We start from the raw sequence: 68,303 nt of genomic DNA, 5'->3' as shown, positions 1-68,303 counted from the left end.
GGTTGGTCTGGGGGCTGTGTGCAGCTGGTGTTCACGATTTTGCTCAGGGCCTGGGTTTCCTGTGAAAGAAACCGCTCAAGACAAGGCTGCACGGGGGAGATAAATGACCTCACAAGTCCTGTGTTCAGGGACCCTGCAGGGCCGGCAGCACCACTCCCTCAAGTCAATGAGCTAACTTTATCTATTTTATTTTAAAGATTTTATTTATTTATTTGAGAGGTAGAGTTATAGACAGTGAGAGGGAGAGACAGAGAGAAAGGTCTTCCGTCCGATAGTTCACTCCCCAGATGACCACAACAGACAGATCTGGGCCAATCTGAAGCCAGGAGCCAGGAGCTTCCTCCTGGTCTCCCACACGGGTGCAGGGGCCCAAGCACTTGGGCCATCCTCCACTACTTTCCCAGGCCACAGCAGAGAGCTGGATCATAAGTGGAGCAGCTGGGACTCAAACCAGTGCCCATATGGGATGCCGGCATGGCAGGCAGAGGATTAACCTACTGCGCCACAGCACCGGCCCCTCAATGAGCTCATTCTAGTAAGAGGTCAGTTTGCAATCATGAAAGCACGGCAGAGGAACTTCGTGGTAAGGAGGGGAGGCTGGGAGACCTCAGGAGACTAGGGCCCGAGAGTATCCATCACCTGGATCCCAGACGGGTTCGGCAATATTTGCGTGTGACCCACACGTGTCCTCCCAGACACTTCAAGTCATCTCTGTTATATACCACGCCTACCGCAGTGTGGATGCTCCGCACACCGTGCGCTCTGGTCCGTGACTGGCGGGGATGCAATGGGGCCCTCCCGGAGGGGAACCCAGCCGCACCCAGGCAGACCCTGAGCCCTTCCCTCCACCCAGCAGGCCCTCTGGGAGCCTCCCCCGCAGCGACGCCCTGTGGAGGGCAGCCCCCCCGGAGCCCACCACCTGCTGTTCACTCTCTGTGTGACACCCCTGCCCTGAGAAGGGAGTGGACCTAGTGATGGACTAGACCACTTCTCTAGGGGTCTGATGTTCGCGGAGCTGGGCGCCACCTTGTGGACAGCCAAGGAGCTCCAGGCAGCCGCTAACCTCAGCGCCCACGAGGGACAATGAGGCTCCCGGGCCACCCACCCAGGAGGAACTGCCTGTAGGCAGCCAATGGGGAGCTCGGGGCAGGTCCTCCCAGCTGGGCCCTCGTGGGGGCTGCAGGCCTGGTGGGAGACGGAGCCAGAGCACCCAGGAGGGCCTGGGAGTGTCCCATCTTACAGGGATGTGATGCGACACAGCTGTTGGGGGGTCAGAGAGAGAGAGAGCGAGAGAGAGCGAGAGAGAGCGAGAGCGAGCTCTAAGAACGGATACAGACCCATTTCTAGGGCGTTACTGGTGAGAGAGAGAGAGGGAGAGAGAGTCAGTGTATGTAGGAAGGCGGGTGTGGGGAAGGTGTGCACACGTGTCAGTGTATGTAGGAAGGCGGGTGTGGGAAGGGTGTGCACACATGTCAGTGTATGTAGGAAGGCGGGTGTGGGAAGGGTGTGCACACGTGTCAGTGTATGTAGGAAGGCGGGTGTGGGGGAGGTGTGCACACGTGTCAGTGTATGTAGGAAGGCGGGTGTGGGAAGGGTGTGCACACGTGTCAGTGTATGTAGGAAGGCGGGTGTGGGGGAGGTGTGCACACGTGTCAGTGTATGTAGGAAGGCGGGTGTGGGAAGGGTGTGCACACGTGTCAGTGTATGTAGGAAGGCGGGTGTGGGAAGGGTGTGCACACGTGTCAGTGTATGTAGGAAGGCGGGTGTGGGGGAGGTGTGCACACGTGTCAGTGTATGTAGGAAGGCGGGTGTGGGAAGGGTGTGCACACGTGTCAGTGTATGTAGGAAGGCGGGTGTGGGGGAGGTGTGCACACGTGTCAGTGTATGTAGGAAGGCGGGTGTGGGAAGGGTGTGCACACGTGTCAGTGTATGTAGGAAGGCGGGTGTGGGGAGGTGTGCACACGTGTCAGTGTATGTAGGAAGGCGGGTGTGGGAAGGGTGTGCACACGTGTCAGTGTATGTAGGAAGGCGGGTGTGGGGAGGTGTGCACACGTGTCAGTGTATGTAGGAAGGCGGGTGTGGGAAGGGTGTGCACACGTGTCAGTGTATGTAGGAAGGCGGGTGTGGGGGAGGTGTGCACACGTGTCAGTGTATGTAGGAAGGCGGGTGTGGGGAAGGTGTGCACACGTGTCAGTGTATGTAGGAAGGCGGGTGTGGGAAGGGTGTGCACACATGTCAGTGTATGTAGGAAGGCGGGTGTGGGGAGGTGTGCACACGTGTCAGTGTATGTAGGAAGGCGGGGTGTGGGGAAGGTGTGCACACACATCAGTGTATGTATGAAGGCGGGTGTGGGGAAGGTGTGCACACGTGTCAGTGTATGTAGGAAGGCGGGTGTGGGGAGGTGTGCACACGTGTCAGTGTATGTAGGAAGGCGGGTGTGGGAAGGGTGTGCACACGTGTCAGTGTATGTAGGAAGGCGGGTGTGGGGAGGTGTGCACACGTGTCGCCGGGAGTGTAACCTGGCGTCCAGTGGCACCCCGCCCCCGGGGGAGGTGGGTAGCCCACCACGTGCTGAGCTCTGACTCCTAGACGTGGTCTCTGCGCTCTTCCCCAGGACTAAAGGCTAAAGTCAGCGAGGGCCTGGGGGACCAAAACAGAACCAGACGGCAATGCAGGAGCCGCACTGAATCGTGGGTAAGTCACGTAACTGCACCGGGGGTGGGCACGCAAACAGCTGCCCTGTAGATCCGAAGGCAGTGTGCTGTGGCCACGGTAAAGCACGAGACACGGATCTGTACACGGAGACTGTACGCTCACCGGCGGGGTCCCGCGGAGCGTGGGTAAGGGATGCTCACACGGTGTCTGTTTATGTAGGATCCAGAGAATGAGTAACTGTAGCGTAGGTGACGGAAGCCAAGTGTCTCCCTGTCAGGAAAAGACGATGCGTTAGGAAAACCGCAGGATGGGGCCAGCGCCTGGCACAGCCGGTTAAGCTGCCGCCTGCCACGCCAGTGTCCCGTGCAGGCGCTGGTTCAAGTCCCGGATGCTCTACTTTCCATCCAGCTCCCTGCTAATGTCCCTGGGGAAGCAGCACATGGCCCAGGTCCTTGATCCCCTGCATCCACACAGGAGACGCCGATTGAAGCTCCAGGCTCCTGGCTCCTGGCTCCGGATCGGCCCAGCTCCAGCCTTTGTAGCCATCGGGAGTGAACCAGTGGACGGAAACCCTCTCTCTCTCTTTCCCTTGCCTCTCTCTCTCTCTCTGTAGCTCTTTCAAATAGAACAAATCTTTAAAAAGAGGACAGAATGCATGCAGGTGTGAGCACGAATTAATGTTAACATAAATAACAGGTTATTATTATTCATTAACAATAAAATGTTAATAATGCATGAGTCAAAGGTGTTAATAAACAGAGACCCCTGACTGTCGTACAAGCCGTCTAAACCGCGAGGTCTGTGTGATACGTACGGATAGGTATGGAACCACATGACAGGCAAGGACACGGGTCCCCGACATGGCTGTGTACCCCAGCTCTGTCTGCTCAGGTGGCAGAAGGAAACCATGTCCCAGTAGCCATGGGAACTTCTAGAATCCAGCTGTTGGCTTCTGAATACAAACGGAAGGGAACCGGACTCCTTGGAAATGGCCGACTCCAGGCTTGGTGTGGCAAGTGCAGGATGAGCTTGGAGTGTCCGTGGCACCAGAAGCTAAGGGCACCATCAGGGCAGGACGAGAGGACATGAGAGCCACACCGAAGACGCTCCCCGTGGCCCAGGTGGGACCACGTGAGCCACGAAACACACACGATGGGACTCGGAATCCGTAGGATAAAACAAGCACCCGAGGCCACGGTCACGTGGGTGAGGAAATGGGCGAATGTGTAGGTGCACAGGAGCAGAGGGGACAGCTCTGCCTTGGGCAGGGAGGAACGGCGGAAATCAAACAGTGCCGCTCGGCAGACCGAAGTCATCAAGTGCAGCCAAGGGGCCTCCACGAGGCCACTGCAAAAAGTCTGGGGAAAGGAATTAAAAGGTAAGTTTAATGTGGTACCAAAAATGTCTAACCACGCACATTTTTTCCTCACAGTGATGATACAGGCTGTGGGCAGAAGGATCGTGAGAAACGGTACTGGGCGTCCGAGATCCCCCCGCCAGCTAAGCGCTGGTCAGAGGGAAACAGGGTCCACAGTGGGTGAGCCTGGCTGCCCCCATCCTGTCCTCACGGTCAGAGCTCACCGTGGGCGTACGGGACACATGGGACACGTGGCCCCCACAGCACGCCCTCTCCGACACGGGGCCCTGCCAGGCCGTGGCTGTTCTGTGGCATGCGTCGCCTCACCACCACCAGGAACCCGAGGCCAAGATGAACCCAAACGCAGCGGCGTCCTGCAGAGGGTCTGGCCAGCAGTCTTCAGATCTGCCCGGACTGTGAAACACAGAGGGGCGGTGCCCCGGCCCAGGGGGAGGAGGCCAGGGCGCCGGCCAGCGGGGCGCGGGGGGCAGTGGGTCCTGGACCTGCAGCAGCCCCTCCCGGGACGGCCACAGAGCAGGGGCAGGTGGGGCGGCCGGGCGGCGGTGCTGGGCCGCATGTGATCATCACTGCCCGGTGGGGGCAGGAAGGGTGGGCAGAAGCAAGCACTTGCCTTCTGTGTACAAGTGACTTCGACAGCGACACTGAGGGGCCGACGATGGACACCACAGTGATTGCAGCATTATGGTAGCTAACATTAGGATGTTCTAGGAACCTCCCACACCACACACGCTCCCGTTCACAGGTGCAGGGAGGCTGACCACCTGTCTGGGGTGAGCTGGAGCCTGCGGGAGCCGACGCGCTCGCCCAGCCACTCGGCGAGGCTGTGGGCCACAGCCCGGCCGGTGCTCTGCTGAGTGGCGGCGGTAGGCGGGTCGCCCGAGTTCTGACTGTTGTGTGGCCAACGTGCGTGCTTGTCTGGCTTCACTTGGTTCTCGGCTCAGCTCCTAAGAAGGAGCGCGGGCATTTCCAGTCCCACGGAGTTTTCCCAGCTTGGGTGCAACAGAGCCGGGAGAGCTGCCCCTTCCCGATGGCCGGGGGCTCGGAGCCGCTCTCAGGCCAGGGGCGGCCCCCGGCCTCTTGCCTTCCCTGTTTACCTGGGCTTGGGTGCGAGGGCTGTTGTCAGGGCTTAAAAACAAAACAAAACAAAACAAAAACAAAAACAAAGATTTGTTGACGATGTCGGTTTTAGCAAGTGATCAAGTATAAAATATAAATATAAACATAAATATAAAATCTAGACGTCATTGCCACCCCAGCCCGTGAGAGAAGTGATGTGCAGCTCCCCAGGAGAGCCTGGACACTCCCAGCGTGCCCCGGGGGTGCCAAGAGCCCCCATGCGCCCTGTCCTGGGGACAAAGACGATTGGTGGCAAAATGACGCCCCCTTGTGGCAAAGTTAATGATTCACGCCCTGAGGGCCGAGCTGTGCACCGGGACTCTGGTATGCCTAATTGTTGTAGGGAAAACACAAACATTTTCAACGCACACACACACACACACAGAGCGAGAGCGAGAGCGAGAGAGAATCTTCCACCCACTTGTTCGCTCCCCAAATGCCAGCAACAGCCAGGGCTGGGCCAAGCTGCAGCCAGGAGCCTGGCACTCCGTCCCCGTCCCCCACGTGGCTGGCAGGGTCCCAAGGACTTGGGCCATCCCAGGAGCGTTAGCAGGAAGCTGACCCAGAAGCAGGGCACGGCTGGAACTGGAACCAGGCGCTCCTGTGTGGGCTGCAGGCACCCTAAGCAGCGGCGTAACCCCTGTGCCCCGAGGCCCACCCCTCCTCCCAGTCTTGCCACACAGAGGACCCAAGTGGGAAACTTCTTGTCCCCAGCCTCGGGGGTCTTTCACCTTGAAGGGAGGACAGAGGCGGCATCAGCGTTTGGAGCAGGACGTGCGGCCCTAGGGGCCGCCTCGCGATGTCCGACACACGGGGCGTGCGGACTTCACACGGTCCTTCCCTCAGACTCAACCTCAGGTGTCGTTCCTGGCTGAACGTCACCGGCTGACGCTCCCACTCGGGGACTGGGAAACTTGGAACCTGGGAAGGGCTGCATCTCCCCGCTGGGAGAGCCTCCTGTGCACTTTGTGAAGCCGCCGGGGAGGCAGGCGTGGCGGCCCAGAAGGCCAAGCTGCCGCCCGGGAGGCCAGCAGCCTACGTGGGCACTGGTTTGAGTCCCAGCTTCTGCTCTGCTGTGATCCAGCTCCCTGCTCTGGCCTGGGAAAGCCGCAGAAGATGGCCTGAGTGCTTGGGCCCCTGCGCCCACGTGGGACTCCTGGAAGAAGCTCCTGGCTTTGGCCTGGCCCAGCCCAGACTTGACTGCTGTGGCCATGTGGGGAGTGAACCAGTGGATGGAAGAGCCCTGTCTCTCCCTCTCTGTAACTCTGCCTTTTAATTAAATAAATAAATCTTAAAATAAATTTAAAAAAGGAGGAAGAAGAGGAAGAAGAAGAGGAAGGGGAAGAAGCCCTCTGGGAACCCAGCTCCTCTGGCCCCAGTCACGGGGCACAGGGGGAGGTGTGTGGGGTCCCATCAGGGTGTGGTTCCTGCTTCGGGCACACAGCCTCCCGGCCTCACCCACTGGGACCTGCTCCCCTCTCTGAATTTGCCTTCGCCTCTCTCACTTCTGCTTTCCTGCCGCCAGGGAAGAGGAGGGGCCGGGCTGACCTCCAGTGTGGAGCGCATGACCTTGACCCAGGGCAGGCAGGCAGCCCAGGGCATGGTGGACACCGTTCCCCAAGGGCCTTGCCTCTCCGCTCTTGCGCCCTCCTCCTCCTCCTCCTTGTGCCCGGACTGCTTCTGTCCTGGAGGGCTGTGGCCCTGGAGAGCTGTGAGGCCAGGAGGCAGGAGGAGCTGCCTGGAGTGTTTTCTCTGAGGCTACGGGTGCGGTAAAAGCCCACGGCATTCCTCACAAAGCTCATGGTTTGCCCAGGATTCAGCTCCCGAGACGAGGCCAGATGTTGAAACCACAAAGCCTTTTTTAATAAGCTGTTTGGAAGGCAGGACAGAGAGGTGTAAGAGACCTTGCATCTGTGGGCTCACTCCTCCTATGCCCTTAGTGGCTGGGGCCTGGCCCGGCTGAAGCCGGGAGCCGGGAGCTCCATCCAGGTCTCCCATGTGGGTGGCAGGAACCCAAGGACTGCAGCGCCATCTGCCGCCTCCCAGGCATGGCAGCAGGAAGCTGGAGATGGGACTTAATCCCAGCACTGATACGGGACACAGCGGGGCCAAGTGTTGGCTTCACCTGATGTACCACGGTGCCTGCCCCTGAACCCCAAGGTCTCAGGCTAATGACTGATAGTTGAGGGACCCAGGGTGGAGCGCTGATCTAACTAGGGGCCCAGCGGGGCCAGGTCACGGGGGGGGGGGGGGGGCGCTGCCCTCGGAAGGTGGCTCTTGCAGGAGGGTTGGCTGTTTCAGCAGGGCCGGCCTGGCTCCATGTGTTCCTGCACGCAGACTCCACCAGACCTCAGACCTGTGGGGCCGGGAATCGTGGACGAGAGCCTGCAGACTGAGAGCGGTGTGACCACCTTTCAGGTATCTTAGAGCAGTAAGAAGCCACTACAGAGTGTGTAGTAATTCACTGGGGTGAGAAGCCAGGCAGGGAGGGAGCGCAGACAGGACGTGTGATGAAGCAAACTGCTCGATGACAAAACCCAGCGCTCAGCCAGCACGGGGCGGTGCTGGGCCCTGGTCTACAGGTCTGCAGGCACAATCAGTTCTGGTGACTTGGGGCAGACACAGTCTCCGTGAAGCTGCAAACGCTCCCTCACCACCCCTCGCTCCTGGGGGAATCGCCAGGTGAGCTTCTTGCAAGCCACCACTCTCGGCGTCGCCTTGTTTCTGTGAGCTTGTCTTACTGACTGACCTTCAGCTCTGACCACAGCTCCCTAACTCACGTGAGCCACGCCTGAGCCCACGCGTTCTCCCCATAAGGCACGCGGCAGCCTTCTTGTGTTTGGACCAGATAGCCTCCCAGGACTTTCTCGGGGGCCATGTTAACCAGTAAAGCCGCCAACACGAAGCACGAGCTAAGGAAGCCAGGAGGCAGACGCCTGCTCCCGGGACGAGTCACAGCGAAGAGGCAGAGCGCGGCCGCGGTCAGCCCAGCGGGGAACGTGCGCTCAGGTAACTGCAGTGTTTCTCTCCTCTGCCGTGACCCTGCGAGTGCTCTGAGCGTTAACTGGGGAGGGAATGAGTTTTAGTGAATTGCGAACGTAAAGCCTGTGTGGGAAGAGACTGCAAAACCTTAGTGGAAATGGAATGTAAAAAATAAGAAATATAAAATTTATTTTTCAATATCAGACACCTTTGTGGGGCTGGTGCTGTGGCGTCTTGGGTAAAGCCGCCACCTGCAGCGCTGGCATCCTATATGGGCGCTGGTTCGAGTCCCGGCTGCTCCACTTCCCATCCAGCTCTCTGCTGTGGCCTGGGAAAGCAGTAGAGGATGGCCCAAGTCCTTGGGCCCCTGCACCTGCGTGGAAGACCCGGAAGAAGCTCCTGGCTCCTGGCTTTGGATCGGTGCAGCTCCAGCTATTACGGCCAATTGGGGAATGAACCTACGGATGAAGACCTCTCTCTCTGCCTCTCCTCTGTGTAACTATTTCAAATAAATAAATAAATAAATAAATCTTAAAAAAAAAAAAGACACCTTTGTGAGTGATGACACCTGCCATTCACCTGGGGATATAACCAGGCCAGTGCAGTATTTTTTTGTTTTAAAATCAGGAAGCAGGGGCCAGCATTGCGGTGCAATGGGCTAAGCCATGGCCTGCGACACTGGCAACCACTATCGGAGGGCCGGTTCGTGTCCCGGGTTCTCCGCTTTGACCCAGCTCCCCGCTGATGTGCGGGGGGAAGCAGAGGGAGATGGGGCCCTGCCCCCCGTGTGGGAGACTCGGAGTTCTGAGCTTCTGGCTCTGACCTGGCCATCGCGGCCATGTGCGGATGGGAGGATCCTGTCGGAGTCTCCCTCCCTGTGGCTCTGCATCCAGAGAAGCAGTTCCCGGGGTGAGGACAGGCGTGAGCGGGTGCTGTCCCGGTGGGTGGAGGGCCCTGGGGAGGCTTCCCTGGGCTCCCTTCCTCAAAGCTCTCTGGGGAGTCACCAGGAGCACCCCCAGACAGGCGGCCAGAGCTTCGATCTCCCGTCTGCTTTTGCCGGGCCTGGCCCACTCCCCACGCCCGGGATCGCCCGGCCGGTTCTTGGAGGAAATGCTTCCGGATCCCTAGCCAGATGCCGGCTGGAAGCTCCGCCCTTGGCTGCGCAGTTTGGACAGTCTGCTCCATTTTCTTTCTTTCTGTTAAACTGCATTTTATTATTTGAAAGGCAGAGACAGACTCTTCCATCTACTGGTCGCTCCCCGAACGGCCACAACGACCCGGGCTCGGTCAGGCCGACGCCAGGAGCTGCTTCTGGGTCTCCCACCTGGGCGCGGGGGCCCAAGCACTAGCGTCGTCCTCTGCCGCTTTACCAGGCGCATCAGCAGGGAGCGGGGCCGGAAGCGGAGCAGCCGGGATTCGAACCGGCGCCCAACGCAGCCCGCTTTCTGATCCGTCCCATGCCCCACTGCGCACGGTCCCTATCACGTGAGCGCGCGCAGCCGATGCGCATGCGCACATTACCCCGGGAAGGGGTGGGGCCGCAGGGCGCGCGCCCGTGCGCCGGAAGTAGGCGAAACGGGCTTCCGGTTGGCGCAGGGGCTCGGGTTCCGGGTTTCCCGGTGGTCGCGAGGGGCCGGCGCTGCAGGGCCATGGAGAAGCTGCGGCGGGTGCTGAGCGGCCAGGACGACGAGGAGCAGGGCCTGACCGCGCAGGTAGCCGCGGGGCGGGCGGGGCGTGGTCCGGGAGAATCAGGGCGCCCGCCGGGGTCCCCGCCGCCCGCGGAGAACTGGGGCTCTGCGGGGTCCCCGCCGTCCGCGGAGAACTGGCGCTCTCCGGGTCCCCGCCGTCCGCGGAGAACTGGGGCTCTGCGGGGTCCCCGCCGTCCGCGGAGAACTGGGGCTCTCCGGGTCCCCGCCGCCCGCGGAGAACTGGCGCTCTGCGGGGTCCCCGCCGTCCGCGGAGAACTGGCGCTCTCCGGGTCCCCGCCGTCCGCGGAGAACTGGGGCTCTGCGGGGTCCCCGCCGTCCGCGGAGAACTGGGGCTCTGCGGGGTCCCCGCCGTCCGCAGAGAACTGGGGCTCTCCGGGGTCCCCGCCGTCCGCGGAGAACTGGGGCTCTGCGGGGTCCCCGCCGTCCGCGGAGAACTGGGGCTCTCCGGGGTCCCCGCCGTCCGCGGAGAACTGGCGCTCTGCGGGGTCCCCGCCACAAGGCCACCCCGCCTGGCCTTTGGCCGGGAGCCGGCTGCGGGGTTCGCGCGGCTGTCGGCCCGGGCCCCGCTCCTGTGGCCCCGGGGTGCCTTCTGCGAGCGGGGAGACACAGGTCCTTGTGGGCGACGTAGCCCCGTTCGGAGTTAAGGCCGTGACAGCCCCCGGGAGCTGCTGTAACCCTGCGTGTGCTTCGCCCGGAGTCCGTGTGCTTCGCCCCGAGTCCGGCTGCCGGGTCAGCCTCCCTGCCTGCTTGCCTGTCCCGGAGCGGACGCCTGCGCGCCGGCTCGGGGGTGCGGGGTCTTCCCTGTCCCCTTTCCTGCCCTGCTGTGGAGCAGAGGCGGGGCCGGGACCAGCGCCTGCGGCCGGCGGGCTGCCCACACTGGAGTCCGAGAGCCGCAGCAGTGACCGTCAGCCGGTCGGAGGGGCGGCCCGCGCCCGCTTCCCAGAGATCGCCCCCCCGCAGCTGCAGCCCGCGTCCAGGCCCCCCCTGCCACTTCCCAGTGCGCACCGGCAGGAAGCCGAGCCCAGGCGCGCCCTGTGGGGGCAGCAGCCCGGGTGGCATCAGACCGCGTGCCGCTTAAAGTTAGTAAAACGTACACTTGCGCCCCGAGGCCGCCCCTGCACCGGGGGCTTGCGGGCACGGGTGGTTCTTGGTGATTGTATCGGCAGTGCAGATACCGGCGTCTGCTTGGAGGACGTTCTATCGGACAGCGCTCTAAGCGCGGGGCGTGGAAGGGAGTGGACACTCGCCTTGAGCAGACTGGAGAAGTGACTGGCCGAGGGTGGAGTGACCGTGCTGAGCTCATCTTTCAGCCGATTCGCAGGTCGCGGCATAGGTGTGCCCGGTTCAAGATGCGGGGTTACAGCGATACCAGATATCGCCCTACGTGGAGCTTACATTGCAATGGGGGAAACAGAAAACACAGTCCTAGGTGTGGGGCAGTGCTAAGCACCATGGGAAGATTTTCGGTGGGTTGAGGAGGTTGGGATTGCCGTATCCTGGAGGTGGTCAGATGCGACCCTGTTGGGGTGAGGCGGGCGGCGTCCTGCGTGTGGAGGTGCGGGTGCGGTTCCTGAGACGCAGCGCCCCGAGAACAGTGTGGTCGCCCGTTCCAGGCCAGTGGGGAGGCCCAGAGCAGGAGTGGGCAGAGAAATTTGCCGGCCGTGGTCAGTGGTCCCGAGCTTGAAGTGGTCATCAGCATAGCGCGTCTCTGTCCACGTTCGGCAGCAGGAGTTAAGGACAGAGGGTGAAGTGGAGGATGTCTGGGGAGTGACTGCGGGACGGTGCGGGCAGGGTGGGAAGGGGCTCTGTGGTTGTGAGGTCGGGCAGAGTGGGAAGGGGGCTCTGTGGTTGTGAGGTCGGGCAGAGTGGGAAGGGGGCTCTGTGGTTGTGAGGTCGGGCAGAGTGGGAAGGGGGGTCTGTGGGTTGTGAGGTTGGGCAGAGTGGGAAGAGGGGTATGTGGGTTGTGAGGTTGGGCAGAGTGGGAAGGGGGGCTCTGTGGTTGTGAGGTCGGGCAGAGTGGGAAGGGGGGTCTGTGGGTTGTGAGGTTGGGCAGAGTGGGAAGGGGGGGTCTGTGGTTGTGAGGTCGGGCAGGGTGGGAAGGGGGGTCTGTGGGTTGTGAGGTCGGGCAGAGTGGGAAGGGGGGGTCTGGGTTGTGAGGTCGGGCAGGGTGGGAAGGGGGGGTCTGTGGGTTGTGAGGTCGGGCAGAGTGGGAAGGGGGGTGTCTGGGTTGTCAGGTCGGGCAGAGTGGGAAGGGGGGGCCTGTGGGTTGTGAGGTCGGGCAGAGTTGGGGGGTCTGTGGGTTGTGAGGTCAGGCAGAGTGGGGGCATCTGGGTTGTGAGGTCGGGCAGAGTGGGAAGGGGGCTCTGTGGTTGTGAGGTCGGGCAGGGTGGGAAGGGGGGTCTGTGGGTTGTGAGGTCGGGCAGAGTGGGAAGGGGGGGCCTGTGGGTTGTGAGGTTGGGCAGGGGGGGGTCTGTGGGTTGTGAGGTCAGGCAGAGTGGGAAGGGGGGGGTCTGTGGGTTGTGAGGTCAGGCAGAGTGGGGGCGTCTGGGTTGTGAGGTCAGGGCAGGGTGGGAAGGGGGGGTCTGTGGGTTGTGAGGTCGGGCAGAGTGGGAAGGGGGGGTCTGGGTTGTGAGGTCGGGCAGGGTGGGAAGGGGGGGTCTGTGGGTTGTGAGGTCGGGCAGAGTGGGAAGGGGGGGCCTGTGGGTTGTGAGGTCAGGCAGAGTTGGGGGGTCTGGGTTGTGAGGTCGGGCAGGGTGGGAAGGGGGGGTCTGTGGGTTGTGAGGTCGGGCAGGGTGGGAAGGGGGGGTCTGTGGGTTGTGAGGTCGGGCAGAGTGGGAAGGGGGGATCTGTGGGTTGTGAGGTCGGGCAGAGTGGGAAGGGGGGGTCTGTGGGTTGTGAGGTCGGGCAGAGTGGGAAGGGGGGGTCCTGTGGGTTGTGAGGTCGGGCAGAGTGGGGGCTCTGTGGTTGTGAGGTCGGGGCAGAGTGGGAAGGGGGTGTCTGTGGGTTGTGAGCTTGGGGCAGAGTGGGAGGGTGGAGGGTCTGTGGGTTGTGAGGTCGGGCAGAGTGGGAAGGGGGGGTCTGTGGGTTGTGAGGTCGGGCAGAGTGGGAAGGGGGGGTCTGTGGGTTGTGAGGTCGGGCAGGGTGGTAAGGGGGGGCCTGTGGGTTGTGAGGTCGGGCAGAGTGGGAAGGGGGTGTCTGTGGGTTGTGAGGTCGGGCAGAGTGGGAAGGGGGGGCCTGTGGGTTGTGAGGTCGGGCAGAGTGGGAAGGGGGTGTCTGTGGGTTGTGAGCTTGGGGCAGAGTGGGAAGGGGGGGCCTGTGGGTTGTGAGGTCGGGCAGAGTGGGAAGGGGGTGTCTGTGGGTTGTGAGCTTGGGGCAGAGTGGGAAGGGGGGGCCTGTGGGTTGTGAGGTCGGGCAGAGTGGGAAGGGGGGGGTCTGTGGGTTGTGAGGTCGGGCAGAGTGGGGGGGTCTGTGGGTTGTGAGGTCAGGCAGAGTGGGGGGTCTGTGGGTTGTGAGGTCGGGCAGAGTAGGGGGTCTGTGGGTTGTGAGGTCAGGCAGAGTGGGGGGGTCTGTGGGTTGTGAGGTCGGGCAGAGTGGGGGGGTCTGTGGGTTGTGAGGTCGGGCAGAGTAGGGGGTCTGTGGGTTGTGAGGTCGGGCAGAGTGGGGGGGTCTGTGGGTTGTGAGATCAGGCAGAGTGGGGGGGTCTGTGGGTTGTGAGGTTGGGCAGAGTAGGGGGTCTGTGGGTTGTGAGGTCAGGCAGAGTGGGGGGGTCTGTGGGTTGTGAGGTCGGGCAGAGTGGGGGCTCTGTGGGTTGTGAGGTCGGGCAGAGTAGGGGGTCTGTGGGTTGTGAGGTCGGGCAGAGTAGGGGGTCTGTGGGTTGTGAGGTCAGGCAGAGGGGGGGGTCTGTGGGTTGTGAGGTCAGGCAGAGTGGGGGGGTCTGTGGGTTGTGAGGTCGGGCAGAGTGGGGGGTCTGTGGGTTGTGAGGTCGGGCAGAGTGGGGGCTCTGTGGGTTGTGAGCGTGGTGTGGGGATGACGGGAGGTGTTGGAGGGCAGAAAGCAGGAGATACGAGTTGGAGATCACAGTGCATTGTTGCTAACATACGGGTGTGGAGGAGAGGAAAAGGAACTGAGAGTGTCCATTCCAGTGTGAAGGCACCAAGCATGAAGACACACGTGGTGGGGGTGACGGGGACCCCGTGCACGGATGCTGGCAGGACGAGGTGGAGCGAGGCACCGTGTTGTGGCAGGAAGGGCCGGGAGGGCATCTTGCCCACCACCTGTCCCGTGGTCCAGGTTGTTTGGGAGAGAGGGTGCAGGGTGCCTTGCAAGTCAGAGCCAGCAGGGAGATGAGAGGCGTGGTTGGAGGAGAGGGAGGGAGGGGCTGGGTGGGAGAGGGGCTCAGCAAAGGTGTCCAGGCTGAGCGGGGTGAGGGGTCCGCGGCAGGGTGTCATCAGGATGTGATGGGAGCACCTGGGCTGCCCAAGGTGTTGTTGACACGGGGGGGGGGGGGTCAGGGCGGGTGGCATCCTGTGGCCTGGGCTGCTGCATCCTGCCAAGGTGGTTGACGGCCTGGGAGAGACAGACCGGGCCGAGCCGTGGGCCTGGGCTCTCCCCATTCAGCCGCCTCCGCTGCCCTTCGTCCGGGGCTCTGGGCGTTGCCTTTCTCTCCTCTGCAGCGCCCTGCTCTCCTCTTTTTGGGGTTGAATTTGTCAGCTCAGTGTCTTCATTCAGGGTTCAGTTGTTCATTCGATGTCCCTGGGCCAGGCTAACTTTATAAAGAGGCTCACATAGCCCACCTTTGAGGAGGCTGAACGTCGGGACAGCAGGGTGCTGGTTCTCGTGAGGGCTGCCCTTGGGCTGCACCACCTTGTGGCTGGTGGGAGCCTGCATGGAAGAGGCTGTGAACATCCGGAGCCAGGAAGCAGAGAGCTAGGTGGGGCTGGGCTTGCTCCGTGTGTGGCACCCCCTCCCAAGAACGACCTCTTGGTCATGGGAGAACTACCCTGCCACCTCCCAGAGCCACCACCCCGGGGGCCAGGCCTCAGGCACGGGAACCCCTAGGGGACACTCAGACCTGCTCCCAGCTATGCCGCCCCCTCCCACGAGGCCCTGCCACTCCCAGAGCCACCACCCCGGGGGCCAGGCCTCCGGCACGGGAACCCCTGGGGGACACTCAGACCTGCTCCCAGCTACGCAGCCCCTGGGCTTGCTCTGCAGAGCTGGCCCCAGTCTGAAACTGTGTCTCTCACCTGTTTCCCTCAACTGACTGTGTGCACTGGAAAGGCTTAGAGCTTGTCTTACTCCGTACGCGTATCTGGAGTCTTCCAAGTCCCTGGCACGCAACAGCTGTTCACAAAGACTTGTTGAGTGGACAGAGCCGTGAAGGAGTGATGGCTGTGCACAGCTGCTGAGAGGAGCCCTTGCTGGGGGAACACTGCAGAGTCTTTGCTGGACACCCCCGCCCCCACCCCAGCTTTGTCAGGTCTGCAAAGTGTCTTGACCCCGGCTTCTGTAACAGAGCCTTGGACCGGCGGCCCGGCTGCAGCAGGGTCTCGGTTCTGGGGGTGAAGTGCAAGATCAGGGCCCTGGCAGCCCCAGGCCCTCTCCTCGCTGGTGCTGGATCAGGAAGGGCCTGGAGGCTCTCCCACGCCGGGCCCTGCCCTCCTCACCTCATCCCGTCCCCTCCGCTCCCCGCGGCTCCATTTCCTAACACCACCACTTTAGGGGTTAGGATTGCAACAAAGGAGTTTTAGGGGAACACGAACATTGACATTGTAGCACAGGGTTTGAGAAAATCATTTGCATATGGGTATTCCATAGTTAGGATGTAAATAACTTGTCAAAGTGTTTCACTTGGCAGGTGGTAATGAGAGAAAGTACCGTTACTAGACAAGTTAAGCTTCTCTCTGCCTCTCACCGGGAAGGTTGCAAGTTTACCTCACCCGCCGGCTGTCCTGCAGTTGCATGGTGGACATGGAGAGGGTGGAGGGGCATCCTGGGGGGTCCTGGAGGCTGGGAGCTGAGCCTCAGAGGAAGCCCGGGAAAGCGGGTGTGGGGAGATGGGCAGCAGGGTGTTGGAGGTGGGGTGTGCGTGGGGTCCAGAGCTGTGGGGGTGCAGAGGAGACCAGGGTCTCAGGAGAGGGCTGAGTGAAGGGCAGGGAGGTGACTGCTTCCGGGGCTTTCAGTCGGATGAGGGGAGGCTGGAGTGGGCGAGGGAGCTCCCAGCCTGCGGGCCCTCGGTGCGGCCTCTGACACAGAGCCCTGGGAGCCAGGGCCCCTCGCGGCTAGAGGGCACCTGTGTGAAACCTTCCTGCTTGCCCTGTGCTGGCCGAGCTCGGAGTCCGTGAGAGGGCGCAGCCCTGCATGGCGCCCTCCAGGGAGAGCCTGTGTCATTGCTGGGTCCGCAGGGAAAGTCACCCCACTGTGGCTGTTGGGAGGTAGATGTGGGGTGCCATGGGTGCCTGGGTGTGACGGGCCCCAGAGAGACCCCTGCCTGTTCTCCCCTGAGGTGCGCGCAGCCAGGTGCTGTTTGTGTGCCAGAGCGGGGCCCAGGCCCACACGGAACCTGCTGCGCCTGATCGCGGGCGTCAGAGCCGGAAGTGTGCGCACACGTGTGTAACCAGGAGCTGGCCCCCACGCAGCGCTCTGGCTCTGTTGGCTCGGCAAGTGACTGCACAGGCAGGGGGCAAACTCAAGAGAGCTCTCTGTGGTGAGACAGACAAGCCTTAGGTGATTTCCTGCAGAAATCCCCAAGTCACCTGAGCCCCCCGGGTGGGGATGAGGAGCCCCTCCCTGGAACCAGAAAGGGTGAGGATGGGTGCTGTGGTAGCAGCCAGGGGCTGGGGGCTCTCTGTGAAGCAGAGGAAGGGGAGACTGGGGCAGGAGTAGAGAAAGTGGTTGACTTAAAGCAATGAGCGTTAGATGCCAGGCGGGTAGGAGGCCCCTGCCTGCCCCACCCACCCGGAGCTGAGGAAGGAAGGCGTGGCCCAGGTGTTTTGCCAGGTGGACGCAGCAGAAAGGGAATTTCGATTCTTGTTGCGGTAACGGACCTCGTGATTTCCACCGACAGAGCAGAAGGCCCGGGGCAGGATACAGGAAGGCAGCTGTTCCGTGTTGGAGACGGAGTGGGGCCCGGTCACTGTGGGTTAGGCGATGAGGAACAGGAAGGCCAGGCTATCCGTGTGCATGTGGAAATCGTGCCTGTTCCATGACGTGGATCCCGGCTGGTACCAGGGACCCGGAGTCCTGAAAGAGAGCAGTGCCAGGCGGAGGGCAGCTCTTGAACGTGTCAGCCCCGAGTCGTGGCTGGGAGCCAGCAGGCAGTGCTGAGGGGCAGGTGCAGCGTGGGGCCCACTCCAGAGGATCTGCTCTCCAGCCATCGCTGTAACTTTGGGAGAGGACTGGTCGGAAGAGTGGGTTCGGTGTGTTTGTTCACGGAGGCCTCTGGTGACACTGGCGATGCGGCCCCGGGGAGCATCTTCCCTCCGTGGTGCTGTTGCTGCTAGATGTCTCGCTCCGCCTGGTCTCCCAGCCGGCTCGTTGATTGGCTCAGTTGTCCTCGTAGGCAGTGTTTATTGGGTCAGGAAGAGAGCACCTGAGAGCAGGGAGCGCTGCCCCCTGGAGATGTTTTCTCTGCTTCCTCTTCCTTTGGTAGCAAATACGTAAACTAACTGGTGGCGGTTTGGTGATGGGCGGTGTTTTTGGTACGACCGTGTTTCTCCGTTGAGACCGAAGCAGAGAGGACAGAGTTGCTGGCTTGGTGGGATTGTCCGCCCTACCTTGAAGGCAGTGGTTCCTGCATGCCGTGAGAGTGGACCTGGCGTTCAGAAACGCAGGGCCGGTTCCTTGTTCACTGGGGCATGGCTGCGCCTTCCCAATCAGGAGTTGGAGATCAGTGATTTGTTTCTGTGTCCTGGGTCATTTGCGAGGCATGAGACAAGTCATTTGCTTGTGGATTGAATGTTCCCTATTTACAAATGGAAATAATTGGCCAGGGTGTTTTGTCTTTGTTTTAAATACCGTCATGTGGAATATGGCAGTCAGAGGGAAGAGCTCCACCAGAATGCACTGTGCTGCTTTGTTGCTGAGAGAAAATAAGCTATTGAAAACCGGCAGCTCAGCCCAGGAACAATGGGGCGATTTAAAGTTGACGGAAAGGAGAGTGGCTGCTCTTCCTCTCCCGTTCAGGACGCGTTTAGAAGTCAGGATCGGGTACGCCTCTGGTTTTCAATTGACAAATGAAATTGCATGTGCTCATGTCTGTAACAAATGTTTTGATGTGAATGAATATATGGTGGGATGGTTAAACTGATCAACTTTCCCCCCCTTTTTTTTCCTTTTTTACATTTAAAAAATTTTTATAAAGGTAACAAGCTTCATGTATTTTCTGTGTTTTTTAACTCTCTAGACCACCTGTTATGTGATGTGCTTTAGGCTGTGTTCTGCTGTGTGTGTTAGGATAGACTCACACATTTGCCCTAATCAGGAAGTGGGAAGTGTGGGTGTTCTACTTTCTACAGGCATGTTTATTCTGTGGTTAAAGCAAGTGAGCATAAACCAAGGGTTCTGCTAGAGACAAGTGCGCCTCAAGTGGAGCACATTTAAAATAGCTTGTTAAGTGTGTTCAGAGTGACGTGTTGACGAACACTTGTTCTTATCTGCTTTCCATGCTGCGTGAGGAGCCACAGGTGCGTCTGCTGAGGTAAGGAGTGTGGCCGCAGGTACCTTACGTGTGCACAGTCCCGGTGTGGGGTGTAAGTCCTCATCCTGTCCTGGAGCAGCCGCTGTAGGCCCTGTGTCAGCCTTGTTGGAACAGAAGTTGTAGTCACCTACAGGCGTCCACTCAGTCACTGTGTGAGTGCTGGGATGTCACACGTTGTGAAGTGTGCATAGTCATTTCTGCTTTTCCCGCACGGTTAGAATCCGCACGGCACAGAGGATCAAATTCTCTGTAGATCAAATTCTCATCTCAGAAGTTGGGTTTTAACACAGTTGCGGGACACCCAGGCTTTCACAAGCTGGCTTGCGGTGAACTTCCATGGTGGAACTGTCAGATGAGTGCGGTGTAGCACTCCTGGGGCCTGCTCAGGCTCCCTCTGTAGGCAGTGTGCCCCCCCCCCCCCCAACAGCTGCTGGGCACCAGGTGCTGTGCCCTCTGCTCGCCCTGGAGGTGTGCAGTCTGTACAGTCAACGCCCACCACCCCAGCCAGCAGCCAGGGGCCATCGCCGAAGGGAGGTGGGCTCCAGAAAGCCAGCCCGCCCCCCACCCCCCGTGCCCCCGCGGGGCTCCCCTCGTGCCTGCAGCACAGGCCCTCGCCGGGCTCTGGCTGAACTCGTCCCTGACGAGCTCCTCTGCCCTTCCATCCGATTTCCCCGCCGTGAGGTTTCTGCTGAGAGCGTTTTTCAAAGGAACGTCCCCCCTCAGTCTGTATGGGGGACTGAGAGCGCGCCAGAGCCACAGAAGTTGAGGGGGTGAATCGCGAGTCCTGTGCACCCAAGAGTCACCTTCGACATTGGCCTGCCTGGTTCCATCTCTGTCTGGCTTTAAATCCTCGTGTGTGTGTGTGTGTGTGTGTATTTTTAAAGATTAGTTGATAGATTTGAAAGGCAGAATGACAGAGGAAACACACAGACACATAACGAGCTTCCATGGCTGGTTCACTTCCCAAACAGGTGCAGTAGCCAAGGCGCCTGGAACCCCATTGGGGTCTCCCACGTGGGTGGCAGGGGCCTAAGGACTTGGGCCATCTTCCATTGGTTTTCCAGGCACATTAGCATGAAGCGGGATCGGAGTTGAAACAGCCAGGACTCGAACCGGCACTCGGGTGTCAGGTGCCGTCCTTGCAAGCTGGTGTCCCAAGTGGCAGCTGAGCCTGCTGTCCACGGCACTGGCCCCAGAGCGCTCGTGTCTTTTCTGACGTGACACAGCTGCTGTCCTTTCATCCGTCAGTGTGCATCTCCTGTCCGTGATGGGGAGCAGCAGTCTGTGCAGACCTAGGACACCGTTCCCTGGTGTCCTCTGATGCTCAGACCGTGTCCATAGTGGGGAGCAGTAGTCTGTCCAGACCTAGGACACCATTCCCTTGTGTCCTCTGATGCTCAGACCGTGTCCATAGTGGGGAGCAGCAGTCTGTTCAGACCTAGGACACCGTTCCCTGGTGTCCTCTGATGCTCAGACCATGTCCAGCTGCCCCTAGGCAACTGTGGAAGTGGTACTGAGACACGGTGTGTGTTACCGCATTTAGTGTAGAGAAGGGGTTGGTGAGTGCTGATTTAAGCACATATTCTAATTCTCTCCTCTTCCCAAGGTGCTGGACGCCTCGTCGCTTAGTTTTAACACCAGGTTGAAATGGTTTGTCATCTGCTTCGCAGCCGGCATCTTCTTTTCCCTCCTTGTGAGTGAAGGCTTTTGTTGCTTATCTTGTTTTATATCAGACTGGCTGTCCATGTAGTACCAGTAACCATCTAACACTGTTAAACACTTTTGATGGAACATATTTAGTTACTGAAATAAAGGGCTAGAGATCAGTAAGATGTACAAATATTTTGGGGAGATTTGCATATTGAAATAATTTTATTTAAGAAAAATCAGTGTATGTGAAAAGAGCAGGACATTCGGTGATTTAACTGTATTGCCTCTTTTAACTCGTCATTTAAAATGTTTAGGTAGAGTGAGGTTCACTGACAGGTAGGAAGAAAAGTGTGTGTGGCTCATTTATGTGCACTTACACAAATCAGAGTCCAGTTTGTGCCTGACACTGAAAACCAGCGGATAGTTTTCACTGTCATCAGAGACCGTGTGCTAGCACATTTGTATTTTAATATTGTTAAATAATATATTATTGCTATCACAGTGGCGTATTTATGTTTTAAGCCTTTAATATCATAAAGCTTTTTAACAGCTGTACTGTCTTAACCTAGGGAACTGGATTGCTGTGGCTTCCTGGTGGCATAAAGCTCTTTGCCGTGTTTTACACCCTTGGGAATCTTGCTGCCTTAGCCAGGTATGTATGCAAGTTTGACTTCTCAAAATATTTTGTATGCTGTCGCTTCCAAATGTACCTTTCTCAAAAGCACTGTGCTAACATAGGGCATATTTCTGTGGCTCTATCTGTGGTGTGATGTCAGCCACAACATTTATGTTCATTCAATAAATATTTGTTGGCTCTTGTTGTGTGCCAGCTGCTGTAACCGACGGAGTGTTAACGGTGACAGTAGCTTTGGGGCACGACGTCCTGTGTGCCGAGGCCTGGGTGTTTCACCTCTACTCCAGCACGCTTATGGGGCAGGTACTGTCACCTGGAGGTGGCAGCTCAGAGAAGGTTTGTTGCTTGCCCTCGTCACGAGCCTGGTGAGCTGATGGAGGCTGGATCCCAGCAGACAGTAAACCCTGGAGCCCAGGCGTGGAGCTGCCACCCTCCAGTACCGTGCCGTGGACCTGGGGCTTTAGTGCGGGAGACAGTTGGGCCATAGCTGGAAAAGGATCGAGGTGTTGTGCTGCACAGAGGTTTTTTTTTTTTTTTTTTTAGATTTATTGATTTCTTTGAAAGGCAGAGTTACAGAGAGAGAGAGAGATATCTTCCATCTGCTGGTTCACTCCCCGAATGACTCAACACCAGGGTTGGGCCAGGTCAGGAGCGTCTTTTGGATCTCCCACACTGGTGCAGGGGCCCAAGCACTTCACTGTTTTCCAAGGCACATGAGCAGGGGGTTGGATTGGCAGTGGAGCAGCCAGGACTCCAGACGGTGCCCATGTGGGGTGCTGGTGCTGCAGATGGCTGCTTACCCCACCGTGCCTCAGCGCCCGCCCCCTGCACAGAGATTCTCAATAGCGTGAAGCAGCAGTGACCGGGTGGCTGCTCCAGATTGGGTGTTCGGGGTCCCTCCTGAGAGCGTTGGCCAATCTTTGGTTTGCTGATCGTCTTAGTCTGTGCTGCTGTAGCAGAATACACAGCCTGGGTAGTTCACAAAGAACGGGAGTGTATTTCTCAGAGTTCCGCAGGCTGGGGTCTGAGCTGAGGCACTGCACTTGGGGTCCCCCTCCCGTGGCAGGAGAGGAGCTGGCAAACGGGCTGAGAGCTGCGCGGAGCTCCTCTCGCAAAGGCCCTGGTCCTGCTCCCGAGGGAGAGCCCTCGTGGCCCGGCCCCTCTTGAAGCGATGATGTGGGCAGTGAACAGGTTACGTTTTAGCCCAGGTTCTTGGTCCCGCAGGAATGGAAATACGAAGCGGGGCCTGGTGCTGTGTACAAGCAGGAGACTGGTAGTGAGGGAATAAGCACATATTCACGCGAGAGTGTGGACCGCCCCACACTGAGAAATACCCAACATGATTGGGCCAAAGAGTCGCCTATAATCTAGAGAGAAAGAAAAACCAAACACGGCACCTGTCACTGGGAAGGTCCCCGAGGGTTAGTGGGGCAGTGGGAGCAGCGTCTGACAGCGCTCCACGGAGGAAGGAGAAAATGGGAGCAGGGGCTCCCAGTGAGGGCCACGGCGGAGAGAGGGCTCTCCTCCCCCACCTCCCAGCCTTTCTGCAAGGAGGGGTTGGTACCGGAACAGGATATGCAAATGGAGTGGGGTCTGACCATGCGCCTGGTCCCTGGTGGAACAGGTGCATCCTGGAGGGTGGAGGTACCACACTGACGGCAGCATCGTCATGTGGGGATACGTGAGTTCCGGCTTGCCTGCACTCTCACTTCCCACATCAGTGCCACAGTGACGACACCTGGGTTTTAGAAGGGTCGCCTCAAGCCACAGTAGTAAGTTGGAAAAAGCAGATTTATCCTGAGATTTTTCTCGAGCTCATGTAAATTTCTTTTTTAAAAAAAGCTGTTTACTTTTGCATACCCACAAATTAGTTGCCCATCTCAGTTACTGTTCTTAAGATTTATTTATTTATTTGAAAATCAGTTTCAGAGACAGAGAGGTCCCTATCTGTTGGCTCACTCCCCAGATGACTGCACCACCCAAGGCTGAGCTGGGCTGGGTGAAGCCAGGAGCCAGGAGCTTCTTCAGGCTCTCTCACAGGGGTGCGGGGGCCCAAGCGCTTGGGCCATGCTCTCCTGTTTTCCCAGGCCATAGCAGGGAGCTGGATCAGAAGTGGAGCAGCTGGGACTCGAACTGGCACCCATATGGGATGCCGGCACTGCAGATGACGGCTTTACCCGTTGTGCCACAGCGCCGGCCCCACATCTCAGTTTCTTTATTTTTTTTCAATAGTACCTGCTTCTTAATGGGACCCATGAAGCAACTGAAGAAAATGTTTGAAACAACAAGATTGCTTGCAACAATTGTTATGCTCGTAAGTAAACGTGGTCATTTTAAAACCTTTCACTGAAGATTTTGCTCTGTGAGAAATGATTTCTGTGTACGGTCGCTGTAACTTACCTTGTTGGGTGGAGTTGTTAGGTCCTCCAGGCTGTGTGGTGTGAGTGTGGCCGGGGAGGCCCGCTTCTGTTCCTGTGTCTGATGTGACTTCTGGGTTCATTCGCATCTTCTTGGGAGACTTGGCGTCACTTATCATTTCCTGCCTCTTGTCCCTTGCCTGTTCACCTGACCAGTAATCCCACTTGTGTGGCTTCTGTAGCTGTGTCTTTAGAAGAGCCGCGCATTGCATTGTGGGGCAGGCCGTCCTCCTCTCTGGAGCCTGAGCCTGGGGGAGGGGTTGAGCTCACACCAGGCTTAGAAAGGTTGTGTTTGTCATCTTCTGTTTGGGTTTTGGCTGCTCACTGGGAGAGGGCCCCCGTGTTCCCAGGAGCCGAAAGGTCTCCAGCATCCGCTTAGGCTTTTACTCTCAGCTGTTAGCACAGCGTTCTGAACACAGCTCACCCACAGTACCTGGTAAGGAAGGAAGTGTTCTTAACTGTTTCTGCCGGTCTTCTCCTGTCGAGAAAAATGCTCGTTTTAGCTTACTTTTTAATTTTTCATGTTTTTGTTCAACTTCCTATTTATCACCATTTTTGTAACCTCCACTTTTGAGTTTAATATTAGAATTTGTGTCAACATACATATTACTGTTAACTTACCTAGACAACTGAGTATGACTTACTGCATACCGTTAGCTGTGAGAAGTCTGTGTTCTCTGTCACTTAGCCTTTTTTAGGTGTGGCTTTGTACCTTGCACAGGCAGGGTGGAGGTGAGAGACTGTTAGCACGCTGGGAAGTCTGGAGCGCAGTAGCCTTTCCGCGGTGGGACGTGGCCGTTTCCCGCTGATGCCTGCTACACGGGTGGCACCGTGAGGAGCACTGCCGGCCCCTCCCGCGGGCCCACGGCCCAGACACCCGACTCACTGCTCTTGGCAGCACGTAAAGGTGAACCAGGGTAACCAAGAGCCCGAGTCTCTCAGTCTCCACCCTTAACTCCAGACTTGCTGTGTGGTCGTGCGGTGCCTGCCTTTGTGCCACAGGTGAAGGGACCATGGAGTTGCTCTCGCAGGATGTGGGGTGACGATCTCACCTCTGCGTGAACAGTTGTTCGGAGTTTACCGTGTGCCGGCCAGCATCCGTAGGTGCAGAGTTTTGCTGGTCTGACCAACCGTTCTAGTACTGCTTCCACCCTTCAGTTAGCCAGGGAGAGTCGGTGACCCCGGTGTTGTTGGTAGTAGTCTTCTGCGCGAGTGGGGACAGCGTAGCGATGTGTTCTCGGGCTTTGAGGGGATCTAACCGCCCTGTGCCCTTCTTCCCGTAGCTGTGCCTCGTATTCACGCTGTGTGCTGCTCTCTGGGTAAGTCGCCCAGCCCTGCTGGCTTCCTCCTGACTGATCCGATGTCCTCACGTCCCCTTCTCAACGTAGCTGCCAGCGGGGTCTTCAGACCATCCAGAGAGATCCTGGAGTCTGACAGGGCAGTGCCCAGCAGGGCTCCTCTGGGCTTTAGGGCCTGCGCCCTGCACGGGAGGCCCGTGCTCCCTCCGTCCTGCTGCCGGCTCGGGCTGTGCTGTGACCCTGTAGTCAGGGAGGGGCTGTGCTGTGACCCTGTAGTCAGGGAGGGGCTGTGCTGTGACCCTGTAGTCAGGGAGGGGCTGCTCCTGAGGCAAGTGTGTGGAAGAATGCAGAGTGGTAAAAAAATAAAGGAGAAGAGGCCAGTGCTGCCGCGTAGCGGGTACAGCTGCCACCTGCAGTGCTGCCATTCCATGTGGGCACGGGTTTGAGTCCTGGCTGCTCCACTTCCGATCCAGCTCTCTGCTATGGCCTGGAAAAGCAGTGGAAGATGGCCCAAGTCCTTGGGCCCCTGTACCTGTGTGGGAGACCTGGAAGAAGCTCCTGGCTTCAGATTGGCGCAGCTCTGGCCATTGTGGCCATTTGCAGAGTGAACCAGCGAATGGAAGACCTCTCTCTCTGCCTCTCCTTCTCTCTGTGTGTAGCTCTGACTTTCAAATAAATAAATAAATCTAAAAAAAAAAAAAAAAGCAGGAGAACCTGAGTCAGTGTTGTAGCACCAGCGGGTAAGGTGAGCTCCCTCCATCAGCCTTCAAGCAAATCCCATTGTCCAGTTCGGTTCAGTTCCTGGTGCTCCTGACTCTTACTGTGTGTTAGCCACCTCCCGAAGTGCTTGAGGTGGTATTTTTATTTTTTTATTTGAGAGGCAGAGAGAGAGGTCTTCCATTTGCTGGTTCACTCCCCAGATGGCCACAACAGCTGGAGTTGCATCAATCCAAAGCCAGAAGCCAGGAGCCTCTGGGTCTCCTACACAGGTGCAGGGACCCAAGGACTTGGGCCATCCTCTGCTGCTTTCCCAGGCCACAGCAGAGAGCTGGATTGGAAGCGGAGCAGCCAGGACTAGAACTGGCGTCCATGTGGGATGCTGGCCCTGCAGGCGGCGGCTTTACCCACTCTGCCACAGCACCGGCCCCTTGAGGCAGTTCTTGAGCTGTCGACAAAAGCATTTTTGTTTTTTTTTTTTGGAAGGGCAGTGTGTAATATATTTTAGAAATACCATGTGAAACATGTTGTGATTTTCTTTTTTGTTTTGGTGATACATGGAATGAACTTAAGATAAATTAATGTACACCTCATTTATCAAAGATAATGTAAGAGAATTTTTTTAAATTTTGCGTGTCCCTATGGAACATTGATTCTGATTTTAGAATGGCAGAGCAACCTGTTAATGAACTGTAGATTAAAACTGAAGTAAATAAAAATTAAAAACAGTGGTGGAAAAAGAATTCCCCAGGCCGGCGCCGTGGCTCACTAGGCTAATCCTCCGCCTTGCGGCGCCGGCACACCGGGTTCTAGTCCCGGCCGGGGCACCGATCCTGTCCCAGTTGCCCTCTTCCAGGCCAGCTCTCTGCTGTGGCCAGGGAGTGCAGTGGCGGATGGCCCAAGTGCTTGGGCCCTGCACCCCATGGGTGACCAGGAGAAGCACCTGGCTCCTGCCATCGGATCAGCGCGGTGCGCTGGCAGCAGCGCGCCTACCGCGGTGGTCATTGGAGGGTGAACCAACGGCAAAAAGGAAGACCTTTCTCTCTGTCTCTCTCTCACTGTCCATTCTGCCTGTCAAAAAAAAAAAAAAAAAGAATTCCCCAAATAGGTAATTTTAAAACAATCATAGAATGTTTATATTATTCCAGAAGATCACAATAAAATACATTTTTCCTTTAAAATATAAGTGAGAATAAGTAAAGTAAGTGAACTCCACGTGGGAGATGGATGACTAATGAGTTGATTCTAGAAAAGCTGACGTGGAGGTTAAAGACCTGACCTTTAAGAACTTAATACTGTGGGGTGGGCATTCGATGCAGCAGTTAGGGTGCTCCCGGGGCGCCCCGTGCCATATTGGAGTCCCTGGGTTGAGTCCCAGCTGTGCTCCTGAGTCCACCTTCCTGCTGACGTGTGCCTCGGTGGCAGCCGGTGATCGCCCCAGAGGTTCGGTCCCCGCCCCCCACATGGGAGACCCGGGTGGAGTTTCTGGCTCCTGGCTTCAGCCTGGCCCAGTCCTGGCTGTTGCAGGCATTTAGGGAGTGAACCAGCCTTTCAGATCAATATATAATTGTTTCAACTATGTCTAATATGTTTTGTAATATTCAATTTAATGGTTAGTTTTAGAATGAAAATAAGAATATTTTAAGTTTCAGATCAGTTGTATCTTAAATTTATTAGACTAGCAAAATAAATGGAGCTGCTGTCCACATTTCTGAAGGCAAGAAGAACTTGGTTGTGAAACATTCTTTAAATTCTAACCCGATTTTCCTCTCTTTACTGTTTTTAGTGGCATAAGAAGGGGCTGGCCTTACTGTTCTGCATATTGCAGTTCTTGTCAATGACCTGGTAAGTCTTCTCCCGTGCTGGGTAAGACTTCAGATTGCCTGAGCGGTGATGAGCGTTTTGTTTGGTGTTTTGTTTTGTTTGGAGCCAGGCTGCCTGAGAGTCGGGTGGGGCAGGTGTCAGGTGGGTTCGTGGCACCTCCGGCGTGGTTCCAGGCTGCCTCCAGGTGCCTGACGCTGGGGCGAACAGCAGAGGGTGGTGCCTGCTCACGCGGCGACGTGTCATGGCTTTCTGTGAAGAGAGATGGTGGGATCGGCAGGCAGTGCTGTACGCGTCCATGGAAGCAAGGCCAGGTCACAGGACGAGCCCGAGAAGGACAAGTCCGCCAGGCACTGTGCGCCCAGCCTGGGGTGGTGGTGGGGTGGTTGTGATGCGGCTCTGTGCGCTCCGAGCCGGCAGTGACTGCGTACTTGGGTCCTGCCTCCCGCTGTGGTCTGGGTGCCGAGCAGGGCTGTTCCTCTCCTTATGCCCGTGTGCAGGGCTGCGCGCGTTAGTTGGATGCGTGGCTGTGCCCGCTGGCTCCCTGCCCGCCTCCAGGTCACATGGGGAGGGTGTCGGTCCTTTCTTTTCAGAGCCAGCTGCGTCTCCTCTTTGACGCTGCCCACTCGGGGCCACTGGTTCTGTTGGCCGTTTTTCTCCCTCTCTGCTGACGTAATAACAGCAAATGATAAGTGCAGTTCTGTGAACTCCAGCTGAAGACGTGAGGTTAGCTTTTCATTGGCTGTACGCGTCCATGGAAGCAAGGCCAGGTCACAGGACGAGCCCGAGAAGGACAAGTCCGCCAGGCACTGTGCGCCCAGCCTGGGGTGGTGGTGGGGTGGTTGTGATGCGGCTCTGTGCGCTCCGAGCCGGCAGTGACTGCGTACTTGGGTCCTGCCTCCCGCTGTGGTCTGGGTGCCGAGCAGGGCTGTTCCTCTCCTTATGCCCGTGTGCAGGGCTGCGCGCGTTAGTTGGATGCGTGGCTGTGCCCGCTGGCTCCCTGCCCGCCTCCAGGTCACATGGGGAGGGTGTCGGTCCTTTCTTTTCAGAGCCAGCTGCGTCTCCTCTTTGACGCTGCCCACTCGGGGCCACTGGTTCTGTTGGCCGTTTTTCTCCCTCTCTGCTGACGTAATAACAGCAAATGATAAGTGCAGTTCTGTGAACTCCAGCTGAAGACGTGAGGTTAGCTTTTCATTGACGTGGAAAAGTTGAACCTCTTGGTTATCTTCTGATATTTTGCCGATCCATACTTAATAGCTGGTCTGTTCCTGAATGAGAATAGAATTTATTTTCAGTGTTTAGCCTCTGTTAACAAGAATAAGTTTAAAGGGTAACTGGAGAAGTTCAACCTTTAGCACATATCAGCCCTAGAGGGTTGGTAGGGCACAGACGGTTAACTTGGCCTCTGATCGGCAATCCCGGGCTGGGCCTAAGCTCCCGGGCGATGCTGTTTGCTGTTAGGTTCTGGGGGGACACTGCTCTCTGTTAGGGTCTGGGGGACACTGCTCTCTGTTAGGGTCTGGGGGGACACTGCTCTCTGTTAGGGTCTGGGGGGCACTGCTCTCTGTTAGGTTCCGGGGGGACACTGCTCTGTTAGGTTCTGGGGGGACACTGCTCTCTGTTAGGTTCTGGGGCGCACTGCTCTCTGTTAGGGTCTGGGGGGACACTGCTCTCTGTTAGGTTCTGGGGGACACTGCTCTCTGTTAGGGTCTGGGGGGACACTGCTCTCTGTTAGGGTCTGGGGGCACTGCTCTGTTAGGGTCTGGGGGACACTGCTCTCTGTTAGGGTCTGGGGGGACACTGCTCTCTGTTAGGGTCTGGGGGCACTGCTCTGTTAGGTTCTGGGGGGACACTGCTCTGTTAGGTTCTGGGGGGACACTGCTCTGTTAGGGTCTGGGGGACACTGCTCTGTTAGGTTCTGGGGGCACTGCTCTCTGTTAGGGTCTGGGGGACACTGCTCTCTGTTAGGGTCTGGGGGGACACTGCTCTCTGTTAGGGTCTGGGGGACACTGCTCTCTGTTAGGGTCTGGGGGGACACTGCTCTCTGTTAGGGTCTGGGGACACTGCTCTCTGTTAGGGTCTGGGGGGACACTGCTCTCTGTTAGGGTCTGGGGGACACTGCTCTCTGTTAGGTTCTGGGGGGACACTGCTCTCTGTTAGGTTCTGGGGGCACTGCTCTCTGTTAGGGTCTGGGGGACACTGCTCTGTTAGGTTCTGGGGGACACTGCTCTGTTAGGTTCTGGGGGACACTGCTCTCTGTTAGGGTCTGGGGGACACTGCTCTCTGTTAGGGTCTGGGGGGACACTGCTCTCTGTTAGGGTCTGGGGGCACTGCTCTGTTAGGGTCTGGGGGACACTGCTCTCTGTTAGGGTCTGGGGGGACACTGCTCTCTGTTAGGGTCTGGGGGCACTGCTCTGTTAGGTTCTGGGGGGACACTGCTCTGTTAGGTTCTGGGGGGACACTGCTCTGTTAGGGTCTGGGGGACACTGCTCTGTTAGGTTCTGGGGGCACTGCTCTCTGTTAGGGTCTGGGGGCACTGCTCTCTGTTAGGTTCTGGGGGGACACTGCTCTCTGTTAGGGTCTGGGGGACACTGCTCTCTGTTAGGTTCTGGGGGGACACTGCTCTCTGTTAGGTTCTGGGGGCACTGCTCTCTGTTAGGGTCTGGGGGGACACTGCTCTCTGTTAGGTTCTGGGGACACTGCTCTCTGTTAGGTTCTGGGGGGACACTGCTCTCTGTTAGGTTCTGGGGGCACTGCTCTCTGTTAGGTTCTGGGGGGACACTGCTCTCTGTTAGGGTCTGGGGGCACTGCTCTCTGTTAGGTTCTGGGGGGACACTGCTCTCTGTTAGGGTCTGGGGGACACTGCTCTCTGTTAGGTTCTGGGGACACTGCTCTCTGTTAGGTTCTGGGGGCACTGCTCTCTGTTAGGTTCTGGGGGGACACTGCTCTCTGTTAGGGTCTGGGGGACACTGCTCTCTGTTAGGGTCTGGGGGACACTGCTCTCTGTTAGGGTCTGGGGGCACTGCTCTCTGTTAGGGTCTGGGGGACACTGCTCTCTGTTAGGGTCTGGGGGCACTGCTCTCTGTTAGGGTCTGGGGGACACTGCTCTCTGTTAGGGTCTGGGGGACACTGCTCTCTGTTAGGGTCTGGGGGCACTGCTCTCTGTTAGGGTCTGGGGGGACACTGCTCTGTTAGGGTCTGGGGGACACTGCTCTGTTAGGGTCTGGGGGACACTGCTCTGTTAGGGTCTGGGGGCGCACTGCTCTGTTAGGTTCTGGGGACACTGCTCTCTGTTAGGTTCTGGGGACACTGCTCTCTGTTAGGTTCTGGGGGCACTGCTCTCTGTTAGGGTCTGGGGGGACACTGCTCTGTTAGGTTCTGGGGGGACACTGCTCTCTGTTAGGTTCTGGGGGCACTGCTCTCTGTTAGGGTCTGGGGGGACACTGCTCTGTTAGGTTCTGGGGGGACACTGCTCTCTGTTAGGGTCTGGGGGCGCACTGCTCTCTGTTAGGGTCTGGGGACACTGCTCTCTGTTAGGTTCTGGGGGGACACTGCTCTCTGTTAGGTTCTGGGGGCACTGCTCTCTGTTAGGGTCTGGGGGCGCACTGCTCTCTGTTAGGGTCTGGGGGGACACTGCTCTCTGTTAGGGTCTGGGGGACACTGCTCTCTGTTAGGTTCTGGGGGGACACTGCTCTGTTAGGGTCTGGGGACACTGCTCTCTGTTAGGTTCTGGGGGACACTGCTCTCTGTTAGGTTCTGGGGCGCACTGCTCTCTGTTAGGGTCTGGGGGGACACTGCTCTCTGTTAGGTTCTGGGGGACACTGCTCTCTGTTAGGGTCTGGGGGACACTGCTCTCTGTTAGGGTCTGGGGGCACTGCTCTGTTAGGGTCTGGGGGACACTGCTCTCTGTTAGGGTCTGGGGGGACACTGCTCTCTGTTAGGGTCTGGGGGCACTGCTCTGTTAGGTTCTGGGGGGACACTGCTCTGTTAGGTTCTGGGGGGACACTGCTCTGTTAGGGTCTGGGGGACACTGCTCTGTTAGGTTCTGGGGGCACTGCTCTCTGTTAGGGTCTGGGGGACACTGCTCTCTGTTAGGGTCTGGGGGGACACTGCTCTCTGTTAGGGTCTGGGGGACACTGCTCTCTGTTAGGGTCTGGGGGGACACTGCTCTCTGTTAGGGTCTGGGGACACTGCTCTCTGTTAGGGTCTGGGGGGACACTGCTCTCTGTTAGGGTCTGGGGGACACTGCTCTCTGTTAGGTTCTGGGGGGACACTGCTCTCTGTTAGGTTCTGGGGGCACTGCTCTCTGTTAGGGTCTGGGGGACACTGCTCTGTTAGGTTCTGGGGGACACTGCTCTGTTAGGTTCTGGGGGACACTGCTCTCTGTTAGGGTCTGGGGGACACTGCTCTCTGTTAGGGTCTGGGGGGACACTGCTCTCTGTTAGGGTCTGGGGGCACTGCTCTGTTAGGGTCTGGGGGACACTGCTCTCTGTTAGGGTCTGGGGGGACACTGCTCTCTGTTAGGGTCTGGGGGCACTGCTCTGTTAGGTTCTGGGGGGACACTGCTCTGTTAGGTTCTGGGGGGACACTGCTCTGTTAGGGTCTGGGGGACACTGCTCTGTTAGGTTCTGGGGGCACTGCTCTCTGTTAGGGTCTGGGGGCACTGCTCTCTGTTAGGTTCTGGGGGGACACTGCTCTCTGTTAGGGTCTGGGGGACACTGCTCTCTGTTAGGTTCTGGGGGGACACTGCTCTCTGTTAGGTTCTGGGGGCACTGCTCTCTGTTAGGGTCTGGGGGGACACTGCTCTCTGTTAGGGTCTGGGGGGACACTGCTCTCTGTTAGGTTCTGGGGACACTGCTCTCTGTTAGGTTCTGGGGGGACACTGCTCTCTGTTAGGTTCTGGGGGCACTGCTCTCTGTTAGGTTCTGGGGGGACACTGCTCTCTGTTAGGGTCTGGGGGCACTGCTCTCTGTTAGGTTCTGGGGGGACACTGCTCTCTGTTAGGGTCTGGGGGACACTGCTCTCTGTTAGGTTCTGGGGACACTGCTCTCTGTTAGGTTCTGGGGGCACTGCTCTCTGTTAGGTTCTGGGGGGACACTGCTCTCTGTTAGGGTCTGGGGGACACTGCTCTCTGTTAGGGTCTGGGGGACACTGCTCTCTGTTAGGGTCTGGGGGCACTGCTCTCTGTTAGGGTCTGGGGGACACTGCTCTCTGTTAGGGTCTGGGGGCACTGCTCTCTGTTAGGGTCTGGGGGACACTGCTCTCTGTTAGGGTCTGGGGGACACTGCTCTCTGTTAGGGTCTGGGGGCACTGCTCTCTGTTAGGGTCTGGGGGGACACTGCTCTGTTAGGGTCTGGGGGACACTGCTCTGTTAGGGTCTGGGGGACACTGCTCTGTTAGGGTCTGGGGGCGCACTGCTCTGTTAGGTTCTGGGGACACTGCTCTCTGTTAGGTTCTGGGGACACTGCTCTCTGTTAGGTTCTGGGGGCACTGCTCTCTGTTAGGGTCTGGGGGGACACTGCTCTGTTAGGTTCTGGGGGGACACTGCTCTCTGTTAGGTTCTGGGGGCACTGCTCTCTGTTAGGGTCTGGGGGGACACTGCTCTGTTAGGTTCTGGGGGGACACTGCTCTCTGTTAGGGTCTGGGGGCGCACTGCTCTCTGTTAGGGTCTGGGGACACTGCTCTCTGTTAGGTTCTGGGGGGACACTGCTCTCTGTTAGGTTCTGGGGGCACTGCTCTCTGTTAGGGTCTGGGGGCGCACTGCTCTCTGTTAGGGTCTGGGGGGACACTGCTCTCTGTTAGGGTCTGGGGGACACTGCTCTCTGTTAGGTTCTGGGGGGACACTGCTCTGTTAGGGTCTGGGGACACTGCTCTCTGTTAGGTTCTGGGGGACACTGCTCTCTGTTAGGTTCTGGGGACACTGCTCTCTGTTAGGTTCTGGGGGACACTGCTCTCTGTTAGGGTCTGGGGGACACTGCTCTCTGTTAGGTTCTGGGGGACACTGCTCTCTGTTAGGGTCTGGGGGACACTGCTCTGTTAGGGTCTGGGGGACACTGCTCTCTGTTAGGGTCTGGGGGACACTGCTCTCTGTTAGGGTCTGGGGACACTGCTCTCTGTTAGGTTCTGGGGGACACTGCTCTCTGTTAGGGTCTGGGGGACACTGCTCTGTTAGGGTCTGGGGGACACTGCTCTCTGTTAGGGTCTGGGGACACTGCTCTCTGTTAGGTTCTGGGGGCACTGCTCTCTGTTAGGGTCTGGGGGGACACTGCTCTCTGTTAGGTTCTGGGGGACACTGCTCTCTGTTAGGTTCTGGGGGACACTGCTCTGTTAGGGTCTGGGGGGACACTGCTCTCTGTTAGGGTCTGGGGGCACTGCTCTCTGTTAGGGTCTGGGGGGCACTGCTCTCTGTTAGGTTCTGGGGGCACTGCTCTCTGTTAGGTTCTGGGGGACACTGCTCTGTTAGGGTCTGGGGGGACACTGCTCTCTGTTAGGGTCTGGGGGCACTGCTCTCTGTTAGGGTCTGGGGGGCACTGCTCTCTGTTAGGTTCTGGGGACACTGCTCTCTGTTAGGTTCTGGGGGGACACTGCTCTCTGTTAGGTTCTGGGGGGACACTGCTCTCTGTTAGGTTCTGGGGGCACTGCTCTCTGTTAGGGTCTGGGGGCGCACTGCTCTGTTAGGTTCTGGGGGGACACTGCTCTGTTAGGGTCTGGGGGACACTGTTCTCTGTTAGGTTCTGGGGGGACACTGCTCTGTTAGGTTCTGGGGGACACTGCTCTGTTAGGGTCTGGGGGACACTGCTCTGTTAGGGTCTGGGGGACACTGCTCTCTGTTAGGGTCTGGGGGACACTGCTCTGTTAGGGTCTGGGGGACACTGCTCTCTGTTAGGTGTAGCCCCTTGGTGTAAAGAAAATCATTTAGATGAGCTTTCAACGGCTTGGTTTTTTTTCTTGCAGGTACAGTCTGTCGTACATCCCATATGCAAGGTGAGCGTGTTTACATTTCATCTTATGTCTCGCCCTTTAATTGTCTTTACACAAATTTAGGAATTTAAATTATTTTTACATTAAGATCAAAGACTTTGCATGGTTGACTTTTACTTCCTTCCTGCTGAGATGGGTGGACGTCTGCAGTGAGTGACCAGGTGTGGGCGCTGAGAGGGGTGGGTGTCTGTGGTGAGTGGCCGGGTGTGGGCGCTGAAGGGGTGGACACTGAGAGGGGTGGACGTCTGCGGTGAGTGGCCGGGTGTGTGCTCTGAGAGGGGTGGGTGTCTGCGGTGAGTGGCCGGGTGTGTGCTCTGAGATGGGTGGACGTCTGCGGTGAGTGGCCGGGTGTGGGCGCTGAGAGGGTGGATGTCTGCGGTGAGTGGCCGGGTGTGGGCGCTGAGAGTGGTGGACGTCTGCGGTGAGTGGCCGGGTGTGGGCGCTGAGAGGGGTGGGTGTCTGCGGTGAGTGGCCGGGTGTGGGCGCTGAGAGGGGTGGGTGTCTGCGGTGAGTGGCCGGGTGTGGGCTCTGAAGGGGTGGACGTCTGCGGTGAGTGGCCGGGTGTGGGCGCTGAGAGGGGTGGACGTCTGCGGTGAGTGGCCGGGTGTGGGCTCTGAAGGGGTGGACGTCTGCGGTGAGTGGCCGGGTGTGGGCTCTGAAGGGGTGGACGTCTGCGGTGAGTGGCCGGGTGTGGGCTCTGAAGGGGTGGACGTCTGCGGTGAGTGGCCGGGTGTGGGCTCTGAAGGGGTGGACGTCTGCGGTGAGTGGCCGGGTGTGGGCGCTGAGAGTGGTGGACGTCTGCGGTGAGTGGCCGGGTGTGGGCTCTGAAGGGGTGGACGTCTGCGGTGAGTGGCCGGGTGTGGGCGCTGAGAGGGGTGGGTATCTGCGGTGAGTGGCCGGGTGTGGGCTCTGAAGGGGTGGACGTCTGCGGTGAGTGGCCAGGTGTGGACACTGAGAGGGGTGGACGTCTGCGGTGAGTGGCCGGGTGTGGGCGCTGAGAGTGGTGGACGTCTGCGGTGAGTGGCCAGGTGTGGGCGCTGAGAGTGGTGGACGTCTGCGGTGAGTGGCCTGGTGTGGGCGCTGAGAGTGGTGGACGTCTGCGGTGAGTGGCCGGGTGTGGGCTCTGAAGGGGTGGACGTCTGCGGTGAGTGGCTGGGTGTGGACACTGAGAGGGGTGGACGTCTGCGGTGAGTGGCCGGGTGTGGGCTCTGAAGGGGTGGACGTCTGCGGTGAGTGGCCGGGTGTGGGCGCTGAGAGTGGTGGACGTCTGCGGTGAGTGGCCGGGTGTGGGCTCTGAAGGGGTGGACGTCTGCGGTGAGTGGCCGGGTGTGGGCGCTGAGAGGGGTGGACGTCTGCGGTGAGTGGCCGGGTGTGGGCTCTGAAGGGGTGGACGTCTGCGGTGAGTGGCCTGGTGTGGACACTGAGAGGGGTGGACGTCTGCAGTGAGTGGCCGGGTGTGGACACTGAGAGGGGTGGACGTCTGCGGTGAGTGGCCGGGTGTGGGCGCTGAGAGTGGTGGACGTCTGCGGTGAGTGGCCAGGTGTGGGCGCTGAGAGTGGTGGACGTCTGCGGTGAGTGGCCTGGTGTGGGCGCTGAGAGGGGTGGACGTCTGCGGTGAGTGGCCGGGTGTGGGCGCTGAGAGGAGTGGGTGTCTGCGGTGAGTGGCCTGGTGTGGGCTCTGAAGGGGTGGACGTCTGCGGTGAGTGGCCGGGTGTGGACGCTGAGAGGGGTGGACGTCTGCGGTGAGTGGCCTGGTGTGGGCTCTGAAGGGGTGGACGTCTGGGGTGAGTGGCTGGGTGTGGACACTGAGAGGGGTGGACGTCTGCGGTGAGTGGCCGGGTGTGGGCTCTGAAGAGGTGGACGTCTGCGGTGAGTGGCCGGGTGTGGACACTGAGAGGGGTGGACGTCTGCGGTGAGTGGCCGGGTGTGGGCTCTGAAGGGGTGGACACTGAGAGTGGTGGACGTCTGCGGTGAGTGGCCGGGTGTGGACGCCGAGTGCCTGCACAGGTGGGCGGTGTCTCCTCGTGTCTCCTCTGGAATTCTGGCTGTTCGGGAGCTCAGCGGGAGGCGGCAGCTCCTCATGGCTGCAGTGTCATTGGCTAGGATGCAGGCTTCTTTAAAACGAATTCTCCTTTTAAAAAAAAGTAAGTTAGTGACGGTGCCAGGTGAGAGGCACAGGCTCTGTTATCCAGAGACAGAGTGGAGGCTGTGTGGAGAGGTCGCTGCCACTTCCCTACGTTTGCGGAAGGGCAAACAGCACTCACTCCACCCTGAAAACAGGCAGGTTCAGAAAGGGTGCCGGTGAGGCCCCGGTGCTGCTCTGTGCCGTCGGGCGGGTTTTGTACAAACTCCGGGTGGGCGCCTCCTGTCTGCAGGGAAGGAGACTGTACACGCTGTGGGGGTTGCATTTCGAGTGGGTGGTTCTTGATGAGCGCGTAGAAGGAGACAACACAGACTGTGCTGTGCGTGAGCGCTGGGAGAGCGGCCCGGAGGCCAGGTCAGGCGGGCGTGGCTCGGCTCTGGAGCTGCCCGCGTCCCAGAGGCCGGGTCCTGCGATTCGGGCCGGGGCAGCTCCAGAGCCGCCGGGTCTCAGGTAGCGGTGGTGGATTTTTAACAATCTCCTTAAAAACGTTTTCATGAATAGAGTGCTAAGTAGTCGTTCAGATACCAAGTTATAGAAGCAAATGGATTCCCGGGATGCGTTTATAAGTTGTTTGCTTTTAAAACGTTACGTAGATTAATTTCTCGGTATTAAGGTCAGCGTGTGTGGGTACAGGTTTCCCGGGATAGATGCAGGTTCAGAAGGGAACGCAGTGTTGCCAGACCTCAGGTCCTGGTTTAAGAGTCTTCACGACTGGACACATGGGGGAGCCTGGGTCCGGGGCGGGAGGCGGCGCTGTGTGGGCCGCAGGTTCGCTCCTGAGCAACTGAACTCTTGCTTCCCTCCCCGTCTGCCCTCAGGGACGCAGTCATCAAATGCTGCTCTTCTCTCCTGAGCTGAGACTCCGGGCTGGGGGAGAGCACCAGTGCTGAGCCGCGGTGCCGTGAGGTTTGCCCGGTGGAGAGCACTCCAGGCCGTGACGGCCGCAGCCCGCCCGCCTGGCTTCCTGGTAAAACGACCTGTTTGATTAAACTGTTAAGTGCCTGTAGCGTAGGTTCCTGTGTCTCAGTGTGCTCTTCCAGAGACGAGGAGGCGTGGTCATTGAAGTCGTGACTTCTGCGGCTTCTGGGACGTGGACGTGGGACGTGTGCACCCGTGTGCCAGAACGTTGGCTTCCTCGGCTTTTTTAAATGTCCACCTTTTTTTTAAACTTTAAATGTGAACTTTTTACTTTGAAGCTAAAAATTGCTTATTATGTGTAATAGAAAGTAATATATAAATGTTTATATTTTGAAATAAATTTACCCTTGGAAAATAGCATTTTCTGGGTCAAATGTGCAATACTTGAAATGACTGATTTCGGTAAAACAGTTCAGGCACAGGGCAGCGTTTCTGTAGAAAACCAGGCAAAGGGCCGTGTCCCCACGCCACTGGGCAGACCTGAACAGTCATGGGGCTGTGGAAGTCCAGGAGGCGGACGGAGAAGGGGTGCTCGTGGCACAGGTCAGCAGGGGAGGGGCGGTGGGGGTGGGGCGGCTGTTTTTGCCCCAGGACTGGAGGTCTGGGGTTACTGGCCAGAGCCCTGGGAGGGCAGCGTGGCAGGGCTGGGCCTTGGAGGAGAGAGCCCAGTGCCCCCCACCATGTCTCCCACCCTGTGCCCCCGGGCCCGTCATCTGGTCAGTTGCTGGTGGGTGTGTAGGGTCAGGGTGGCCAGGCAGATGCCAGCGTGATGCTGGTGTGGGAGGCAGGGCGGCCTGGGCGGTGGCAGAGTCAGCCTGCTGTGCGAGTGCCGGGCGAGTGTTGTGGAGGGAACAGCGGGGAGGTGGGCAGAGGCGAGAGCCCCTGCAAGACAGGACGCGATGGCCGGGCCTTGTAGCTAACTCAGGCAGCGGACGTCGCCAAGGAGGGCAGTGGGGGCGTGGCGGGGAGAGGAGGCTGGGGCAGCCCCCAAGGACGTCGGCAGTCACAGGCACACCTCTGCGGGTCACTCCTGCCCGGCCCGGTGATCAGTCACCCCCAGACGCTGGCTGAGTGCAGACGGTCAGCTTGGCCAGCTCTGGGCCAGGCCGCGCGTGCACCGCTGGAGGAGCAGCAATGGTAGTAAACACGGAGAAGACCCTGGTCCTCAGGACAGACAGGGCAGGGAAGGCTGGGCGTGCACCCTCCAGGCACCTGGTCCGTCCACGTCCACCTGCTCACAGCCCCGCGGCCTGGGCAAGGAGCCCTGGTCTGTGGACACCCGCGGTCCACAGCGCCTGCGGTCGGCACAGGGCCCGCAGAGGCCTGCGTGTCACCAGGACTGCCCCTGCGGCGTGCTCTCCCCTCTGACCAGCTGGGGAGTCCGTGGAGACCTCGCCCCATCCAGGTGGTGTTTGCTTGCCCTGGGCCGTGGGGCCTGATTTGCTGAGGTTTTGATTTGACCAAAGAAAGGCGCCCTCTTCCTTCAGCATGGGCGAGGTGAGAGGTCAGCTGGAACCTCGTGAACTCGAGCAGACGCTGACCCCTGCAGGGACAGTGACGCGGTGAGCAGAGCCGTGCAGCCTGTCTTGAAAGGAGCCGGCCTCCCCAGGCGGAAGATGAGTCGGAGGCCTCCACTGGGCTTAGCGCACCGAAGTGACGCCTGGAAGCACCTGGCTGTGCGCTGGGCGCAGCAGGAGGTCCCCAGGGGCCTGTGGAGCAGCTTTGCGTGACAATGCCCCCCACGGGTGGGGCGTGGCCTTGGGGTGCAGAAGGGGCTGTTTCCTGCACCGACGGGTGAGGAGACACCCGATTGCCATGTGTGGCGCTCAGGCTTCCGTGATGGGTCAGCTGATGGCCTCCGGCCTAGCCCGGGACATCCAGGGCCGTGGGGGCAGGCGGGGTAGGAAGGACTCACGACGGGTGAGCGGGGACTGCGCAGGCAGGGAGCTGTGCTCTTGAGAAACGTGATGCTTGCCGGAGCCGCCCGTGCCCCGGTCCCCAGGGCCTGGCAGGTTCGCAGTTCGAGTGCAGATTCAGTGGAGTTTGCTGTTTCCCTCCCTGTGAGGGGAGCAGAGGCCACGGACAGCCGGGAGCCTGGGCGTAGGAGCAGGAGGCGGGCTGCAGCTGCAGGGGCCTGTGCTGGAGCCTCCCTCGGGAGTAGCCTATTTCAGCCTGGAAGTCAGCCCAGACTCCCCCGCGAGACCCCTGCATGGCTGTGGGGATGGCGCCCCAGTGAGGGCCCTGCCGCTGTCGAGAGCCGGCTTCCGAGCGTGGCTGTGGGTCCTGGCTGCCGTGGTGCGTGACCCGCCCTGCGCTGGCTGTCTTCCGTGTGCCACAGCGGCCCACCGCCTGCCCTGTCTCCCAGCTGCTTCTGCGGCTGGCCCATACTGGGCGGGTTTCACCCCTGTAACCACAACCTGATACGCACAGCTCACTCTGGGTGTGTTCCTGGGACTGTCTGGTGGCTTCAGGGACAGGCTGCCTGGTCCCAGGAGGCGGCCCCCGCTGGGACTGCCTCCGCTGACCCCTGTCCTGAGGGCATGGGTGTCCCTACCACCGCCGCTCCAGCAAGTGCCCTCGTGAGCCTCGGTGTGCTCATCTGAGCCAAGACTTAGGACTGAAGTTAGGTTGGTGACGACTCTGGGACCGCTGGGAAGAGTAAGCGGTGGACAGTGCCCCCCAGCACGTGGCCATCAGTGCATGGGCTACTGAAGAGGGGGCGTGGTGTGAGGAGGCTGCGGCCTGAGGCTCCATGGATGCCATCGGGTCCCACTCGGGTGCTCCCAGAGTGCACCCCAAGCACAGCTCAGGGCCAGCTGAAGCCCCCGCCCCTCGTCAGAACAAGCAGGCATGGCTGAGGGCCTGGGCAGCAGGGGGAGAGCGGGCAGCAGGGGCGGGGCGGGCTGCAGGGGCAGGGCGGGCAGCAGGGGCAGGGTGGGCAGCAGGGGCAGGGGCAGGGCGGGTGGCAGGGGCAGGGCGGGCAGCAGGGGCAGTGCAGGCCGCCCGGCAGGGAGAGCAGCGGTGTGTGACAGGGCCTCGTGGCAGCTTCTAATCCCAGCGGTGTCGGCGTCAGGAACTGGGCCCTGCCTGCCCTGCGTACGGCGGTGACCACAGGTGACCTTGGGTGGGGCGAGGGCACGGTGATGGTCAGGCTTGCACCTGCCTTCCTTTGTATCCCCAGGCCGAGGGGACCCAGGAGAACGGCCTTTGTCCCGCTCTGCTCTTCCAACATCGTTTATACCATCTCTGGAAGTGTAAACCTAGCCGGGAGAATGTTTGCACGCTCACTTCAATTACACTGTGCGCGTACGGAGCCCCGTGAAAGCTGCCATTGAGTTTGTAGTGGCTCCGTGGGAAACACCGGTCCGCATGTTGTTACTGGGTTGGGCCTGCTCCAAGGCCGTGGAGCCCCTGCCACCTTCTCGTTCACCCAGTGCGCCCACGCCCAGTGCTGGCTGACTTTAGCTACGGCGTTTGGAGCAACTTCAACCTAGATGCTTCTCCTGGGGGTGAGGGAGCATGCTGGGGAAGTGTCTGGTGTTTGCATTTAACACGTAGCGCAGTGACCCGCAGCCGCCAAGGACGAGCGCGCTGACAGGGACCTGCTCCGTGGAGGCAGCCCTCAGTCACCGTGGAGGACGAGGCTCACCGGCTTGAGCGCCGTCCGTGCCGCCGCGAGCCATCTCTGGACACACCTAGCTTTCAGTAGTGGGCGTCTTTTCCCTTCCCCTGAGGACCCCTGGAAACCAGTGCCACCACCTGAGTGCACGCCTACGGCTAACACGCCAGGCCTGGCAGAGGTGGAGGCTGGCTTTCTCCTGGCTGACCCCAGCTCCCGTCCGCTTCGCTTCTCTCCTCTCCAGGTTGTAGGAGGAGGAAGCAAACACTGAGTTCTGCTGTCAGAGCGGAGAGCTCACTACATGGACTGGGACTAGGGTCAGCCTCGGGGGCGGAGACACAGCCGAGGAGGCGCGCCTGGGCCGGTTCCTGTGATTACGCCGAGCCCGCCGGAGCTTTTCCCATTGTGATGGCCAGGGCTGAACCGAGCGGTGTGGAGGGCCAGCCTTCCATGGCCCTCTGGCCCTGCCTCTCATTTTAGAACACACTGTTCTTTTCCCATTAAACATACATTAGTGAGGTTTGCTAACATCAGTAGGTCAGGCCCACGAGCCCAAGCTCTTTGAGGCCCTTGGTAATTAAGAGTGGAGAGACGCCTGGGCCTGGAGGGACGTGTGCTCCCAGCCTCTGCCTGCAGGGGGCGCCCTTGGCCCCGTGGCAGTTGTGTGCCGATTGGTTCCGCCTTGGTTTCTTATGTGAAATGCCTTCCTCCTGCTTCTGTCACAGGCTCAGTAGCGGAAGTGGAAGAACCCGGATAGAATGGATGATTTAATGCGCATAGGCACTGCCTGCTGTTTTCTGAATGGCCAAGAGGAAGACTCAGCACCTAGCAATGCCTTGAATGTTCTTCCGTCCCAAGGCCGTTCATAGAACAGACCATGTTAGAAGAAAGGTAGGCGGGTCAAAGCTATTGACAAGGTCCTACTTCTAAATAGTGGGATTTCTAAAAGCTAGTGTTAGTTTTTCCTGTTTTTTTTTTTTTTAATATTATTTATTTTTTTGGACAGGCAGAGTGGATAGTGAGAGAGAGAGACAGAGAGAAAGGTCTTCCTTTTTGCCGTTGGTTCACCCTCCAATGGCCGCTGTGGCCGGCGCATTGTGCTGATCCAAAGCCAGGAGCCAGGTGCTTCTCCTGGTCTCCCATGCGGGTGCAGGGCCCAAAGACTTGGGCCATCCTCCACTGCCTTCCCGGGCCATAGCAGAGAGCTGGCCTGGAAGAGGGACAACCAGAACAGAATCCGGCGCCCCGACCGGGACTAGAACCTGGTGTGCCGGCGCCGCAAGGCGGAGGATTAGCCTGTTAAGCCACGGCGCCGGCCAGTTTTTCCTGTTTTAAAATTCAGGTCTAGTTTTGGTTCCAGACATTTGACTAGCTACTGCTGTATCGAGTAAATTACGTAAATTATGTCAGTCGAAGCACAGAAGTCAGGGTGGGTGTCTGCTACAGCGTTTCCGACGCCTCTGCGGACACCTGGGCCTCAGCACCAGCACCAGCGCCAGCTCCAGGTCCGAGCCCAGCTTCCCTGGCACTGACGTGGGAGACCTGGATGGAGCTCCAGCCTCCTGGCTTCAGCCCGGCCTGGTTGCTGCAGGCATTTGGGGAGTGAACCAGCCGGTAGAAGATCTCTCACTGTTTCTTTCTTGGTCTCTTTCAGATACACAAAAATAAATTTAAAATCCATGCATAGAAGTGGAGCACAGCAGATGGGAAACGGGAATAATTAGAGAACAGTGTGTGGCCTGTTTACGGCCTTGAAGTTTTCTAAATGAACTCCTAAGGATAACAAGCCTTAGCAGAGCCAACCAAGAGACTGAGAAAATAACCCCATTGTAGAGCTGTGGCTCCTGGTGTAGGTGACCACGGGTGACTCTGTTCCCGGGTGACCCCGTGAGAACATGGGCAGCAGACACGTGTGGGGGGAATTGAAAAACCTGTGGGGGGGGGCCGGCGCCGTGGCGCACTTGGTTAATCCTCTGCCTGCGGCGCCGGCATCCCATATGGGTGCTGCATTCTAGTCCTGGTTGCCCCTCTTCCAGTCCAGCTCTCTGCTGTGGCCCGGGAGTGCAGTGGAGGATGGCCCAGGTGCTTGGGCCCTGCACCCCATGGGAGACCAGGAGGAAGCACCTGACTCCTGGCTTCAGATCGGCGCAGCACCCGCCGTGGCGGCCATTTGTGGGGTGAACCAACGGAAGGAAGACCTTTCTCTCTGTCTCTCTCTCTCTCACTGTCTAACTCTGCCTGTCAAAAAAATAAAAAATTTTTTTAAAAAAGTTCGTTCACGGACAATAAGGCACTATGGGAAAACGGCCTGGGTTCTTTGCACGAAGATTCGCGTACCCTTAGTTCCACTTCTGCAGACGCTGGAGCGCCATGGCCGTGCCTGCGTGGGGGTGCGTTCGGGGGGGACCCAGGCACTGGGTCCAGCGGGATCGCAGCCACGGCCCCTCCGGGCAGAGCGGATCACACGACTCCGGACTGGGCCGACGCCCTCTCCCACTTGTTGGGCCTGGATGTCATCTTCCTGCTGTTCTGTTTAGTGAGGACACATTCCCCGTGCAGAACATTCACTCTGGAAGTGTCTTGACTGTTAGAACGGAAAGTCTTGACCCTGACACAACCTTGGCAGAACAATGGCGTGCGACTGTAATATTTGGGATTTGAAAGTCAAATTTAATTGGAAGATTAAATGCTGTCAGTAGGAGGTGCGGACAGTTCTAAAGGCCCGTGCTTGGGTTTGCTCACTCACCTCTCGGGTCAGCCTACTGGACAGTGCATCTAGTGACCTCACGAGGGACAGGAGCCACGCGTTCCACAGGTCAACTTCCACAACAGACGGACCCAGAAATGTGTTCGCAGGTGGACGAGCTGACCTCAGCACGCCAGCACTCCTGTTCACACGCTCAGTGTAGATGCTGTCACCACGTGTTCCCAGGATGCCGTGTAGCGCCGCGTCAGTTGTAAGTGAATTTGCCTCTGTTGCTGTCCAGCCACCTCCCCTCCTGAAACTTAGCCTCTCTTAGTGGCCTTCCTCGCTGGGGACCGTCACAGCATTAAAACCAGCCAGAGGGAAGGCGTGATAGCCACGGCGCCAGGCACGGAGGACCAGTGACAAACACCTACCCGCTTCCCAGGCCACGGCTGCAGCGGCAGCAGCTGGGCGGGGCCGGTGCTGCTGTTATCTGAGTGGTTGCTGAGCGAGAAGATGGACGCGGCCGTCACTGTGCTGACTGTGTGAGGTCCCGCTCACCCCCTGAGGCGCACCTGCTCTGGCTCCTGGCCTCACTGTGCTGACTGTGTGAGGTCCCGCTCACCCCCTGAGGCACACCTGCTCTGGCTCCTGGCCTCACTGTGCTGACTGTGTGAGGTCCCGCTCACCCCCTGAGGCGCACCTGCTCTGGCTCCTGGCCTCACTGTGCTGACTGTGTGAGGTCCCGCTCACCCCATGAGGCGCACCTGGTCTGGCTCCTGGCCTCACTGTGCTGTGTGAGGTCCCGCTCACCCCATGAGGCGCACCTGGTCTGGCTCCTGGCCTCACTGTGCTGACTGTGTGAGGTCCCGCTCACCCCCTGAGGCGCACCTGGTCTGGCTCCTGGCCTCACTGTGCTGACTGTGTGAGGTCCCGCTCACCCCATGAGGCACACCTGGTCTGGCTCCTGGCCTCACTGTGCTGACTGTGTGAGGTCCTGCTCACCCCCGAGGCACACCTGCTCTGGCTCCTGGCCGTCACTGTGCTGTGTGAGGTCCGGCTCACCCCCCCCCCCCCCCCAGGCGCACCTGCTCTGGCTCCTGGTCTCACTGTGCTGACTGTGTGAGGTCCCGCTCACCCCATGAGGCACACCTGGTCTGGCTCCTGGCCTCACTGTGCTGACTGTGTGAGGTCCTGCTCACCCCCCAAGGCGCACCTGCTCTGGCTCCTGGCCGTCACTGTGCTGTGTGAGGTCCGGCTCACCCCCCCCCCCCCCCCAGGCGCACCTGCTCTGGCTCCTGGTCTCACTGTGCTGACTGTGTGAGGTCCCGCTCACCCCCTGAGGCACACCTGCTCTGGCTCCTGGCCTCACTGTGCTGACTGTGAGGTCCCGCTCAGCCCCCAAGGCGCACCTGCTCTGGCTCCTGGCCTCACTGTGCTGACTGTGTGAGGTCCCACTCACCCCCCCCCCCCCCCCCGAGGCGCACCTGCTCTGGCTCCTGGCCTTCACTGTGCTGACTGTGAGGTCCCGCTCACCCCCCCCCCTCCCCGAGCAGCACACACCTGCTGGGGCTTCTGGCCTCCCGGGAGGGAGCTGGCAGCACCCAGCATTTACTTTGCTGTTTCTGAGGGGGCACACGGCTTCCCCAGCTCCAGGCTGCTGGGCTGGGCAGACGGGAGGGGCCCAGTTCCTTTGCCCGGCAGTCGGGTGCCCTGCTCTGATTCACGCTCCATGGCTTAAAAATGCCCCCTTCACTAGGGGTGGTAGCGGGGCCCTTCATCCGGCCACTCCGCCAGCGACTCCCCTCCTTCCTGAAGCCCCTGGTCTGGGGCCTCTCCCAGAGGTCTCTCCCATCCCCCCGGAGCTGTGTCTGGTGGGCAGCTGCCAGCCTCTGGAAGCCCCCCTGTCCCTGAGCTGCCAGTCACCCTCAGTCCCCCCCATCCTTACTCTGAAGCCCCGCGGTGAAGAAGCGGGAGTGGGGCAGACCCCGCCTGGCGCCAGATCTGCGGGACCCCACGTGGACGCCCACAGAGCTGGCTCTGGTCCAGTGCCGCCTCCACCCCACCCGCGCTGACACACCCACCTTAGGACCTGCGCTTCAAACGTGAACAGCCTGGGCGCGGCCAGAGCCCGCAGACTCTGCGGCTGCGGACCGGAGCTGCACCTGCAGGCTTGAGTGCGGCTGTGCAGGCGGTGAGAACTCCCTGCGCTCCAGCCGCCTCGTCGCCCGGACCAGTGGCGCGCAGTTCCCTTGTGCGGGGAAGACGGCCCGCCGGGACTGCTGGCGCGGGCCGCGCTCACGTTAGCGCCCCGCCTCCTGATCGCCAGCTTTCTCTGTGATGCCAGAATGGTGCTGGCGCGGCCACGCCGGCCAGCGGGGTCGCCCACGTGTCAGAGGCCCGGGGCGGGCCACTCCAGCTGCTCCCCGGCCCACACCAACCCACTGCCATGGGCGGGCCGGCTGGGGGAGCCCTGGGACGCCGGGCCCCGCGCTCGGGCACTCGGCCCCCAGCTTCCAGCGCTCGGCGGTGACAGCCGGCGGGCGCAGCCCCGGACCTGGCAGGCCCGCGTCCCCGGCCAGCGCCGGCCCCTCCTCCCGCCGCCCGGCCCGGCGCGGCGCGGCGCGGTGTGAACCGGGCGGCGCCGGCACCCGCGCGCAGTCCGCGGCTGCTGGCCGTGCCCGCCGGGTCCGGCCCGGGCGGCGCCCAGACAACGGGCACCCCCAGCCCCGGGAGGAGGGGAGGGGCGGGGACTTGGGCGCGGGCATGTGAAGAGGCCAGAGGCGCGGCGGCTGCACGCAGGTGGGTGTGCGGGGAGCGCGGGGCCGACCCCCGCGCCAGGTGGGCAGGGCCGCGCACGGCGGCTCAGACCCGCCCTCTCCTTGCAGGCCCCTGACCACCCGCCCGCCCGGCCGCGCCATGCCCTTCCCGCCCAGGCCGCCGCCGCCAGCCCCGGCCGCGGGGGGCGCCGCCGCGCGCCCGCCGCCCCGGAGGCCCTGCGCGCCCGCGCCCGCGCCGCCCCTGGCCGCCGCCGAGAAGAAGAGGCGGCCCCCCGAGCGGCCCGCGGCGCTGCTCTCCAGCTCCTGGCCCTCGGCCACCCTGAAGAAGCCGCCGGCCCGGCGCGGCCCCGGCCCCGGCCCGAGCAGGACGCAGCCGCCCGCCCCTCCGCGCGCCCCGCCCCAGGCCTCGCCCGGACGCGCGGGGGCCCCGGCCACGTGCGCCACGCCCCGGCCGGCCGGCTCCGGCCCGAACGCGGCGGCCGGCGCGGGTCCCGGGCCCGACGACGCCGTGCGCTTCTCGCTGAGCCTCACGCCGGAGGCCATCCTGGTCATCCAGAGGCGCCACCTGGAGAAGCAGCTGCTGGCGCGGCCCCGCCGGTCCTTCCCCTCGCCGCTGGCCACCGGCCCCGGCCCGCGGAGGGGCGGCCCCGCCGCGCCCCCGGCCGCGGGCCTCGCCTGCCGCCCGCTGCTGCAGGTGTCGCTGCTCAACGAGCGGCACAGGTACGACGACGTGGAGTACGAGGAGGAGGCCGAGGCCCCGGACGAGGGCGTGGTGCGCAAGTGCACCGAGTGGCTGCGCGGTGTGGAGTCGGCGGCCGCCGGGCGGGGCCGCGCCGCGCACCTGGATGCCCCGCCGCGGCTGAGCACGCTGTGAGCCCTGCGGGGCCGCGGGCCCGCCCACCGCTGCCTCCTGGACTCGGGGGCGCGGGCGGGAGGCCCACAGCCGCCTGTGATGGCATCCCCGTCTCCTGGACACGGGTGAGCACCGCGGGCCCGCGAGGGACACAGCCTGCCGCGGCCCACCTGCTGCCGCCTTGGTCTCGGCGAGAAGCCCCCACTGTGCGCCCTTCCGCCGCCTCTGGACTCCCGGAGGTGCCCTTGCCGCGAAAGTGCCTCGGCCGGGTGCCCAGGGGCGCGCCCCGGGCTGCATCGCTGTCGCCAGGGAGGGGGCGCCTACTGGACTGCGGGGGTGTGGTGCTACCTGTGTGACTGTGTTGTCTCCCAGCTCAACAAAGCTGGGTGTTCTGAAAATCGAAACTTTGTATTCTAATCTCCAGTCTCGGAAGCGGGCGGGAAGTTGCCACCTGGAGCCAGGCGCCCTGGTGAAGAGGCTGCCGGTGGCATCACGGACCCTGTGCTCCGTGCACGCCCACGCACAGGTGCACCCACGTGGTCACGCGCACAGAGATGCACCTGCACGCCCCCAGCCACAGGTGCACGCGCTGGGTCACACAGGTGTCTGCTGGATGACCTCTTTCTTTGAAGCGCTCACAAAATATCTTTTGTGCTAGGAAAAGAAGCAGCAAGCACGTGGTGGGGGCGGGGGGGGGGCAGAAATGTGCGACTCCCTGGGCAGCACGGAATGTTCTGGACCTTGCCCGGGGAGCAGGAGGCCTCTGGGTGGTTTTAGCCCTTTGGGTCGCTGTGGAGCTCAGAGGCTCGCTGGCTCTGTGCAGATGTGTGTGCCGGTTTGCAATGCTGTGTGTTGGAATGCGGGGCGGGAGTCCTCTGCCTGGTCCCCGCTGGCTGCAGGTCCTCGGCCAGGGGCCGCCTTGCACCTGGGTCCGCTTGATTCCAGGCATGAGAAGAAGTGGGGTGGGCAGCTCAGGTGAGCCCCAGGAGTCGTGATTACCTCAGCTTCTGACGTGCTTCCTGAAGTCACACCCCGTGTGGTGTTCATCCTTAGACCTAGCGCGTGGGTCTTAGCTTTAAATGGAAGCCTTACATTTTTCACAAGTTTTCTAGTTCTCTCGTGGCGTCTCTGCCCCAGCCCGTCGGTGTAGGCACGGTTTAGTCAGCCGTGAAGTGTATCAGTTTTGGGGGCGCTGCCCCAGCAGCCCGACCCCCGCCCTGCCGGGAACTTCTGTTTTGTGGCCCCTATTTAAATCTGGAAAAATGGCTTCTCCTGTACTTAAAGCCAGTGGGTTAGGACACGAGAGGCAGAGTGAGCAGTCCTGGTCCAGGAGAGCTGGAGGTGCGCGACCCTGGACAGCGGTGCTTCTCCGTGTCCCCCACCCGTGAGCCACGGCCAGTCCTGTGCAGTGCACGGCGAGGCAGGTGCATGGTGCTGGCTCTGGGGTGGCGTGGGGGCGGGTGAGTGACATGCCTGGGTGTCTGCCCCTGGTTACGGTGACCGCATTTTGAAGACTCCTGGTGGCGTCCCCAGGGGCCTGGCTTTGGGAAGCACCTCCCTGGCTCTGCCTCAGTGTGCCAAGCGTCCGTGTCCCCCCATCATCCCACCCCATCTCCTCTCCTAACTGGCAGTAGCTTGAATCCTCGCACACTGTCCCAGGCGTTCGTCAGCGAGAGTCCATGTGCCTTGTCCTCCCTCGGCCGCGCGACCCCTGCTGTCCGTCCACTGCTGTGACCGACGTGTTGAGGACGTGTCCGACTCACTGTGCTGCAGTTTCTTGGTGTTTAAATAAAGGAGGAAGTCACTGGCCTGCGTTTCTCTCTCTCTCTTTTTTTTATTTGAGAGGTAGAGTTATAGACAGAGGTAGAGATAGAGAAAGGTCTTCCTTCCATTGGTTCACTCCCCAAATGGCCGCTATGGCCGGTGCTGTGCTGATTCGAAGCCAGGAGCCAGGTGCTTCTTCCTGGTCTCCCATGCGGGTTCAGGGCCCAAACACCTGGGCCATCCTCCACTGCCCTCCTGGGCCACAGCAGAGACCTGGACTGGAAGAGGAGCCACTGGAACTAGCACCGGGCGCCCATATGCGGAGGGTTAGCCAAGTGAGCCACGGCGCAGGCCCCCTGGCCTGTTTCTTTGTACGAGCGTTGGGGACCAGTCAGGACGCGCCCACGCCGTGCTCACCGCTGGCTCCAGTGCCCAGGGCCGGGATTCTCAGTGAGTCTCCCAAGGCTGCCTGGCCAGCGCCCTAAGCCTTTCCCTGAGGGCTTCACTCCTGACATCATACTCCCGAAATTACGGACCACGTGACGACAGTTTGCACGGAATTTGCGTATATTTTGCAAAGCTCACAGACTCTCTCGTCGAGAAGTGTTCCTGTGTGCAGTCGCCAGAGCAGCTTCCTGTGCCTGATGTCAGACTGGTGGGCCTGCCAATCAGAAATGAAAGCGGCCGTCTGAACAGTGCATTACTGTGGCTCGTCTTGGCCTTGGAGCCCGCGGGGAGAACAGCAATGAACGCTGTCCGTGGGAATCTGAAGGCTGGAGCCCACGCCCCCGGTCTCTCAGTAGCAGCTCCACCTGAGTGTGCTGTGCCCTAGAGGGGGTGAGGAAGAGCCCACCCCAGGGGGGACCGTGCAGGAGATGAGGGAGGAAACCACAGGCCCCCGAGTGCGCGCCAGAGCCTGCGAATCCCAAAGATCCACTGTGCAAACGTGACAATCCCGGGTGTTGGGGCCCCGGGGGCAGGTTTCTGTGGATCTGCTTTATTAGAGGAAGCTGGTGCCAAAACGTCAGGACGTTTGGTTTCTGTGGTTCCCCTAGAAGTGGTGCAGCTCATTTTAGGGTGGTCAGTGGAGCCTGGGCTCCAAAGTCACAATTTTGTGCCTGTCTTTATTAGCCCGGCTCGTCCAGCCAACTGTGCCGCTATTCAAGGAGTCTTACAGTCCAATCTTTCTAATCAACAAGAGCGCCTGTGGGGCAGGCGCTGCGGCTCAGCCGCTCAGGTTGCCGCCCAGCGGCCTGCGTCCCACATTGCAGTGCCGGTTCCAGTCCTGGCCACCTCGCTTCTGGTCCAGCGTCCTGCTGATGCGTCCTGGGAGGCAGCAGAGGCTGGCACAGAGGCTTGAACCCTGCCACCCACATGGGAGGCCCAGGTGGAGTCCTGGCCTGGCCCAGCTCTGGCTGTTATGGGCATTTGAGGAGTGAATCAGTTGATGGAAGATCTCTCTTCTTGGTCTCTTCCCCTCGCTGTCGCTCTCCCTTTCAAGTAAATAAATCTTTAAAAGAAAAGAAAAGGCTTGTGGGAAAATGAAGTAGATAGTAAAGCACTTTTTTTTTTTTTTTTTGACAGCAGAGTGGACAGCGAGAGAGAGACAGAGAGAAAGGTCTTCCTTCCATTGGTTCACCCTCCAATGGCCGCTGCGGCCAGCACCTCGCGCTGATCCAAAGCCAGGAGCCAGGTGCTTCCTCCTGGTCTCCCATTGGGTGCAGGGCCCAAGCACTTGGGCCATCCTCCACTGCCTTCCCCGGGCCACAGCAGAGAGCTGGACTGGAAGAGGAGCAACCGGGACAGAATCCAGTGCCCCGACCGGGACTAGAACCCGGGGTGCCGGTGCCACAGGTGGAGGATTAGCCTATTGAGCCATGGCGCCAGCCGCACTTTCCTTTTAAACAGGAAGATGCCCCTGGTAAGACCAAGGTACACACTTGCCTTTGTGGCACACATCCTGCATCACTTATGTGCGGGCAGAGCAGTAAGGGGGCTACCGCTCCCGTGGCCTGGGCCGACGGCTTCGTGGCCCACTTTATCCACTGTTCTTGTATGGGAGATGGTGCCACACATGGCCACAGATGCTGGAACCCAATCTGGGTCTCCCGGGCGGGTTTTGATGGGATTGGCGGGCTCCGGTGCCAGCGGTGGAGGGAGCTCAGGGTGGGGTTCGCCTGGGCCCTGGGCGCTCTGCCCGACAGCTGGGCTCGCCTCTGTGCCACCCGTGGCCCCATGGCGGGAGGAAGCGTGTGAGCAGGTGTCCTGCCAGACCTCTCTCTGCCGTCATCCGACCGCTCTTCCTCCCGTCTCCTTTCCTTCTTCCCACCGGCTCTTGGCTGGTTGCTTTGCTCCCGTGGGCCCCTTCCGTGGCTGCTGCTGCTTCCGTGATGCGCTCGCTCGCTCTCTCTCTCTCTGGTCTTCCTGCTCGTCTAGGAGCCCTGGATTCAGGCTCTGCAGGCCTCCTGTGGCTTCCGTGGGAGCCGGCAGAGCTGTGGCCGCATTGCCCTCGTCCTCCTTCCCATGATCGTGTGCCAGCACACACACACATGCTTAGGCACACCCACACATGCACACATACAGCGCTTCCGAAGCCAGTGTGGTACAGGTGAGTCCCCCTGTGGCTTCTCTTTGGAGACAGCACGAGGGGCTGTCAAACACCTGCCCGGGCAGGCTCCACAGGCGGCTCCCAGAGCCAGCTTCTCCCCCGGGGCGTTGGGTTGTGCACCAGCTGCTCTGCACGTACGGGTGGGCTGTAGGTGCCCAGACACCACGCCCTGTTCACAGGGCTAGAAAATGAGTCTTGGAGGGCAAAGCGACTTCTGGGACATCTCGCAGCCCGCCAGTGGCAGAGCTGGGTTCGCTCCCAGGAGCACCTGTGCTCGAGTTCCCAACCATCATGCTGGGGCCCAGCCTGGTGCTGCGGGGGACAAGGGGGAAAACAGGTGTTAGGTTCAAGGCCTCCCGAGTGTGGGTTTTAGAACCCTGGAGGGCTCCCCGCAGCAAGGCTGACAGAGAAGCGTGGGGAACATCCCACGTCCGCAGGATCAGGAGCGAAAGGAGGGCGGAGCTCCAGACCCCACAGAGGCCCGCAGGGAAGTCAGCAGCGTCACGGAGACAAAGGCCAGCAGCCCACTGCCCATGCTGCCCTCAGAGTGGGCGCTGAGTGACGTTTTCTCTGTTATTTTAGAAAAATGCCCTTTGGGGCAGTGCTGTGGCACAGTAGGTTAAGCCACTTTTTTTTTTTTTTTTTTTTGACAGGCAGAGTGGATAGTGAGAGAGAGACAGAGAGACAGAAAGACAGAGAGAGACAGAGAGAAAGGTCTTCCTTTTCCGTTGGTTCACCCTCCAATGGCTGCTGTGGCCGGTGCATCTCGCTGATCCGAAGCCAGGAGCCAGGTGCTTCTCCTGGTCTCCCATGGGGTGCAGGGCCCAAGGACTTGGGCCATCCTTCACTTCCTTCCCGGGCCATAGCAGAGAGCTGGCCTGGAAGAGGGGCAACCAGGATAGAATCTGGCGCCCCATGGCCGGCGCTGTGGCTCAACAGGCTAATCCTCCGCCTTGCGGCGCCGGCACACCGGGTTCTAGTCCCGGTCGGGGCACCGATCCTGTCCCGGTTGCCCCTCTTCCAGGCCAGCTCTCTGCTGTGGCTAGGGAGTGCAGTGGAGGATGGCCCAAGTCCTTGGGTCCTGCACCCCATGGGAGACCAAGATAAGCACCTGGCTCCTGCCATCGGAACAGCGCGGTGCGCCGGCCGCAGCGCGCTACCGCGGCGGCCATTGGAGGGTGAACCAACGGCAAAAAGGAAGACCTTTCTCTCTGTCTCTCTCTCTCACTGTCCACTCTGCCTGTCAAAAAAAAAAAAAAAAAAAAAAAAAAGAATCTGGCGCCCCAACCGGGACTAGAACCTGGTGTGCCGGCGCCACAAGGTGGAAGATTAGCCTGTTAAGCCACGGCACCGGCCGGTTAAGCTACTTCTGAGCACTGGCTCATGTCCCGGCTGCTCCACTTCCCATGCAGCTCCCTGCCAGTGCGCCTGGGAAAGCAGCAGAAGATGGCCCCAGTGCTTGGACCCTCGCACCCACGTGAGAGACCCCAGTGAAGCTCCTGGCTCCTGGCTTGGGCCTGGCCCAGCCCTGACCATCACGGCTGTTTGAGGAGTGAACCAGTGAATGGAAGAGGTGTGTGTGTGCGCGCGCGTGCACGTGTGTGTGTGTGTGTCTGCCTCTTTCTGTCACTCTGCCTTTCAAATAAGGAAAATAGATCTTATAAAAAGAGAAGAAAAAGCAACCTTTGCATGATGAATACCTCGCTGGCTGATGTCCATCATCTGAGGCTGACGGCGCCCTCACAGGAATCCAGGAGAAAACACAGCGTTTCCCCGGCGACGGTGAGCCGAGAGGGCATGGCCAGCGCCCATCCTCCCAGCACCTGGCTGCTGCCACGCCCGCCCCTTCCTGGTCTGTGCGCTCGGTCAGAATGCCCACAGTGTTTATAACGTGGGATGTGGGACATGGGACATGGGACGTGGAACGTGGGACGTGGGGCGAGCCCTGCCATGGCTGCTGAGCGCCGTCCTCATGCCTGATTGGATGCACCCCTGGGACGCGTCTGCCGGTGAGGCTGTGGGGGAGGGGAGGCTCAGGTGCCACCAGAGCAGCGAGGTCACACTCAGTCCCTGGCAGTTACGGCCCCCCAGGCCCAGCCACACCCCCAGTCCTCTGCTGTAGGCCCCGGGGAACAGCCCGGTAGACAGGGTGTGGAAGCACACGCTTGTCCCTGTCACCGTGCAGCAGAGCGGCCGGCATGCACGAGCTCCGGTGACTGCTCAGAGGTGGCAGAAGACGACCATTTGACGGCTTCACTCCGAGCGGGTGGAGCTCGAGGGGCTGCTGAGCCGCCGTTGTGAACGCACAAACGCCTCATCCCAGGGAGCGAGCCAGACCCGGGGGGGAGACCAACTGTCCAGCCGAACGATAGCGGCTGGGGGATGCTGGGCGCGACCAGGAGTCCTGCTTACCCGAGCCAGGCTGCCCGGGCAGACCCTAGCCCATCCTCTCCTCCGGGGGTGGCACGTACCTCCATTTCCCGAGGCCGTGCCTAGCCCGGCAAGCTGCTCTCCGCTGTCACTCGTCACCCGCGTGTCACCCCTGGCACAGATCCACGGTGTGAGCCTCGCATCATGGCAACCCAGAGCAGCCCGGCAACAATGGCGCCAAACAGCTCGGGCACAATGGCTGCCTCTGTGAGCCTCCTGCGGGGCGTCCTCATGGAGAGAACAAGCCGGCTCCGTGCACAGGAGACCCGGCTCCAAGCGAACGCTTTGTTCCCATCTAAAGGACAAGGGGCGGCCACCTCCGGTCACCCTTGGGCCTGCAGGGAAACATCAGGAGGACGCAGGACGAGAGCAGCTCACAGCCTGCGCGTTCACCATGAATCACAGCCGTGGTGGGCGGAGCCGGATCCATGGACTGCCCCAGGGTTCATTTCACCTCCACGGAGAGGGTTCCCTGGGGATAGAAAGTTACCAGCACCTACTTCAGGGACATCTAGCAATGACCGATTGTACCCACTCCTGCACGAATGATGGAGTGGGGAACAGAATTGCCAAAAAATGTGCTCAAAATACTGTCAGCACAGCACAGCGGGGAGGTACCCTGAGCCGGCCGCAGGAGGAGACAAGGGTGGTCTTGTGCAGCACGCGTTGCGGCGTGTGGAGTTGAGGCTGCACTGCTCTAGAGTTGTCGGTGGATCAGCTGGGCAGACAGACGGGGAGCTGGGCAGCAGGGGGACTGCTCTGAGGAGTGAACCAGTGGATGGAAGTGAAGGGGGGTGAGGGAGATGGCCTGGCCTCCCTGACCACAGCCAGGCACTTCCAGTCACCGGGAGACCAGCCTGGGGCTTGGGGGGCCACCCCAGCCCTGGACCCAGCAGTGCCGCTGGCTGAAGCAAGGGTGATTTGCTCCATGGTCAGTTCTGGGGATGCTGATGTCAAGGGCATGGGGCCTGCGAGGAGCCAGGGGGCTGGGAGGGGAGCAGATGGCAGGACCAGGGAGAGAGGTGAACGGGACAGACAGGGCTGGACAAGGCCGCTGTCCTCGTGTTCTGCTCCCCAGGCCCCGGGAGGGAGGGAGCTCCAGGCAGGAGGGAGGAGGAGCTTGCTATGGGCAGCCCTGCCCATCCCCAGGTCCATTCCAAAGCTTAATCGTGCTCACATATGTCTCTGTGGGATGTGTCTCTATAACTATTCTGAGAAAACAGACCCAAGTCACACTCACAGTCATCGTGTCCTTGTCCAAGCATGTGTTTGGACACACGCCGCAAGCTTGCTGGGGCTGTGCCAGGCCTGCGATGGGGAGCCCACCCCACCTCCCACCACAGCCCCGTAGGCTGCTGCTCCCCGGCCATGGGTTGGCTGGAGTGGACTCAGGGGCCCCGGCTCTGCAGGCTGCTCCCTGTCCATGGGTTGGCTGGAGTGGACTCAGGGGCCCCGGCTCTGCAGGCTGCTCCCTGTCCATGGGTTGGCTGGAGTGGACTCAGGGGCCCCGGCTCTGCAGGCTGCTCCCTGTCCATGGATTGGTTGGAGTGGACTCGGGGGCCCCGGCTTTGCAGGCTGCTCCCCGGCCATGGGTTGGCTGGAGTGGACTCGGAGACCCCGGCTCTGCAGGCTGCTCCCCGTCCATGGGTTGGCTGGAGTGGACTCGGGGGCCCCGGCTCTGCAGGCTGCTCCCCGTCCATGGGTTGGCTGGAGTGGACTCGGGGGCCCCGGCTCTGCAGGCTGCTCCCCGTCCATGGGTTGGCTGGAGTGGACTCGGGGGCCCCGGCTCTGCAGGCTGCTCCCCGTCCATGGGTTGGCTGGAGTGGACTCGGGGGCCCCGGCCCTGCAGGCTGCTCCCCATCCATGGGTTGGTTGGAGTGGACTCGGGGGACCCCGGCTCTGCAGGCTGCTCCCCGGCCATGGGTTGGTGGGAGTGGACTTGGCTGCTCTTCCCTTCTGCAGCCCAGTGTTTCAGCTCCACAGGGGATGGGCGATGTGTCAGCCCCTTTCACCAGAATGAGCCCCTAGTGTCCCCATGCTGGGGCAGAGAATTGGGGACTGAGAACCCGCTGACGTCCCCAGAGCTTGTTGTCCACCACCCACAGCCTGCTGGTGTCACTGAATTTGCCCAGCACGGCGGGAGATGAGAGACTCCAGGTACATAGCCTGGTGGATGAGTTGTGAATCGTCCTCCTGGGATGCTGGCTGGTGGACGATGGGGCGTGGTGGACAGGGTGTGGTGGACAGCACATGGTGGACTGCCTGGTAGACTGGCTGGTAGAGGGGTGTGGTGGACAGCTCATGGTGGACTGGCTGGTGGCTGGGGTGTGGTGGACAGCATATGGTAGACTGGGCAGTGGACGGAGCATGGTAGACAGCACATGGTGGACTGGGCAGTGGATGGGGAATGGTGGACAGTGCATGGTGGACTGCCTGGTGGGCTGGCTGGTGGACGGGGTGTGGTGGACTGGCTGGTGGATGGGGCGTGGTGGACAATGCATGGTGGACTGGCTGGTGGATGAGGCATAGTGGACAGCTCATGGTGGAGTGGGCAGTGGATGGGGCTGGTGGATGGGGCATGGAGGGCAGCGCATGGTGGACTGGGCAGTGGATGGGGTGGGGTGGACTGGCACTGTCAGGACACTCGTCAGGACATCATCCAGGGAGAATCGGGGTCCGTCGAGTGGGAGTCATTGGCTGTCTCCAGACCCCGAGCCCTCCGTGTAGACAGGGCTGTGCTGGCGACACGGCCATGTGCGTTTCTGAGCTGCATTGGAAGGCCCAGGTAGGGGCATCACAGAGAGCCGGCTGTAGCTGAACGCCACGGACAGGTGAGCCACACACCCTGAATCTACCGGGCCGTGGCAGGTGGGGAAGGGGGACCACAATGGGCCAGGGCGAGGCTGAGGGGCGGGCACAGAGCCGTGGCCAGAGGAAGGGCAGGGGCCACCCCCTCTGTCACTGACCCACCCCTGGGAGACCCAGATGGAGTCCTGGCTGCTGGCTTGGGTCTGGCCCAGCCCCAAGTACTACGGGCATTTGGGCAGTGAAGCAGCAGGTGGAAGATCTGTCGCTTCACTCTGCCTTTCCTAAGAACTTTGGAAGCAACGAGTGGACGTATGAGTCAGGTGGTTTCTGTGGGTGAAAAAGGCCAACCAGGGACTCCCAATCCTAACCGAACAGAAGACTCCTTCCTACTCGGCCCTCGCTCTTCCGAAGCAACGGAAGTTCAGCAAAGAGCTGACACTTTAGCGGCCAGAGATTCTTTTCCCAAATGTTTATTTGAAAGACAAGAGGCGAGGAGAGGTGGGGAAGGGAGAGGAAGGGCAGAGAGCGGTCACCCATCTGCTGGTTCATTCCCCAGATGCCTGAGCCCGGCACCCAATCCAGGTCTCCCACTTGGGTGCTTGGGACCCAAGAACTTGAGCCAACACCTGCTGCCTCCCAGGGAAGGCAGGAAACTGAGTCAGACGCGGAGTAGCCAGGACTTGAATCAGACCGATGACTTTCTGACCTCGGTGTCCACTGTCCGTGGCCTCACTCAACAGAAATACAGGAAAGCACAATGTAGTTTTGGGGTGCTCTGGTTCCAGTGCGGGTGTCAGGACGAACCCCTCAGGATGCGCTCTGCGCTGGAGTCGCTGGGGTTCAGGGAAAGCCTCAGAGCGGAGCCCCCCAGAGTTCTCATCCTCTGATCAGCCGTCTGTCCTCCCACCGCCCCCCCCCCCCCCCCAGTTCTCTAGCCTGATCGAGTATTACGGTGAATTTTCTATCATAATTCCAAGCACCAGATGTGGTGCGTGCAGTTTTATAAAAGACGCCAAGAGTGCATCTGAGGCCGACCCGTGTCCAGGCGACTGAGATGTGCACTGGGGAGCAGGCGCAGGATCCAAGACGGTAAGGGGCTTTCCGGGAGGAAAGAAATCTAAAAAAAAGCAAGGAGATGCGAAAACAAGGAGAAACCAGCAATGCTTCCAGCGCGAACCAGGCAGCCCCAAGAGGCCCGAGGCAGTGGGGACACGGCGCAGGGAGCTGGGCGCGTGGGGACTGAGCGGCGGGTGGATGCGCGCCCCGGGGCGCAGCGCGCAGAGGGTGAAGCGCACGGCAGGCTGAGTGCAGGCAGGGCTGGCGGAGCCGGGCTGAGCGCCCGTCGGTCGCCCAGGCGCTGCTCTGTTGTGACAACCGGCTGGACACCCCGAGCTCGCAGCGACGCTCGGATTCGCCCGGAATGTGGCAAGCGCGTTCCCGGGAACCTCTGCCCGCCGGCAGCCTGCGGGGCGCGGGGACCGTGCGCCGCGTGCCCTGGCGGTGATGTCTCCAGGAAGCGCGAAGGTCCCTGGACAGCTGGGGAGAGGTGCGGGCCGGCCCGCCAGGCCTGCTTACTTAGAGGAGCCCTGGCAAAGCCCACACTGCACTGTTTCCAAGGTTGGGGCGTTCGGCTTTCGTTCTGCCAGATTCACTCCAGCAGGCAGAGTGGGCGTGAGCGCTCCGGTGCACTTCACGGAGTGGCCAGGATGGCTGAGAGGGCGGTTCCCTGCTGCGTCGTCTCATTCCCGCCGTCAGCTCAGCGGTCCCCCCGCCCCGTGAATGAACCGCTTGTTCTCATCCCTAGGGCGCTGGGCCAGCGAAAGCCAGGGCGCCCGGTCTCTGGGGGTGGCCAGGGAGGCCACGGCCGGCATTCCACCTCCTGACCCCCGCGGAGCTTCATGAGCACTCGCTGCAAAATGCGGTCCACCCCAGCCCCTCACCCTCCTGCGCGCTGGCTGTTCTCACCACCGTCTGTGTGCAGCCTAGGGGACGCAGCTGTGCCCGTGCAGGTGGGAGAGTTTAGACCAAGGCTCGAGGGGGCAGAGGGAGACCCAGGCAAACCCGTTTGGGGTCTGCACACCTTGGGGGAGGCAGCTTCCTGGCTTTGCGGCTGCTGAGATTCCTCCAGGAAGGACATGGTGACAAAGGGGCCCAGAGAAGTGCTGGACCGTAAGCCCCTTGGGGTTTTAAGGGACAGACAGGTTGAATCTGTTGGCAGGCGAGGTGGCAACAGCCCCGTCCTGCCCACTAAGGACCCAGTGGCAGGAACCAGCGCCAGGGCCCTCTCTTGTTGTACCCGCTGTGGCAGGAGGCCGAACAGACAGGGATGGAGGCCCCTGTCCACACCAGGCCTCGAGCTCACCCTCTTGCAAGCCACACTTGGAGGAGGGGACAGAGACACTGGGAGGTCAAGGCCAAGGCTGAGCAGAGAGCTGGCCCCGTGAGCTGCGGGAGCCCAGAGGGCCCTGTTCTGAGCTCTTGGCAAAGCTGAGCTTTGGAGAGATTGTTGTGGAGGAGAAAGGGTGACAAAGACCAAGTCACCCCCTCATTCTCACCTCCCCACCTGCACTTGAAGGACCCTTATGGGGGAGAGGGACAAGAAACTAGGCCTGGGCAGATATCAGGGGCTTCTTAAGAGGTTAGATGTTCCCCAGGGTCCAGCGGGCACGTTCTCTGGGAAGGAAAAGTCTATCCCCTTTAGAGAACCTCTAGGCATGCCCAGAGCAGAGCTGCCACTCCCCTTCGGAGAGTCTCAGCACTCTCCTCAGCATTCTCCTCAGCTGGTTCCCTCAGCACTCTCCTCAGCATTCTCTTCAGCTGGTTCCCTCAGCACTCTCCTCAGCATTCTCCGGTATGCTAATTGTCCCTCCGAACCGGCCAATCCCATATGCTAATTTGTTGACTATATAACCTGTGTGAAACTGCCGCTCAGGGCTCCTCACCGCCTTAGGTGGGGGCCCGTTTGCGCAAACGTTCAATAAATACCTCATGCTTTTTGCATCAACTGGTTTGGAGTCTGGATTTTTGGGCGTCCTCTCGAGCAAGTGGGCATCTCTACAACTGAGAGGTCCAACATTTTGGCGCCCAGCGTGGGGCTCGAGGTCGCCCTCAGACCCATTCCCCACGGACCAGTTGGAGGTACGATTAAGTGTTTTCTGTTTGTTGTTCTTCGTCTTGAGTGTTCTGACTGGCCAGTACCTGACTCTGTGAGACCAGTGGGGGAGGCAGGCGTGCCCAGTAACCCCTGGTCCGTTCCCCAGAGGACGCTCCGGTCTGTGAGACCAGTAGGGGAAACCCTCGGTCCGTTCCCCCGGAAGACGCTCCCAGGGTGGTCTGGAGGTGGGTCGGAGACCAAGTCTCCCTCCTTCCCGGGGAGGGCTGGTCAGGCAGCCGCTCCCAAAACTAGCGCAATAGCGTTCGATTTGTCCTATCTGGTGCCATGTGGCTTGTCTTGTTTGTTTTATGTGTCTGTGCATTGGCTGTTCTTTTTGTTTGGGCTGAAATCCTTGCACACATGGGTCAACAAATAACCACCCCTTTAAGTTTCACTCTAGATCACTGGAAGGACGTTCGAGAACGCGCGCACCACCTCTCAGTGGAGATTAAAAGGAAACAATGGGCAAAATTCTGTTCCTCAGAGTGGCCGGCCTTCGAGGTCGGCTGGCCAAGGAACGGCACTTTTAACCTCGATATTATTTTACAGATTAAGGCGCGGGTCTTTCAGCCAGGATCCAATGGACACCCTGATCAGGTGCCCTACATTACTACGTGGGAGGATCTTTCACGTAATCCCCCTCCCTGGATAGAACCCTTCTCCTTCCTGACGGAGCCCATACGGACCCCGTTACCCCCTCCTCCTATCCCGGTTGTGCCAACCTCCTCCCTATACCCTCTGAAGGAGATTCGAGATCCAAAACCTGACAAGCCACCGGTTCTTCCGGCTGATCAGGACTTTCTGCTCTTTGACTCTCCCCCACCCTATCTTCCCGGCCAGCCTGCTCCCCCGCAGGAACTCCCACAACAACCAGAGCGGGATGTGCAACCTTTTGCACCATCCCCTGATTCCACGAGGGCAGGGGAAGAAGTCTCAGCGCCTTCCCCGCCCTCCAGCCGCCTGCGCCTCCGTCGGGGGCAGGCAGGGGGCTCGGGAAGCGTCTGGACTTCGCAGGCTTTTCCTCTTCGCTCGGTGGCTGGCCAGATGCAGTACTGGCCATTTTCTGCTTCCGATCTTTACAATTGGAAAACCCATAACCCCTCTTTCTCTCAGGACCCCCAGGCTCTGACTGGGCTGATCGAGTCAATTTTATTGACTCATCAGCCCACCTGGGATGATTGTCAGCAGCTTCTGCAGACCCTCCTCACTACTGAGGAAAAGCAGCGTGTCTACCTTGAGGCACGGAAAAACGTCCCTGGAGCAGATGGCCGACCGACCCTACTGCTAAACGAAATCGAGGAGGCGTTTCCCTCAACCCGTCCTGATTGGGACTACACCACCATTGCTGGTAGGGAGCGACTTTGTCTTTACCACCAGATTCTCCTTGCGGGTCTCAGAGGGGCTGGAAAGCGCCCCACCAATTTGGCCAAGGTACGTGCAGTAGTGCAGGGGGCTGAGGAAATGCCGGCAGGCTTCCTAGAAAGATTAATGGAAGCCTACCGTATTATACAAGATTTAATGAAGGAGGCAGAAAAGATTTACAACAAAAGGGAGATCCGAGAGGAGAAGGAGGAAAGAATCCGCAAGGAGCAGGAGGAAAGGGAAGACAAAAGAGACAAAAGACGTAATCGAGAGCTTAGTAGAATTTTGGCCACCGTAGTGCAGGATACAGAAAGGAGTAGACCAGGACAGAATAGGGACTTGGGAGACAAACGAAAGCCTCAGGTGGAAAGAGATCAATGTGCCTATTGTAAAGAAAGAGGACACTGGGTCAAAGACTGCCCGAAGAAAACACAGGGACCAAAGAGGAGACCAGTTCCAATCCTGTCCCTGGAAGAAGACGACTAGGTGAGTCAGGGCCAGGAACCCCCCCCCCCCCTGAGCCCAGGATAACCCTTGAAGTGGGGGGCAGACCGGTAACCTTCCTGATTGACACGGGAGCCCAGCACTCGGTACTGACTTCAGAAAAAGGGCCTTTAAGCTCCAAGACTTCCTGGGTTCAGGGGGCAACTGGAGGGAAGTTATATCGCTGGACAACCAATCGAGAGGTCCAGTTAAGTACAGGACTTGTGACACACTCGTTCTTACTAGTGCCAGACTGCCCCTACCCCCTCCTGGGCAGGGACCTACTCTCGAAGGTAGGAGCCCAAATTCACTTCCATGAGAAAGGAGCTACCATCACAGACTCAGGAGGGCGGCCCCTCCAGGTATTAACACTACGCTTGGAGGACGAACACCGATTATTCGAGAGGCCCTCGTCCACCATGGCTCCCCTGGACCCCAAGTGGCTCACAAATTTTCCTCAGGCCTGGGCAGAGACTGCGGGAATAGGGCTGGCCGTCAACCGGCCTCCCTTGATCATAGATCTGAAGCCCACGGCCATTCCCGTGTCAGTTCGTCAATATCCGATGGGCAAGGAAGCTAAGGAAGGTATCTGGCCACATATCCAGAGACTGTTACACCTAGGCATTTTAAAACCTTGTCGTTCACCTTGGAACACCCCCCTACTACCAGTAAAGAAGCCTGGTACGGGTGACTACCGCCCGGTACAGGACTTGCGGGAGGTTAACAGGAGAACGGAGGATATGCATCCCACAGTGCCCAACCCCTACAATCTGCTAAGTACCTTGCCTCCGACCCACGTATGGTACACTGTGTTAGATCTAAAAGGTGCATTCTTTTGTTTAAGACTGAGCCCTCAGAGCCAATCCATCTTTGCTTTTGAGTGGAAAGACCCAGAGACCGGGTTTTCAGGACAATTCACCTGGACAAGGTTGCCTCAAGGATTTAAAAACTCGCCTACCTTGTTTGATGAAGCTCTGCACCTAGATTTGGCCGACTTCCGAGTCAACCATCCGGACCTGGTCCTTCTGCAATATGTGGACGACCTCCTCCTTGCCGCTGAAACTGAGCAGAGCTGCCACTCTCCTCAGCATTCTCCTCAGCAATTCATTGCCCTGGGCACCAACGAGGAGACGACCCCGTAGCAAGGGGAAACAGGATGGCAGACGAGGCCGCTAGGGCGGCAGCCCTGAGCCAACAGGTGCTCCCGTTAAAGACAATTGAGCCCACCCAAGTATCGAGGGAACCACTTTTCCTCTATTCGGACCAAGACTTAGATACGATTCAGCGGCTCGGTGCAGAGTATGATGAACAAATAAGGGTTTGGAGGCTCGGAGAGAAAATAGTCTTGCCACACCAATTGGCTAAAGAAATAATTACCAGCCTCCATCAATGGACTCATTTGGGATACAAAAAGCTAAAAGCAGCCTTACAGGAAGATAGGCAGTCTTACTACATCCCCGGACTTGACTCTTTAGCCCAGCAGGTGACTGAATCCTGTGTTCCGTGTGCCAAGGTAAATGCCAGACACCTCAAGCTCCCGGAGGGAGCTAGGGTAAGAGGAGACCGACCAGGAATCAACTGGGAGGTCGATTTCACTGAGATAAGGCCGGGCAGTTATGGGAATAAGTATCTTCTAGTTTTTGTAGACACCTTCTCCGGATGGACTGAGGCATTCCCCACAAAACGGGAAACCGCCCAGGTGGTCGTCAAGAAGATCATAGAGGAGATCTTCCCCCTGTTCGGCTTGCCTAAGGTAATCGGGTCCGACAATGGCCCAGCGTTTGTCTCCCAGGTAAGTCAGTTGGTGGCCAAAGCATTAGGCATAAATTGGAAATTGCACTGTGCCTATAGACCCCAAAGTTCAGGACAGGTAGAAAGAATGAACAGAATAATTAAAGAGACCTTGACCAAATTAGCGTTGGAGACTGGTGTTAAAGACTGGGTCCAACTCCTCCCTATGGTGTTGTTCCGGGTCCGAAACACGCCCTCTCATTGCGGGCTGACACCATACGAAATCCTTTATGGAGGGCCCCCACCAGTAGCAGGCTTGCTTGACCTTGCCAGTGACTCCGTTGCCGATGCCCCTAAGTTACAGGCCCGGTTGAGAGCACTCCAGATCATCCAGAACCAGGTCTGGAAACCTCTTGCAGCAGCCTACCAACCCAAGACGACAACCATCCCACATCCTTTCCAAATCGGTGATGCTGTGTATGTCCGAAGGCACCAATCTAAGACTCTAGAGCCCCGGTGGAAAGGCCCCTTCACTGTGTTGTTGACAACTCCCACCGCTCTCAAGGTCGACGGAATCGCTGCTTGGGTCCACGCCTCACACGTGAAGCGAGCACCACCTCCCCAGGGCCCCGAGGATCCGGATAGACCAGCCAAATGGAAGCTCCAGCGCACTCAGAACCCACTCAAGCTAAGACTTTCAAAAAACTGTTTAATATTTATGATGTTCCTGGCCTTTCCCCATTGTTTTTCCAATCCCCATGCTCCGCAATTGTTAACGTGGAACCTAACCCAGTCCAGCAAGAACAGAGTTTCCTCCCTCCAGTGAGGCAGGTTCTCCCCAGACCGGTCCAATAGATTTTAGGATTAAAATCTTTGCAAAAAGAAAAGGAGAAAATGAAGGACCCTTATGGGGGAGAGGGACAAGAAACTAGGCCTGGGCAGATATCAGGGGCTTCTTAAGAGGTTAGATGTTCCCCAGGGTCCAGCGGGCACGTTCTCTGGGAAGGAAAAGTCTATCCCCTTTAGAGAACCTCTAGGCATGCCCAGAGCAGAGCTGCCACTCCCCTTCGGAGAGTCTCAGTACTCTCCTCAGCATTCTCTTCAGCTGGTTCCCTCAGCACTCTCCTCAGCATTCTCCTCAGCTGGTTCCCTCAGCACTCTCCTCAGCATTCTCCGGTATGCTAATTGTCCCTCCGAACCGGCCAATCCCATATGCTAATTCGTTGCCTATATAACCTGTGTGAAACTGCCGCTCAGGGCTCCTCACCGCCTTAGGTGGGGGCCCGTTTGCGCAAACGTACAATAAATACCTCATGCTTTTTGCATCAACTGGTCTGGAGTCTGGATTTTTGGGCGTCCTCTCGAGCAAGTGGGCATCTCTACAACTGAGAGGTCCAACACACTGCTTACCCCAGCACGGTGGCGCCAGGCTGTGCAGTGTCCCGTTGGGTGCCTGTGGAAGCCCCCTCGCTCCCTCTTCCCTCCTGCTCCGGCTCTCCCATTGCAGGTACCCACTCGGCTAACCCCTCCCATCCCAGCGTGCCCGTGGGGCTCCCTCCGCACCAGTCACTGGGAGACTTCCGGGAAATGCCAGTGTCAGGTTGAGGATGAACGTCCGGGGATGCGCCTCCGGCCCACTCAGAGCGCGTCCCACACCCCCGGGGGCTGGTTAGCTGTGGACCACCCAAACCTGCCGGGTGCAGGCATGTGTCCCAGCAGGCTCCCCGGGGCTCGGGCTCAGGTAGGTTGGGGTTAGGCCTGGGCGGCTCAGGAACAGCACCACTGCAGGGCCGGGGAGGCGGGAAGTGTGCGGAGTGCGCAGGGCTCAGAGCTGGGGGCATCGGGCTGAGAAGCCAGGGGTGGCTGCGTCAACCAGGGAGCCACAGGAGCCACGGAACCCTTGGGCCAGGCCGCTGGGTGTCTCACACCGCGGGCGCTGGCGGGGGACGGGTCCCAGTGGGAGGATGGGAAGTTTCTCAGCAGCCCTGGCCGCTGCCTGCTGGAGGCCAAGTGTCCTCCTCCCCCTCCCCAACTAGAACAGAGCTGCAGGTTTGGCCAGGTGTGTCTCCCTTCCCAGCTGTGCGTCAGAGCGCTGCGGGCTGCGTCTGGTACAGGCAGCGCTTGTGTCCATGGTTCTGGATCTGTGAGTTCTGCAGCCTTGGATTCAACCCCCTTGCATCAAGAATATCTTTTCTTAAGCAGTTGTGTCTGTTCCGAGAACTGACACTCTTTTCTTGCTGTTACGCTTTCGGGAGCAGAGGGTGGGAGCCGTCTACACAGCGCTTCCCTGTGTCAGGTGGGAGTGACCCGGGGGTGACTGCAGGAACAGGGCGATGTCGTAGGCTCTGTGTCAATGCGATGCCGTTTCACCGGGCACAGCAGCATCTGTGGACTTGCTGTCTGCCGGGTCTGGCACAAACTCCCGTGGGTACTGAGGGGCGGCTCAGTGGGTCCCTGAGCCGACCTCAGGACTGAGGGGCAGAGGTTTGGGCATGTCTGCTATGTCTGTCTGTCTGGCTATCTCTGTATCTATCACCTATCTAGCGATGACCCATCTATGTAGCTGTCATCTACTATCTTTGAGGCTCTCCGTGTCCTGTGTTACTCTCTTGCCCTGGAATGCCCAACATAGAACATGATTGCAAATATTTTTCAGTAGTTCCAAAGAGGAGCTAGTACTTAAGCACTAATAGGAGATATGATTTTTGTTATTTTTTTAGTATTTATTTTTATTTGAAAGGCAGAGTTACACAGAGAAAGGGAGAGACACAGAAAGAGATCTTCTACCTGCTGGTTCACTCCCCAAATGGCTGCAACACCCAGGTCTCCCACATGGGTGCAGGGGCCCAAACACCTGGGTCATCTTCCACTGCTTTCCCAGGTGCATTAACAGGGAGCTGGATCAGAAGTGGAGCAGCCAGGACTTGAACTGGCGCTCATGTGGGATGCTGGTGTTGCAGGCGACAGCTTCACCTGCTGCACCACGTGCTGCTCTTGGTTTAAATGAACACTGAGCTGCAGTCCGATCCCCCAAGCATCTGGCCTCTAGGTCTGCGTGGCTGAGCCGCCTGGCTCGTGGGCCCACAGTGATGCCATGACCCCCACCCCCACAGGACTAAATACGTGGAGCCAAGGTGCCCGTGCTGGGTGTGAGCATGGTGAGTCCTTCCAGAGCCTCTGAGCTCTCAGACACCACCCACAGCCATGGCAGCCTGGGCTGCCACCCTGCTCTCCACGTGGGGTGGTGCTCCCGGCCGGGGAGCACTCTTGTGGCCATGCAATGCACGCCGAAGCATGGGTGCCATGGATGCCAGCTGACACCCCGGTCCTGGCCGGACACTTCGGATTTGGAGGTCTTCACCACCTCCCAGGCCTCTGTACACCTCCTCTGTGCCCAGTTTCTAGAATCGGCCATCAGATAGGCCTGGGGCTTCCTCCAGCCTCTTCTCCCTGAGGTGTGTGGGGGTCACAGGTCTGGAGCTTTGCACAGTCGCCAGCACAGCAGGTGGTTGTCACAGGCAGAGGGAGGGAGAAGACAAGGTGATGGTGGTAATGGTGCTGATAGCGTTGCCATGGCGACGCAGCGTGGAGGCCTGCTCTGGGATGCTGAGTAGCACACACATCAGCCCCATGTGGACACAGCCCTTCTGCACTAAAAGGAGATATGATTTTTGTTGTTGCTTTATTTTTTTAAAGATTTATTTTTATTTAAAAGAGTTACACAGAGAAAGGGAGAGACACAGAGAGAGAATCTTCCATCCACTGATTCATTCCCCAAATGGCCGTAATGACCAGAAGCCAGGAGCTTCTTCCAGTTCTCCCACATGGGGGCAGGGGTCCAAGCATAATATCACTTTTTTAATGCAGTAGAAGAGAAAATAACATATTCCACAAAGTGCGAGATAGAGCAGGTGCCAGCCCCTATAGCCTAAGCTTCCTTTCTTGGGGGAGGCAGGGGCTTGGAGAGATTTTTCAGCCACTTTGTTAAAGTGGCTCCTGGGGCTGGTGCTGTGGCGTAGCGGGTAAAGCCACCATCTGTGAAGCCGGCATCCCATGTGGACACCGGTTTGTATCCCGGCTGCTCCACTTCTGATCCAGCTCCCTGCTAATGTGTCTGGGAAAGCAGTGGAGGACGGCCAAGTGCTTGGGCCCCTGCACCTTCAGGGGGACCTGGAAGAAGCTCCTGGCTCCTGGTGGTGTGGCAGAGAGGGCAGAGTGGTTGTGTGGGAGCACAAGGTTTGTTCAGCATCTCACAGGCGCAGCTCCTCAGGAGGCACTGTCTCCCCACGTTCCCGGGAGAAATGGAGGCTCCGCCAGGGCTGCGTGCCCCTGCACCCAGTCCTTGCTGGTTCGCCCAGCTCTGTCCGCTGTGCACGGCACGGATGTGGCGGGGGTCCCGACGGTGCAGAGGCCTACAGTCCCAGGATTCTGTTTTCTGGAGTTCACTCATTTGGGCGAGATATGCCGGAAACACTCAGTGTGGGGACACGGGAACGGAGCCGTCACAGTCCCTGCTGCCAGAGAACACGCATGTGGATGGGGGTATCGGTGCCCAGCGGGTGGGGCACAGCAGGCGGGGCCAACGCACCACTGCTCACCTGGGGGTCGGGTCACCACAGCCCAGAGGGCCCTCAAGGCTTCCTGAGGGGAGCCAAGGACCAGTGGGGGTAACAGGCCAGGGGGAGCAAGGAGGGACAGGGTGGGTCCTGGGTGAAATCCTGGCACATCTGGGACCCCGGGTGTAGACCCGGCACATCTGGGACCCTGGGTGAGGTTCTGGCGCACCTGGGGTCTTGGGTGAGATCTTGGCTCATCTGGGGTCCTGGGTGAGGTCCCAGTGCATCTGAGGTCCTGGGTGAGGTCCCAGCCCATCTGGGGTCATAGGTGAAGTCCTCGTGCATGTGGGGT

The 68,303-nt window shown here is 59.6% G+C and overlaps 2 protein-coding genes across 2 annotated transcripts; both read left to right on the top strand.

Moving 5' to 3' along the window:
* Positions 1–9,707: 9,707 nt before the first annotated feature.
* SFT2D1 (SFT2 domain containing 1) lies at positions 9,708–37,492 on the top strand. Its single transcript, XM_062187025.1, has 8 exons — positions 9,708–9,843; positions 20,145–20,231; positions 20,758–20,840; positions 23,055–23,136; positions 24,523–24,558; positions 27,041–27,099; positions 34,030–34,059; positions 37,018–37,492. The coding sequence occupies exons 1-8, from the start codon at positions 9,781–9,783 to the stop codon at positions 37,055–37,057; spliced, it is 480 nt and encodes a 159-aa protein (XP_062043009.1). The 5' UTR covers positions 9,708–9,780; the 3' UTR covers positions 37,058–37,492.
* Positions 37,493–46,341: 8,849 nt separating this feature from the next.
* PRR18 (proline rich 18) lies at positions 46,342–47,076 on the top strand. The gene has a single exon (XM_062187785.1). The coding sequence runs from the start codon at positions 46,342–46,344 to the stop codon at positions 47,074–47,076; it is 735 nt and encodes a 244-aa protein (XP_062043769.1).
* Positions 47,077–68,303: the final 21,227 nt, after the last annotated feature.

Source organism: Lepus europaeus, chromosome 3 (assembly GCF_033115175.1).
Source record: "Lepus europaeus isolate LE1 chromosome 3, mLepTim1.pri, whole genome shotgun sequence".
NCBI lineage: Eukaryota > Metazoa > Chordata > Mammalia > Lagomorpha > Leporidae > Lepus > Lepus europaeus.
This window is presented reverse-complemented; position numbering and strand designations above follow the sequence as displayed.

Excerpts from the sequence above, each read along its gene's own strand:
- SFT2D1 (XM_062187025.1), top strand. The coding sequence starts at position 9,781 with ATGGAGAAGCTGCGGCGGGTGCTGAGCGGCCAGGACGACGAGGAGCAG. Across the intron at positions 23,137-24,522 it reads TTGCAACAATTGTTATGCTC|CTGTGCCTCGTATTCACGCT; the intron begins GTAAGTAAACGT and ends TTCTTCCCGTAG. Across the intron at positions 24,559-27,040 it reads CGCTGTGTGCTGCTCTCTGG|TGGCATAAGAAGGGGCTGGC; the intron begins GTAAGTCGCCCA and ends TACTGTTTTTAG.
- PRR18 (XM_062187785.1), top strand. The coding sequence starts at position 46,342 with ATGCCCTTCCCGCCCAGGCCGCCGCCGCCAGCCCCGGCCGCGGGGGGC.